This window comes from Solanum stenotomum, chromosome 3 (assembly GCF_019186545.1).
Source record: "Solanum stenotomum isolate F172 chromosome 3, ASM1918654v1, whole genome shotgun sequence".
NCBI lineage: Eukaryota > Viridiplantae > Streptophyta > Magnoliopsida > Solanales > Solanaceae > Solanum > Solanum stenotomum.
In genome coordinates, this window is record NC_064284.1 from 11,458,788 (window position 1) to 11,519,735 (window position 60,948).

Consider the following 60,948-nt stretch of genomic DNA (forward strand, 5'->3'; position numbering starts at 1 on the left):
GATTGGTTTTGCTGACACTATGTTGAGCTTGACCTTAGTCTTGAGCTGTCCCAAATTGCGGAGTCCCACATCGTTTGTGGGATGGGTACATGGACTGCTTATACGGTCTTGGACAATCCTCTTCTCATGAGCTATCGTTTGGGTTGAGGTAGGTCCAAGGTCACTTTCTTTAACAAAAATGCAGTCTCAGGTTGCAGTTAGATTCCATAAAGCTCAACTTTGTAGGCTCGTGAGCACAGGGAAGCCTTTTGTTCATTTTGCTGATTAATTGTATACCTAAATTCTGTTCTTCAATCATCAGCTTCAAAAACTAATTTTCTCTCTTCTCCCAGTCCATATCAGTAATACCCTTCTTTGGTTTTCATCTTTTTGTCCTATCCATCTAATTTCTCATGTATTTTCACAGTTTCTACGATTTTTCCAAGCTCCCTTGGGTGAAAATGTCATTTCTACCTTCCATATTTGACTCAAAGATTTGGCTTCAGCATTATGTTCAGCAGTATCTATTTCATAATTAATTGCTTCCCTCAGAGCAAGTGGGATTTTTGTATTTCTATTTATTGTTGGAGTTGTAAATTTGTTTTTCTTGATCATCTCGTGAATGATTAAATCCTTAATGGTGATGTCACAACAATCTGGAATTCCTCAAGAAACTTGCCTCAACTTATATGCAGAGCTCTCTTATATATCGACATCCCATTTCATTGAAAGTTTTCTGTTTACTTGGTAACAGAATCTTCAGGATCTTGGTTGAGACTTAAGTAGCTTCCACTATCAACGTCTCACACTGTCGATTTTGCCAACATTTACCTTTTGAGTTTTACTATTTTTACCTATTTTTGGTGACATGCCCTGTTGCACAACTCCTCTTTCCAATGACTGTCTCAGTAGCATCAGTTCATTTTTGGCGATCGTTCCAGAGGTACTGTGTTTCATCTATGTATTTGTCCTAACAACGCCTAACTTCTTTTTGGTCCATTCCGGTTGGCTCTACCTCTATTCGGCCTATTCTTATAGCAACTTTTCCAGTCATTAGTCCAACAACTTTTTCAGTTACTCTTCAACTATCAGTTCAATCTAAGTCCATGATGTTCCAAAGATTTTCACTCTTTTTGGTGTAACAAGCCCTTGTCATTTAATAGCTGTGAATTCACTGATGATTTTCACGAGGAAAGACTTCACCACCCTTTTCTTTCTGATGATTTTGTTCGCTATTCAAATGGCATTTGAGTATATCTTGTTTTCAAACTAACAAATAATACAACCAACTTGGAGTATGAGTGGTCGTGTTGAAAGTCAAAAGAATCATAACAGGATTGTGTAGAATATTCTTAATAATTATGTCCTAAGATATAAATCTCAAGAATTAAGGAACTTCTCTTATTTCGTCTGATTCAAATTATGATTGAAATTCGTTCAAGTACTGGACTACTTGTTCATTTTGGAAATATGAAGATCAATTATTCCATTTGAAATTTTAGGATTCACTACTTAAGAGTTTCCAATATATGAGCTAACTTGTGATTCCTACTTTATTGGTTGTACTGATCATGTCCTCTGTATTAGGATATTGGCCATTGAATAGCCCCTACTCCTTCCATCCCAAAAGACGAGCCTTTCCTATCACATGTTCCCCTTACAAGCCCCTGAGGCTATACCACTCTCCATCACCAGCTTATTTCCTTCTTCTTTCAGCCTTTCGTGAAAATCTTGTTCTTTCTAAAATAGAAGCAAAACCGTTACCCATATTGAATCCAATCACATATCCAAAGTAGGAATTAAGAATATTTGACATGAAATTGTTGATTTTAATTTAGGTCTGATCAGATTTTGAGCTTCACTTGATTGGCTAGTATACATGATCCTTATCTTGTGACTTTAAAGGATTTTACATTGGTAAATCTTTTTGCCACATGAAGCTAGGGAAGCAAGACTAGTGAAGAAAGAATTCGAGGAGATAACAACAGAAGCATTTTCTCCTGCTAGAGCAATACATGTTAAGCTTTTTATTTCATTCTTATATATCTTCTCAACTTATTTAATCCGGTTTCCTTTTTCGTAACTGCCCATGGCATGTTGGTGTTTTGCTTTGAAATGCCTTTAAGCATCTTCTTGCTGTTTGTTATGTACATGATTCAGGAGGAGAGTATGCAAATGGTAATGAAAAAGTCATCAAAAGTGAGCCTGCTGATTCAGGAGACGCACCATCCCTTAATGCAGTAAACTATTCATGTTTGGTGGAGATCGATGGCCGAGATTTTCTGGTAACACCTAGTTAAAATATCATTCGCTCCGTCATTTTGTTGGTGGATTGCAGTTTTCTACTATTTGATGTGGTCTTGATAAGAATCGGGTTATTTGAATGAAAAACAAGAAAGTAATGCCAAAACGAAAAATACAAATGAAAGTGATCTAGACCCCCCCAATTGAACAATTAAAGACAATAATTTATATAAAATTAATTACCTTTTTCAATTAATTGAGTAAGAACCATAAAAATCAAGCAAAGAATATATTTTTACCCCTTAAAAGAATCGTTTTTATAAGATAAATACCAAGTAGTGTACATGATAAAAAAAATTCCAGCTAGTGTACTGTAAACTGTAAATAAAAAATCTCTCAATAATATCCATAACAATGTTGTGCCCGAAAAACTTAAAGAACTCTATATGTAAGGGCAAATCGTGCACCCCTCTCTAGACATCATGAGATTTGAATTCTAATTTCATGGAAATAATAAGTAGTAAAATCTAACTAGAAAACTTAAAACTAGGTAAAGTTAAACTAGGAAAACATGTAAAATCAATGTCACACTTCACAAAAATACCTAACAAAATAAGGAAGTGGCAATTCTTGGACCAAACAAATGCAAGCCAAATTTCAGCTCTTTTGAGCATAATTTCCAGACCCTTTGGACGTGTAATTCAAGCCAACTTGGGCTTGCTTTTCAGTTCTTTTTGTGCTCTATATGGGCCCCAATCTTTATCCTCTCAAGCTTGAACTTGGACCATGAAATATTGTGCTTAGCCTACTCTAAGTCACAATTCTTAGGCTCTTCTTACACGATGAGCATCTTCTTGATTTTCCATTGAAGCCCAACAACATTGTCTCGCATGTCGCCATCTTCTTAGCTTCTTGAACTTCATTAAGTCCTAATAGAGGTATGCCACCATGGATGCTATCAGTTCTCTATGAATATTTATCCATACTGGCTTGCACACTGCTCGAGTTGATATGTGTCGTGAGTTTACCGCCGAAGACGCATTCATTTTAAGTTTTTAACATTCTTTTCATCAAACTTTTGCATGAAGATGTTAAGAGGGAATAATGTCTTTTCCAGGACACCTTTAGGCTTGACACTATAAACTGTTTTTTTTGAAAATTCTGAACATTGAAGTAAAGTGATGATTACTCTGTAACTCAGATGTTGAAATGAAAAAATACATGTACACCGGATTTGGTAAAACTTTTGTCTTTTTTGCCACTCTAATTTGTTTAAAATAGGCATCTCGAAATTACACACAATAACTTGTTATTTATACTTTGATCAACTATAATTATGTTTCAAGTTTAGCGCCTGCGAAGCAGGACATGCCAATGATGACACTGTTTCTTTAAATCTAAAGTTAATGAATATGTTTTCTTATTGTGGATGTCCTTGAATAATTGTGAGGTATGATTTTCTCGAAATAGAGGAATCAATTGGTTAGTAAGACCTCTCTTTGTTATACTTCTTTTCTTCAAAGCAACTGGCTGATTTCCATCAACTCTTGTGTACGCAAACATTCTGTTAGGTGGAAAATAAGATATTTTGATTCTTTGGTTTATATTCTAAAGAGGAAGATGCCATATAGAAAAAGGAGCACTAATTTTTTTGTGAAGCAAGACCTGCCATTTACATTGTTTTTCGAGAGTTCCGGTCCTTTCATCATCTGGATACCATGTTAAGCAGCACTTACATTATATTGCTGGTACTGAATTCCATTTTTTTAATCACCTGACCACCCTGGACGTTCTTTTCTCGTGTGATTTCAGGCATGTTGCTTTGAGAATCTAGTCTGCTCAATGTTGCAATTAATTGCTTGTACTTGACTGAAATTCTCTTTGTTCCCAGTTTGTATATCCCTTTTTTCTCTCATTCAATCTAGACCTCCTTTATATCTGTGCAGGAATTACCAGAATCCTGGCGAAAATATTTACTGCAAAAGGCAAAGCTAGGAAGGATGATTATTTATCTCCGAGGACCAGATAAAAGAATCTGGCCTACCCTTTATTATAGCAGATCAGGTTTTAATGTTTTGACATGTGGTTGGAAACAAGTTACTGCAACTTATGGCCTGAATCCAGGAGATGAATGCGTTTTTCAACTTGTAAATCAGCGGGGATGCATATTTGATGTACGCAAAATCTGAAAGTCGAAAAGTAAGATGCCAAAGAACTACTTGGAGCTGTTTACTTTATATGGAGTTACAAGAGGAATGACAAAGGAGCTATGCCAGTTTCTCATAAATTGTTTTTGAACTACATTTAGTTGTTGCCTGGCTGGGTCATATATGATGGCACTAACTCATGGAATACTTTTTTTAAAATCAATTTCATTTGTATATATGTTTGTTTTTGTAATGGAATATGAAATCTTAGAGCACATGTTTCATTTTGTTTGGCATATTACTGAGTTTGATTAATGTATATTTTTTTTTGATAAAAAAAAAAATAATTTTATTTAATTACTTTAAAGAATTTAGAAAAAACACACAAGTTTCCTCCTGAACATTCATCGAAATATCAAGGACATATGTTATTCCATTGACGTGATAGAGAAAGTATATTTCATCCTCTTTGAGAGGGTCAAGAGCCAAAAATGAAACTCCTTTTTTATTAATCAATATTTTTTTTTTTTTAATTTTTAGATGGCTTAATATACTTCATAATAAATCTGTAGATTAGTTAACCATGTCTAAGATCTTTTTAAATTTATGTAAGATAAAAAAAAATAAAATAGGTGTACAATGAATACACATTTACTATGAAAAATATAGCTCTTCGTTGAGGTTACCTAACCAAACTCTTTGGATTGTTCAAAAAATCTTAAAATCTAAAAAATATTTCTAATATGCTAAATGTTTGAAAATCAACGTGTTGTGCTATAGTCAATTTTCTATCAAACTATTTACTTAATGCTTAGAAGATACTTATCAAGAGTCACTTTGAAGAGACTCGTGTGTAATAACAAGGGACACTTAGATAAATATTTATTCCTAACTAAGTTATGAATGAAATATCATTGACTTCAAATAGAATAACCGGTTGGAGACATATTGATAACATTTAATGTTTATTATGTGAAGTCCAATGAAAGTTTAGTTATATGTCTTCATATGCATCTTTTCCATGTAAGTTTGGAGAATTGTGTCTACTAACAAGATATCACCTTTAGAATATGAATTGACAAAAAATGTTGTAGTAGATATTAACATATTCTGAAGGAAATAATCAAATTGGTGAATTTTAGAAATTGTTTCCCGCCAAAAGAATATACTATATATGGCTAGGAAAGAACATCAAAAAAATCATAAATGAAGAGCCAAAACATTGATAAAAAATCGATCAATCAAATATTTGAGCAAAAATAATGATAATGCTAAAAATATTTGATAAAGTATCAGCTATCAAGAAAATTTTAAAAAGTAAATTTGTGATAATCTTGAATTGCCAAAAAGAGAATAATATATTTTTTTCATCGAGAATTAAAAGAATATGATATAAGAGGTATGCATAAATGTGTGTGAACACAGTAAATTTTTCTTTTGAAAATGAGGAGAATGAAAAAAAGGGAGATAGAAAAAGAAAAACATATGTGAACACACAAAACGTTGAAAATTTTATCCCATAAATAAAGTCTAAAATCTAAAAACGTTACAATTCAAATTTATCTCCATCTGTCATGTTTTATAACGTAAAACTCCATTTCAAAACTCTTTCTCAATTATCTACAAAACTCTTATCTTAAAACATAGTAAACTAAAATAAATTACATCCCATTAATGTGTGTGAACACAAATGATTTTTTCTTTTAAAAACGAGAAAATACAGAAAATAAAGACGAAAAAAATATATATATGAACACACAATATTAAAAAATTCAACCCATAAATAAAAGTCTAAAACCTTAAAAGTTATAATCCAAATTTAATTCTATTCTCTATGTTTTTATAATGTAAAACTATACTACAATGTTGTGACATGTAATACCCAATTTGCCCTTCTTAGGATAAAATGTCCGTTACTGTTTGGACTTCTGTTAGTGATTGGATCAAAATTACTCATTTTAGTTAATTAAAGGTTAAATATGTTTAGCCCGTTATTAGAGGGACCAAATTTGAAATAAACTTATAACTTAGGGACTAAAACCGTCATTTGTCCTTAGTTTTTTTTTCCTCTCCCGGGTATATATAAGAGAGCACAGTCCATTTTAATTCCTCTCAGTCTGAGAGCATTGAAATTATCGCTCAGAAAAAAAACCATGGCAAACCACTCTGACGAGGCGGCAGCGAATGCAGAGGCGGCGGCGGCGACTGCTCAGCCGACTGTGAACGATCATCTCCTCCAGCAGCAGCTGTTTTGGGCAGCTCAGCTTCAAGAGATCAAACAGATAAGAGATTTTAGGGTCCACAGTCTTCCCATTTCCCGAGTCAAGAAGATCATGAAATCGGACAAGGATGTCCATATGATTTCTGCTGAAGCGCCTATTCTGATTGCTAAGGCATGTGAGCTCTTTATTCAGGAGCTCACCCATCGTTCCTGGCTTAACGCCCAGGAATACCAGCGTCGGACTCTGAAAAAGACCGACTTCATCACGGTGCTTAGGGAGACTGAACTCTTTGATTTCCTTGTGGACGCCATTTCTATGGATGAGACCGAGGAAGAAGTTACTGGTTTTGTGCCTGGCATGCTGGGCAACATACCAAGTGGTATCCCGTACTGTTACTCACCAATGGGACCTCCTGCTCCCCCAATTGGACCTCCTGCTCCATCAATGGGACCACCTGCTGCACCCCGGGGAATCATGGGAAGGCGTGCTATGCCTTGGGTTGCACCCTCAGTGCACGTCCCGCCTCCGTTGTACCCGCGGCAGTCCGGTTGGCATGCTGCTGGCGGTAATCCCTATGCTACTGGAGGGAGCAGTGGACAGGGTAACGGTGATCCTCAAAGGTAACTTTGTCATTTCCTTAATTCACTACTAGGGTTAGAAGAAAATGAATTAATTTGTCAAGTCGAATTGCTTTTTTCCATTTTTGTTAAAGGTGGCAACTTTTTTTTAAAATTTTTTTTTATTTCTTTCTGAGAAGCGACAAAGGGATCGTTTCCCCATGAGTGGTTTGTCTCCATGGAAAAAAGTTTCCACCCATGGGGTTTGTAACTGCAATTTTTTTGTTCTTTGCTTTATTTTCACTCTATCAGATAGTAGCTACAAACATTTTTGCATTTTATATGTTTGCCTTCTTGCATTTAGGGTAATCTTAACTAAATTTGAGTAAAGTACTTGTATAATTTTGTGCATTCTCTCTTTACTTATAAAAACAATTTTTTTCTGCACTCTCTCATTGATGTTGCAACATGGAGATAGGAGTTACAGGTACAGTCTAAACTTTCATCAATCACCTCTTCTATATTTTGCATCACTGGAGAAAATGATTTGGCATATCTTGATTTTGTGGTATCTGAATTTAGAGCAATAGATTGATATGCTTTCCACATGATTGTTTGTGTTAAAGGTGGTAACTTTTTTTTTTTAATTTCTTTCTGAGAAGCGACAAAGGGAACGTTTCCCCATGAGTGGTTTGTCTCCATGGAAAAAAGTTTCCACCCATGGGGTTTGTAACTGCAATTTTTTTGTTCTTTGTTTTACTTTCACTCTATCAGATAGTAGCTACGAACATTTTTGCATTTTATATGTTTGCCTTCTTGCATTTAGGGAAATCTTAACTAGATTTGAGTAAAGTACTTGTATAATTTTGTGCATTCTCTCGCTACTTATAAAAACAATTTTTTTCTGCACTCTCTCATTGATGTTGCAACATGGAGATAGGAGTTACAGGTACAGTCTAAACTTTCATCAATCACCTCTTCTATATATTGCATCAGTGGAGAAAATGATTTGGCATATCTTGATTTTGTGGTATCTGAATTTAGAGCAATAGATTGATATGCTTTCCACATGATTGCTTGATTTCTCTATACCATAAAGGAGTTCATGATTGATTCTCTTAATCGGATTTTACAAGTTTTCTCAGAGTGGTAACTGTTATTGCCTTATTGGTGTTGATGCTAAGATGGAGCCAAAACATATGTTTCAATTGTCTTACCGATGCAATAATTATATATGCATGCATGCTTGGGATATGCCATCCATTACCATTACCTATTACCCCGAGAAACAATTGATATCTGATGTCTTTATCGGTGCTGCAATGTACATCAGTAATAATTGTTCATGCTAATGCATATTGAACACGTGGCTTGTCGGTGAAGTGGGATTATATTCGTTTCTAACCCCATTGGCTTGAGAGTATGTCTTATAGGAAAGTAAATCCAGAGTAAGTTCGAAGAACTGGGATAGTTAGATTTGGTTAGTTATAACCATTTTTTTCTCCTTTTCTGTCGTTTGCGTGAATGACCAGAAAGAGAAACCAGGACGGCTATGGTACCAGATATTTGGCACTTTGCATGAGCAGTTAGTGCGTCAACAACTTTCTCTTCACGGGAGAAGAAGCTCATCTTTATATTTCCAATATTCGTGCCAGTAGGGTTTTTTCCAGTTGTCTGGTTGGTGTTCATCTTCTGATATGTGTCATGTGCCATGCTTGTGCTCATTACTCTGAAAATTCATGTACGGCATTTTATTATTTGATAGAGAAAATGCATGGGGAAATCTGATATAGATTGTTTATAGTCTAGCTAGTTTATGGTGACTTTGTCGCAATCCTTGTGCTTTCTTTCTTTGATGCTGAACTATCATTGTAATTACCTCTATCCATTGCCCTATTTATTCCAGCCCTCTCATAAATCCCTATTCATTAATCCTCTTGTATTCATGTTATTTCACTCATTTGTGGCATGCCTTGATTTGCGTGATATGATGTTGGCATCTTAGACTTGATAAAAAAAATTGTTGGCATCTTAGCTCTTAGGTGACATGATTGCTATGATCAAATATGTAGTATCTAAAAAAAAGTTCTTACTCCACAGTTATCTATTGATGAGCTGTAGTTTCTTGATGTTGTTGTACTTGCGAGACTAAGCAGCTAATTTATCTATTTATTATTTGTTTGCTGTAGTTTCTTAATATGATTCTGTTTGAGGTACAAGACACTAATTTCTCATTCATATGGTTTGATTTATTCGTTGTTTGTACTAATTTTTCTATTTGATCTTGTTGCAGTTAAAGATCATGTTCTCTGTTGATCCAAATGCTCAGTGGCACTGGCACAACGGAAGCTCTTAGTCACTAATGCTGCAGGTCCTGTCAACTATGGATGCTTCTTATTGCTACTGTCTATGGGTACTGGCTCAACAGTATGACTTGAATCTTTTAGTCGTTTTCGGTATAAAACTGTCTAGTTTATTTGAATGCTTATGGAGTTGTGGTGTTTAGTGTAATGAACTTATCTTACTTTTCGCATAATAATCGTGTTATGTTACTTTAATCAGTTCTCCGTTGGCCCTTTAGTATTTTGACTGTTGCTCCTTGCTATAGTGGTATGATGGAGCCACCAAGGCGTATTGGTTATAGGATGATTAGTAAGCCTAGTGGGGCAGTTTGGCGTAGTGGTCAATGATGTAGGTGCGGAACTTAGTGACTTGGGTGATTATGATTCCGTCATTTATGCTATCTCAACATAACTAAATTAGCACAATTTTTTTTTGCAAAGCTTGGATGGCACAATTAGTCTAATTTGTTAGATTAAAATCTCATTGACATAGATAAATCACTGAACCATAAACATGAATGCACTCTTATACATACCACCAGCTTCAAACTCAGAACTTTAATGAGTTCTCCTGTTGTTATGCTTAAAAAGAGGAGAGATTTGGGTTATGACCCGTTGTTTGACCCATCTTGATCCATATAAACTTTGGGCGGGTTGGCTGTTGGCCTAATAATTACGTGTCATGATCTCTATTTGTGGTACATTGTTACTTATTTTTTTTGATGAAAAACACTTATTACATTTTTTAAGAACTGGAGAATGCATTTGTTCCTTCTCTTCCTTACAAGTCTTATCTAATTCTGTCATTTCTTAGTGAATGTAAAGAGATAGTAGCTTTAACATTAAGCAGTGTAGGAGGTTTGGCAAAAGACTATATTTTGCTAGTCATGTGATCACACATATGGGAAAGGATCAGATAAAAACAACAAGTTGTAACTTGAGAATTTTGAGTTCAACTTCTATTTTTTGGACAGTATCTGAGTGAAAAAGTGATTTTCACTCTGATACAAAACAATGTTCCTTCTAGTTTAGGTTAATCAGATGACACAAGTCAGAGTTCATGTTATTTTCAGCAGAATTGTAGTCTTAGACCTTGTGCAGAAGCATTGAGTAATACAATTCTCTATTCAACAGTAGCAACAACATGGCTAAGTCATTTTTATCATTCATTAAAAATTTTCACCAGTTTTTTAGTTATCAACTCAGTTCTAACTTCTTTGTCACTATGTTGGTTGAAAAGGTTGAGGTAAATATGTAAACTAAGGACTTCATACTTGAAAAAGGAGGAAAAAGAAAAACATTAGAAATAGTATTTTCAAAAAATAGGAAAGGAAGTTAGTAGATGGTGATTTGAATATTAGTATTTGCACATTCACCAAAAAAACAAGAATCAAATTCTTCAGCACTAAATTTCTTTTCTTATTTACTTGCGTTCTTTTTGTAAGAAAGTCAAAGTTAACTAAATCTGAAATAGATTTTAGATATTACAATGAAGTCAGATATGAATTCCTATCTATTCATGGAAGTATAATTACAGTCGAAAATTCAAAAAAATCTCAGGATGTGATATAAAAGACCAAAGAAAATATAAGGAAGGAAATTTAGCAAGGAAAATGAAAGTCGTATGTAACCCAATTCTCTGTTCATCAGTAGCAAAACATGGCTAAATCATATATTAGTCATTAAAACTTTACAATTGATTCTTAATCAACATCTCAGAGCTAACTTCATTGTCACTATGTTAGTCGAAAAGGTAGAGGTAAGTGAAACCTTAGGAGTTCATTCTTGAAAAAGGAGGAAAACGAAAAACCTCATAAATAGTGTTTTCCATTTGATATTCCAAAAATAGAAAATGAAGTTAGTAGATGGTGGTAAATGAAACCTAAGGAGTTCATTCTTGAAAAAGGAGGAAAACGAAAAACCTCATAAATAAAATTTTCCATTTGATATTCCAAAAATAGAAAATGAAGTTAGTAGATGGTGATCTGAATATTAGTATTTGCACCTTCAGCCAAAAACCAAGAATCAAAATCTTCAACACTAATTTTTTTTCCTTATTTACTTGTGTTTTTTTAGTAAGAAAGTCAAAGTTGACTAAATCTGAAATAGATTTTAGATATTATGATGAAGTCCATTATGAAGTTCTATCTATTGAAGGAAGTATTTATAGTCAGAAATTCACAACTTTTCTCAGGATGTAATTTAAAAGATCGAAGAAAATATAAGGCAGAAAATTTAGCAAGGGAAATTACATTTAATGTATATTGCCCAACTTTTTGTTCAGCAGTAGCAAAACATGGCTAAATCATATATCAAGTCATTAAAATTTTACACTAGATTCTTAATCATCAACTAAGTGCTATCTTCTTTGTCACTATGTAGGTTGAAAATATTAAGGTAAATGAAAACTAAGGACTTCGTTCTTGAAAAAGGAGCAAAAAGAAAAACTACATAAATACTCCATCCGTTTTAATTTGTTTGTCTATATTTCATTTTTAGTTAGTTAAAAAAGACTGTCTCTTTCCTTTATTGGCAATTCTTTAATTCTAACTTTCTACATGACATAACGGTGTTTTGATTGGCTATTTTAAGTAGCTTATAAGCTAAAGCTAAGATTCATAACTTGGGAATATCCAACGTTTGATTTTTAGCTTTTTTTTTTGTATTTTTTCAGCCTAAAAAAGAAGTGCTTAAAAGCACTTTCGTCTTTCTCAAACACCTCCAAAAATAAAAAAGAGCTTAAAATCCAAAAGCTACTTGGGTGTTCGGACCGTGGCTTATTTTAAGTAGCTTTTGGCTTTTAAGCTCTTGTTTATTTTTGGAGGTGTTTGGGAAAGACAAGAAGTGTTTTTAAGCACTTTCTTTTAGGCTGAAAAAGTACAAAAATAAGCTAAAAGCCAAAAGTAGGGTATTCCCAACTTATAGCTTTTAAGCTACTTAAAAAGAGTCAATCCAAACACCCCCTTAAAATAAGCCAATCCAAACACCCTCATAGTGGTCAATGATGTAGGTGTGGAGCTTGGTTACTAGGGTGATGACGATTCCATTAATTTCATCATTTTATGCAATCTCAACATAACTAAATTAGCACAAATCTTATTGCATGGCATAACTACTCTAATTTATTAGGTTAAAATCACATTAACATAGATAAATCACTGAATCATAATCATGGGTGCACTATATGTTTAAAAAGAAGGGAAATTTGGGTTATGACCCATCTTGACCCAAATAAACTTTGGGCGGGTTGACTCTTAACCCATAATTTCCTTGACCCATTTTGACCCTTCTGAATTTGACCCGATCTGCCTATTTTGCCAGCCCTATTATCATTTGTAGTTTATGATCATAGGTCATGATCACTGTTTGTGGTACATTATTACATTTGTAATGAATGTAGAATGCATTTGTTCCTTCTCTTCCTTACCAGTCTTATCTGCTTCTGTCATTTCTTAGTGAATGTAAAGAAATAGTAGCTTCAACATTAAGCAGTGTAGGAGGTTTTGCAAAAGACAATATTTTGTTAGTGAGATGATTGCGCAGATGGGAATGGATCAGATAAAGACAAGAAGTTGTAACTAATAGTTCTGAGTCCAACTTTTATTCTTTGGACAATATATGAGTGAACACGTGATTTTTGCTTTGATACAAAAACATTATTCCTTCTAGCTTAGGTTAATCAGAAGACACAAATCAAAGTTCATATTGTTTTCTGTAGAATTACAGTAGACCTTTAATATCTGTGTAGAAGCATTGAGTAATACAAATCTCTATTCAATAGTAGCAACAACATGGCTAAATTATACTAGTCATTAAAACTTTACACCAGATTCTTCATCATCAATTCAGTGCCAACTTCATTGTCATTTGATGAAAAAGTTAAGGTAAATATAAACTACGGACTTCATTGTTGAAAAAAGAGGGAAACTAAATGTTGTTAATAGTATGTCAATTTGATATTTAAAAAATAGAAAAGGATGTTAGTAGATCGGGATCTGAATATTAGTATTTGCACCTTCACCAAAAAACCAAAAATCAAAATCTTCCAACACTAATTTTTTTTCCTTATTTACTTGCGTTCTTTTAGTAAGAAAGTCAAAGTTAACTAAATCTGACATTGATTTTAGATGAATATGAATTCCTATCCATTCAAGGAAGTATATTTATAGTCAGAAACTCAAAACTTTTCTCAGGGTGTGATATAAAGACCGAAGAAAATATAAGGAGGAAAATTTAGCAAGGAAAATTATAGTTAACGTATATAACTTAACTCTCTGTTCAGCTGTAGCAAAACATGGCTAAATCATATATGCATTGAAGTCTTACGCCAGATTCTTAATCGTCAACTCAGTGCTAACTTCATTGTCTGGTATGTTTGTTAAAAAATTTAAGGTGAATGAAAACTAAGGACTTTATTCTTGAAAAAGGAGGAAAAAGAGAACTTCATAAATAGTAGTTTCAATTTAATATTCCAAAAATAGAAATGAAAGTTAGTAGATGGTGATCTGAATAGTAGTATTTGCACCTTTAAGAAAAAATCGTGAATCAAAATCTTTTAACACTAAATATTTTTTGCTTATTTAGTTGCGTTCTTTTGGTCAGAAAGTCAAAGTTATCTAAATCTAAAATAGATTTTAGATATTAAGATCAAGTCAAATATGAATTCCTATCTATTCAAGGATGTACAATTATAGTTAGAAATTCAAAACTTTTCTTAGGATGTTGACAAGACAAAAGAAAATTTAGCAAGGAAAATTACAATTACTGCATATAGCCCAAAATAATATTTTTAAAAATTATACTCTCCAAATTTAAGTATTTTAAAAATTAACTATGGTAAGGGTTTGAACTCTACTAACCCCCTCCCCCAACTGTAAAAGGTCTATATAAAGGGCCAAGCCAAACCTGAAAAAAATACTTTACATGCAGAAAAACAAAGCCTTCTCTTTTTTCTGAAAATTTGTTTTTCCAACCAAAATTGCACATTTCTTTAGGGTTCGATCAACACTATGTATAGCTAGAAGCAAAAGAAAGAATTATTTTTTTTGGGTGGAAATTCAATGATGACTCACTCTATGCGGTTCACCTTTCCTTCCTTTTGCAGGTAAAACTACTTTTAATCAAATGCTTCCATGTTGTTTCATTCATGGCTTCATTGGGATTGCTGTAACTGTTAATCTGCCGTTGTTCTTGTGAGTATGATGATTTATGCTTTGGTATATATTTACATGTTATATATATGCATACGTGTGGATGTATGTGATCATTTATATATAACCTTTTTTTTTCTTTTAAATCTGTGTTGCTAGATGACTATGGAGTTCTAGGAATTTAGTTATCTTGCTTAATTCATCTCGAATACTTTTGGTTTTTAATGCTTTGATTGTGAGATTCTGTTCTGGATTTTGTGGATAATGTTTTTACAAATTAAAAAAGTACCTTTTTTGAAGTGTCTGATAAGAAATTCTGTAAGGAAGTAGATTTTTAGAATCATAAATTGGTATCTATCAATTATCAATTTAAAATGATTTAATAATGAAGATTTAGGATGTCTCTTTTAGCTGGTTAATTTTACTCTAGTTTCAGACAAAATAATTAATATAGAGAATTTTTTTTGACAAAGCAATTATACAGAGAATTCATATAGCCAACCCTAACTCATTTGGTTTGAGGCTTTCCCCTTCTCCCTCCCTCAAAAATAGAAATGTTGGGGTTGTCTTGTTATAAGGATCTAAGTGTCATGACCCGCCACTTTGTCATATAAGTTAGGCATTAAAATAAGGGGGGAAGAATCTAGAGTCGTGGAGAGGTTTGGAGAAGACTCTAGAACGCCCTAGAAGATTTCTTGGAAGGCTTTGGAATTCTTGAGACTTGTAGAGAATTCTCGAAGAGGGACTAACTTGTAAATATGCAAGGACTTGTGTAACAATTTTTATTTACACTTTAGCCCCTTGGATTGTAGCATAAATAGAGGGGCTCTCATTTGTAAACCAAGCAAAGTTGTAAGCAATCTTCCAAAGCAATACAATGCCTTTTTTTTTAACTCTCTTGGGTCTTTCTTCGTTCTCTTAGCAATCTAAGTTTGAAAAGGCTTACTTGAGCTTACAAGATCGTGAAAGAGTCATGAGTAAGTTGTCGAGTGCCGCACAGAGCCTTATAGTTGAAGTATAAGTCCGTGACATAAGGCTCTTTAACATGACACTTTGGTGAAAGTGGTTATGGAGATTTGGCATAGATGTTAATGCTTTTTGGAGAAGGGTGATTGTAGAGATGTATGAGGCCTTTGAGGTGGGTTGAAATGCTTCACTCCCTATCGATTGTGGACGACGGAGGATTATTTTAAAGGGATGGGAAGAGTTCAATGAGAATACATCTTTTCGAGTGGGTTAGGGGAGTGTGGTGAGTTTTTGGGATCAGAGATGGTGTGGGAACAATACTTTGAGTCTCACTTTCCCTAACATGTATAGAATTTCTTGCCAAAAAAGGATGTCGATTATCCAATTATGGAGTTAACAAGGGGGAGAAGTGTTGTGGGATATGAGGTTTTGTAAAAACTTACAAGATTGGGAAGTTGGAGAATAACAAAAAATTATGATGGGTTGGGTTGCCAGGATGCTTGGAAATGGGAGGGGGGGGGGGGGGGGGGGGNGGGGGGGCAGCGTCTTTTCTGTTTAGGAAAAGAGTAAAACATAGTCTGAAAAGGTCACATACTGACAGTGACACTGGGAAAGGACAATCAGTACATTCAGCTATAGATGAGGATGAAACATTTTTGTATGATTGATAGATATGCTCAATATGATTAAGAAGACGGCATATTGTGCTTTAAGCTTTGATAACAGTGCTTCTGAATTTAAGTTGTCGATCTCAACATGTAAATGTGGTTCTGTTTGAGATGACAAATTGGCTTCAACATTTTTATCAGTTCCATTAACACCTTTTAAAGGACTGCTAGTTCCTTCTGCAACAGGTTTGCTTGCTGCCATTTTTTCCCCTTCTTAAAAAAGAAATGGCAGCGAGCAAACCTGTAGCAGAAAGAACTAGCATTCCTTTAAAAGGTGTCGATGGAAATGATAATCATGTTGAAGCCAGTTTGTGATCTCAAACAGAACCACATTTCTATTTTGAGATCGACAACTTAAATTTAGAAGCACTGGGTATAAAAAGGGAATCACAATTTCGGCGATCCATTTGGGAGACAGATGTTTGATACTCCGCGTAAACAATCGTGCTCTCCTTTCCTTGCTGGGTTGCTTAATCAGCGAAGTAGGAATTAAAGAGTTTTTGACATGAAATTGCTGGTTTTAATTTAGGCCTGTTGAAATTCTCAAGCTTGAGTTTCACTTGTTCGGCTAGTAGACATCCTTATCTTGTGACTTTATTGGATTTTACATGGTAAATGTTTTTGCCACATGAAGCTAGGGAAGAAAGACTAGTCAAGAAAGAATTTGAGGAGATAACAACAGAAGCATTTGCTCCTGCTACAGCAATACATGGTATGCTATTGATTTCATTCTTATATATCTTCACAACTTATTTAATCTGGTTTCCTTTTTCGTACTGCCCATGGCCATTTGCATTTTGGTGTTGTGCTTTGAACTGCCTTTGAGCATCTTTTTGCTGATTGTTATGTACAAGATTCAGGAGGAGAGTATGTGAATGGTAGTGAAAAAGTCATCAAAAGTGAACCTGCTAATTCAGGAGATACACCATCCCTTAATGCAGTCATCTATCTATTCATGTTTGATGGAGACCGATGGCTGAGATTTCTAGTAACACCTTGTTTAATTATGATTCCCTCTGTCATTTTGGTGGATTGCATTATTGCAATATTCTTACTATTTGATGTGGTCTTGGATAAGAATCAAGTTATTTGAATGAAAAACAAGAAAATAATGCGGAGGCGAAAAATACAAAGATCAAAGACTAGAATCGAAATTCGAGAAATAAATCCCCAAATCTCCCAAGTAATTACTAAAAATCCTAATTGATTGTAGTAGACCTAATTAGTATATTACGGTTTATCATATTTACTAGCAGATTCAATTCGAGATCTTAGATGAAAATGATCTAGACTCCCTAATTGAACAATTAAAGACAATTATTTGTTATGATTCTAAGAACCATAAAAATCAAGTAAAGAATATAATCTTACCTCTTAAAAGAATCGTTTTTGTAAGGTTATATGATAAATACCAAGTAGTGTACTTGATTAAAAAAATCCCCGGTAGTGTAACTGTGAAGAGAAGAATCTCTCAATAATATTGATAACAATGTTGTGTCCGAAAAACTAGAAGAAGAACTCTATATACTGTGCACCCCTCTCCTAGACATCATGAGATCTGAATTCTAATTTTATGGAAATAATAAGTAGTAAAACATAACTAGAAAATGTTAAGCTAAGGAAAAGTTAAACTAGGAAAACATTTAAAATTAATGTCACACTTTTCAAAACTACCCAACAAAATAAGGAAGTGGCAATTCTTGGACCAAAAACCGCCAAATTTCAGCTCTTTTGGGCATAATTTCCAGACCTTTTGGGAGTGTAATTCATCCCACTTGGGCTTGCTTTTCAGTTCCTTTTGGGCTCCATATGCACCTCAATCTATCAATAATAAACACTTGCCCATTTGGTCTCTTCTTCTCGAGCTTGGACTTGCACCATGAAATGTGTGTGCTTAGCACACTCGTAGTCACAATTCTTGGGATCCTCTTCCACAATGAGCATCTTTTTGATTTTCCATTGAAGGTCAGAAACATTGTCTTGCATCTCACCATCTCTTTAACTTTCCAAACTTCATTAAGTCCTAATAGAGGTGTGCCGGTTTGCCACCATGAATGCTATCAGTTCTCTATGAATATTAATCAATACTGGCTTGTAAAGTGTTCGAGTTTATATGTGTTTTGAGTTTACAGCTGAAGATGCATGCATTTTTTAATATTCTTTTCATCCATTTTTTTTTTAAAAATTCTTTTCATCCAACTTTTGCATTTAATAAGATGTTATAAAGGGAATAATGTCTTTTCCAGGCTACCTTTAGACTTAACACTTTAACATGTTTTTGAAAATTCATTAAGATTGAAGTGAAGTGCTGATTACTTTGTAACTCAGATGTTGAAAAGAAAAACTCATGTACACCTGATTAAGATTAAAAAAAAATGGTGGCTCTAATTTGTTAAAATAAGCATCTTGGATTCACACTTGACCCTCAATAACTTATTTTTCATACTTGGATCAAATATAACTATGTTACAAGTTTAGTGCCCGTGAAGCAGGAGATTCCAATGATGGCACTGTTTCTTCAAATCTAAAGTTAATGAGTATGTTTTCTTATTGCAGATGTCCTTGAATAATTATGAGGTATGATTTGTTCGAAATAGATGAATCCATTGGTTAGTAAGATCTCTTTGTTATACTTCTTTTCATCAAAGCAACTGGCTGATTTCCATCAACTTATATGTATGCAAACATTCTGTTAGGTTTCTCTTTGTAAATAAGATATATTGATTCTTTGGTTTATAATCTAAGAGGACGATATCATATGGGAAAAGGAGCACTAATTTTTTCGTGAAGCGAGACCTGCATTTGCATTGTTTTTTTGAGAGTTCTAATCCTTTCATCATCTGGACACCATGTGAAGCAGCACTTACATTACATTGCTGGTACTAAGTTCCATTTTTCAATCACCTGACCACCCTGGTCGTTCTTTACTAGAGTGATTTCAGGCATATTGCTTAGTTGGAGAATTTAGTCCGCTCTATGCTAAGTACTTGTACTTGGCTGAGATTCTCTTTGTTTCCCATTTTGTGTATTCCTTATTTCTCTCGTTGAATCTAGACCTCCTTTATATCTGTGCTGATCAGATTTTAATGTTTTGACATCTGGATGGAAACAAGTTACTACTGCTTATGGCCTGAATCCAGGAGATGATTGTCTTTTTCAACTTGTAGATCAGCGGAACCATATACTTTTGATGTACGCAAAATCTGAAAGTCCATAAGTAAGATGCCAAAAGAATTACTTGGAGCTGTTTACAGTGGCCAGAGTAATGAAAAAGGAGCTATATCAGTTCCTCATTAATTGTTTTTGAACACTTAGGATATGATGGCACTAACTCTTGGGATATTCGGTGAATACTTTTTCTTAATCAAGATGATGAATTTGTTTTTTCTATTTCAGTTTTTTTTTTAATGATAGACTGATTTAATATTTGATTAATTCGAAAAATATGAAGTAAAGTCTAGCTATCATCTAGAAACTAATTCTCGTGTATTTGTCGAATCCTTTTGAAACCTATATATGGTCTTCAAAGATCAAAAACAAGTTTATTTTCAGGAGGTGTGTTTTAAATATATTGCATGTTAATTATGTTATTACAAAAATACAGATGAAGTTTGTCATGTTTGTGTAATGGAATCTGAGATGTTAGAGCAAATGTTTCATTTATGTTATAACATGAAAGTTAATATGCTTAGTGCCTATTGTAGTCTAATCCATTTTAATTCGTAAGATTAGATAACAATGATTCAAATACTTGATAAATGAATAGGTTTTTCACGGAATGTATGATATAAATACTATTTATGAGGATATTTGATATCTCAATCAAGTCTGAATTATTTGTGTTTTCTAAAATAATTAAGTTGATGTGTTAATACTTGAGGTCATCATTAAGGGTGTGTTTGGTATGAACGGAAAATGTTTTCCTGGAAAACAAGTAGATTTTTGATTTATTTTTTCATGTTTGGTTGGCGAGTAGAAAATATTTTCCGGAAAGGTCTTTTAATGTTTGATTTATGAATGAAAAATGTTTTTGAGAAATATCTTTTATTACTAGAGTAGAAAATAATTTTTGAAATTGAAAATATTTTTTAAGAACAAACGTAATTATTATTTTTTTTTGGGGGGGGGAGGGTTGGGGTGGGGGGCTAGCGCAAGGGAGGGGGGGCGAGGGTAGGGGTGAAAAAATAAAAATTTGAAGTTGAAAATATTTTTTAAAAAATAAACTTAATTTTTTTTTTGGGGGGGAGGGGTGGTAGGGGGCTGGAAGTAGGGTGGAGGGTGGGGGTAAGAAAATTGAAGTTAAAAACAAACTTCAAAACTTTTTTTGCAGGGAGGGGGGTGGTTGGGGGGCTGGTTTGAGGGTAGGGACAAAATAAATTGATTTTTAAATTATAATTTGAAGTTGGAAGAGAATTTTGGAAAATGTTTTTCTTAAGTTTTGAAGAAAAGTCATTTTCCTTAAATTTTAAGAAAATGAGTTGATTTGGAAACATTTTCCAAAACATTTAACCCAACCAAACATGAGAAAATTGAAAAACATTTTCCGGAAAATGTTTTCCTTCCTACCAAACACACCCTAAGTTAGCTAAATTTTCATCATCACTACTTAGTGAAATTTCTTGGTTTGACACCTTCATGTTTGAATTTTTGATGAGGGACATATCTTTGCTATTGAATATCTTACCACAATTCCAAAGAGGACCTCATGATACTTCCATTACCATCCAAAATGAACTCACTTTTCATAAGATAAGTTTACCATTCAAGTATTTGGGAGTCTCTTTGAGCACAAAGATAAGTTCATTCGTTTAATGTAAATCTCTCATAGATAAGATGCTAGGGAGGATATAGTCATGGACCATTAATTTTTTTTTCTTATGCTAAAATAATACAATCAATAGAGTCAGTTTTTATTTCTATTCTAGTATTCTAATCTTAGGTGTTTGTCATGCCAAAGAAATTGATTAAGGTCATAGAAGTTTTTGAGAACAAACAGTGCAATAATATACAAAAAAAATAATTAATTCTATGAGATATATTGTAGTATTATATATCTCAGACCAGGTGAATGACTTAATCTTACTTGTTATAAATATGTGAAAGTTGTCAGCCATATGTAAGTCCTTATAAAATTTATGCAAGAAGAAGAATAAAATATGTATATAATAGGTGCACATTTATTATAAAAGCGTATAACCTACCTAAGGATCTTGGATAGTCCAAAAAGTCTTATAAGCTAATACATATTTTGAATACGTTGAGTATCTAAAGATTAATGTGCTAGATTAGACTCAATTCTCTTTTAAATAAATGTACTTAAAGCTTAGAAGGACTTAGCAAGAGTCACCTTAATGAAACACTATTGACTAAGAATAGACAGGTGAAGTCTATAGACTAGTACTGTCCGAAAGCATATACATATACTATTATATGATTAGAGAAAGAATATCGAAGAATCCATAAATGAAGAATTAAAACTTTAATAAATAATCAATCAATAAAATAATGATAATGAAAAAAAATATTTAATAAAGAATCCTCCTAACACTATTAACGAGTTCCTCAAGGCAAATAAAAAAGAAGTACTATCTAATAAACTAATATTACAAACTACATGTAATAAATTAGCCCGTCTTGACAATCTATGGGTATTAATTGTGATAATGTAATGTTAAATGTTTTAATTATAAATATAAATAAATATATAATATCCTTTCTACTAAAAAAAGAATATACTCCCTTCATTTCAAATTAGTTGAATTGTTAAGGTATTTCACACTCTTTAAGAAAAGAAGATTAAGACATAAATTAGATATAACTTTTCATTTTTACCCTCATTAATTATGTAAAATTTATAATTAAAATAACTAAATATTACTTAATCACTAATTTCAATACTAACTAATGAAGAATAAAATTGGAAGAATACTCGAAAAATAATCTTAAAAACTAAATAATTAAATTAATTTAAAAAATAAAAAATATCTCAAACAATTTAATTAATTTGAAATAGAGGGAGTACTAATAACATTTGCCGTTTAGAATGAGAAAAATAGGAAAATAAAGAGACGCAGAAACGTGTGTGAACACACCAGTGATTTTTCCTTTTCCGAAAATGGCAAAAAATGGGAAAGAGTTAAACTGGGGAAGGAGAACTGGTGTGAACTCACACTAAAAACCAAAATACAGTTCATACATGAAGCCTAAAATCCGAGTAAAGCTACAATCCAAATTTGTCACAATCTGCAATAAAGCTTAATGAGTACGTAGTTTTCTTCTTCATTCTTCCATTTCTCGGTCTGTGTTAACAGTTTTACATAGAAAAATCCGCTCCTCTACCAAAAACCCATGGAGAACAATCATCAACAACCCATGGAGAACAATCATCAGCAATCGGCGGAGCCTCTGTACCCTGGTTACCCCTTACACCAAATGCTGATGCTGCAGCAGCATGAACAGCTGCAGCTGCAGCAGCAGCAGCAGGTGGAAGAGCAAATGAGGATTTTCTGGAACTGCCAGCGTGAAGAAATTGAGGAGCTGGATGATTTTAAGCATCACCAGTTTCCCATTTCCAGGATCAAGAGGATTATAAAATCTGAAAACAATGTCCTCAAGGTGTCTGCTGAAACACCGATTTTGTTTTCAAAGGCATGTGAGCTCTTTGTTCTGGAGCTCACTCTTCGTTCCTGGTTTCACGCCCAAGAAAACAACCGTGGGACTCTTAAGAAAACTGACTTCGCTGCCGCTATTAGGCGGACTGAGATTTTTGATTTCCTTGCTGACGTCGTCCCTGCGGATGAGATCAATGAAGTGGCTACTGGTTTTGGGCCTGGCATGGTGGGCCCCACAGCAGGTGGTGGTTTTCCTTACTTTTATCCTCCAATGGGACAGCTTGCTATTCCTGGGGTGATGCTAGGAGGGCCTGCTATGCCTGGGGTGATGCCAGGAGGGCTTGCTATGCCTGGGCCGATGCTAGGAGGGCCTGCTATGCCTGGGGTGATGCCGGGAGGGCTTGCTATGCCTGGGCCGATGCTAGGAGGGCCTGCTATGCCTGAGGTGATGATAGGAGGGCCTGCTATGCCTGTGGTTGCTCCTTCAGTGTACGTTCAGCCTCCATTGCAGGCGTGGCAGCCTGCTGGTGATAATTCCAATGCTGGTGGAGGGAACGGTGGACAGGGTAACTTTGGTCCTTAAAGGTAACTTTGTCATTTCCTTAATTCACACCTAGGGTTACAAAAAAATTTAATTAATTAGTTAAGTCCATTGCTTTATTCCATTTTCGTTCAAGGTGGTAACTTTCTTCTTTCTGAGAACTGACGAAGGGAACGTTTTCCGCCGGAGGGGGTTTGTCTCCATGGAAAAAGTATGCACTAAGTTTCCGCTCAAGGGGTTTGCTGTTAAAACTGCGACTTTTTTTGTTGTTTGTTTTTATTTCACTCTATCAGATAGTAGCTACAAACATTTTCGGTTTTTATATGTTTGCCTTCTTGCATTTAGGGAAATCTTAATTCTTAACTAATTTCAAGTGCAGTACTTGTATAATTTTTTGCATTCTCTCTCTACTTTTAAAAACAATTCTTTTTCTGCAATCTCTCATTGATGTTGCACTGTCTAGACTTTCATCAATGACTTCTTCTGTATTTTGCATTAGTGGAGAAAATGATTTGGCATATGTGGATTTTGTCGTATCCAAATTTATAGCAATAGATAGATATGCTTTCACACAATTGTTTGATACTGTATATTATAAAGGAGTTCATGATTGATTCTTTTAATTGGAAACCACAAGTTTCCTCACAGTGGCAAACATTATTGCTGTTGATGCCAAGATGGAGCCAAAGCGTATGTTTCAATTTTCTTACCAATGCAATGGTTATATATGCATGCTTGGCATATGCCATCCATAACCGTTACGGTGTTACCTATTATCCTGAGAAACAACTGATTTTTCTTTTGATAACATTTGTATTTCAGTAAGTATTGAAAAACCATCCTGAGAAACAACTGATATCTGATGTCTTTATCAGTGTTGCAAAGTACACCAGTAATTATTGGTCATGCTAATGCATATTGAACACGTGGCCGGTAGGTAAAGTGGGATTAAATTCATTTCTAACCCCATTGGCTCAAGAGTATGTCTTAGAGGAAAGTAAATCCAGAGTATATCCGAAGAACTAGGATAGTTGGATTTGGTTAGTTATAACCATTTTTTTTCTCCTTTTCTGTCGTTAGCGTGAATGACAAGAAAGAGAAACTAGGGCGGCTATGGTACCAAATATTTGGGACTTTGCATGAGCAATTAGCGCGTCACCCACTTTCTCTTCATGGTAGATGACTAGAAGCTCATGTGGTTTAAGGTTTTCCCACTTGGCTGGTTGGTGTTCATCTTCTGATGTGTGTCATGTGCCGTGCTTCTTCTCATTACTCTGTAAATTTATGTACAACATTTATTACTTGATAGAGAAAATGCATGGGGAAATTTGATGTAGATTGTTTATAGTCTAGCTAGTTCATGGTGACTTTACCACCATCCTTGTGCTTTCATTCTTTGATACTGAACTTATCCTTGTAACAACCTCTATCCATTGCCCTATTTATTCCACTCCTCTCTTAAATCCCTATTCAGTAATCCGCTTGTATTCTTGTTATTTCACAGATTTGTGGTATGTCTTAATTTGTTTGATACGATTTTGGCTTCTTAGACTTTATCAAAAAAAAAATGTTGGCATCTTAGTTCTCAGATGACACGATTGCTGTGGTTGAATATGTGGTCTCTAAAAAAAAGTTCTTAGTCCACAGTTTTCTATTGATGAGTAGTTTCTAGATGTTGCTGTACTTGTGAGACTAATCAGCTAATTTTTCTATTTATTTGCTGTAGTTTTTTCATATGATTCTGTTTGAGGATACAAGACACTGATTTCTCATTCATATGGTTCAATTTGTTAATTGTTTGTATTAAGTTTTCTATTTGATCTTGTTGCAGTTAAAGATCAAGTCGTCTGTTGAAGTGGCACAATGGAAGCTGAGTTACTAATGCTACAGGTCCTCTCAAATTTGAATGCACCTTAGGGAGTTCTGGTTTTTAGTGTAAAATAAACTTATCTTACTTCTCGCATAACAGCTGTGTTGTTTGACTTTAATCACTTGTCTTTATGCCCTTTAATGTTTTGACTATTGCTCCTTGCTATAGTGGTATGTTGGAGCCGCCAAGGCTTATTGGCTATAGGATGATTAGTAACCCTAGTGGACTATGATGTAGACGCGGAACTTGGTGACTAGGGTAATTATGATTCCATTAATTCCATCATTTCTGCAATCTCAACATAACTAAATAAGCACAATTTTATTTTATTTTTTTGCAAAGCTTGGATGGCACAATTAGTCTAATTCGTTAGATTAAAATCACACTGACATAGATAAATCACTGAATCATAAACATGGGTGCACTCTAATACATACTACCAGTTTCATTAACGCAATACATTAATGAGTTCCCGCATTTGTTATAACTATGATATGTTTAAAAAGAGGGGAAATTTGGGTTATGACCTGATGTTTGGCCCATCTTGACCCAAATAAACTTTGGGTGGGTTGACTCTTGACCCAGTAATTACTCTGACTCGTTTTGATCTGCCTGAATTTGATCCAACCCGCTCATTTGCCATCCCTTCAGTCATCTGTAATTCTTGATCATATGCCATGATCACTATTACATTTTTAAAGTAATGGAGAATGCATTTGTTCCTTCTCTTCCTTACAATTCTTATCTGCTTCTGTCATTTCTTAGTGAATGTAAAGAGATAGTAGCTTTAATATTAAGCAGCATAGAAGGTTTCTCAAACGACATTATTTTGTATGTCAGGTTATTCCCCACATATGGGAAATGATCAGATAAAAACAAGTTGTAACTTATAGTTTTGAGTCCCAACTTCTATTTTATGGACAGTCTCTGAGTGAAAACGTGATCACTCTGATATAAAACATTGTTCCCTCCAGTTTAGGTTAATCAGAGTTCATGCTATTTTCTGCAGAATTGCAGTCTTAGACCTTTTGTAGAAGCATTGAGTAATATAACTCTCTGCTCAGCATTAGCAACAACATGGCTAAATCATATATCAGTCATTAAAATTTTATACCAGATTCTTAATCAACAACTCAATTCTAACTTCATTCTTGAAAAAGGAGGAAAAATAAAAACGTCATAAATAGTATTTCAATTTGATATTCAAAAAATAGAAAATTAATTTAGTAGATGGTGATCTGAATATTATTTGCATGTTCACCAAAAAACCAAGGATCAAATTGTTCAACACTAAATTTGTTTCCTTATTTTCTTGCATTGTTTTAGTAAGAAAGTCAAAGTTAACTGAATCTGAAATAGATTTTAGATATTATGATGAAGTCAAATATGAATTCCTATTTATTAAAGAAAGTATAATTATAGTCAGAAATTCAAAACTTTTCTTAGGATGTGATTTAAAAGACTGAAGAAAATATAATGAAGAACTTTAACAAGGAAAATTACAGTTAATGTATATAGCCCAATTCTCTATTACAGTAGTAAAACATGGCTAAATCGTATATCAGTCATTAAAACTTTACACCAGATTCTTAATCATCAACTAAGTGCGTGCTAAATTTATTGTCACTATGTTAGTTAAAAAAAGTTAAAGGTAAATGAAAACTAAGGACTTCATTCTTGAAAAAGGAGGAAAAAGAAGAACGTCATGAATAGTATTTTCAATTTGATATTCAAAAAATAGAAAAGAAGGTTAGTAGATGGTGATGTGAATGTTTGTATTTATAACTTCACCAAAAATCCAAGAACCTAAATGTTCAACACTATTTTTTTTCCTTATTTACTTGGGTCCTTTTAGTAAGAAAGTCAAAGTTCACTAAATCTGAATAGATTTTAGATATTATGATGGAGTTAAATATGAATTCCTATCTATTAATGGAAGTATAATTATAGTCTAAAATTCAAAACTTTTCTCAGAATGTGATTTAAAAGACCGAAGAAAATATAATAAATAACTTTAACAAGGAAAATTACAGTTGATGTATATATCCCAATGCTACTATTCAGCAGTAGCAAAACATGGCTAAATCATATATCAGTCATTAAAACTTAACAATTGATACTTAATCAACAACTAAGAGCTAACTTCATTGTCACACTGTTAATTGAAAAAGTTAAGGTAAATGAAAAATAAGAACTTAATTCTTGAAAAAAGAGGAAAACAAAAAAACTCATAATTAGTATTTTCAATTTGATATTCAAAAAATAGAAAAGGAAGTTAGTAGATCGTGATCTAAATATTAGTATTTGCACCTTCACCAAAAAACCAAGTGTCTTTTTTTCTTTATTTACTTGCATTTTTTTAAGTAAGAAAGTCAAAGTTAACTAAATCTAAAATAAATTTTAGATATTACGATGAAGTCAAATATTAAGTCCTGTCTATTCAAGGAAGTAAATTTTATAGTCAGAAATTCCTAACTTTTCTCATGATGTGATTTAAAAGATTGAAAACAAAAATATAAGGAAGAATATTCGCAAGGAAAATTACAGTTAATGTATATAGCCCAGCTCTTTGTTCAACAGTAGCAAAACATGGTTTAATCATATATCAGTCATTAAAACTTAATAACTGATACTCAATCAACAACTAAGAGCTAACTTCATTGCCACTAATGTTAATTTAAAAGGTTAAGGTAAATGAATACTAAGGAGTAAGGACTTTATTCTTAAAAAAGAAGGAAAACGGAAAACCTCATAAATAGTATTTTCAATTTGATATTCAAAAAATAGAAAAGGAAGTTAGTAGATCGTGATCTTTATTTGTGCCTTCACCCGAAAACCAAGAAAGAAAATCTTCACCACTAATTTTTTTTCCTTATTAGTTGCATTCTTTTAGTAAGAAAGTCAAAGTTAACTAAATCTGAAATAGATTTCAGATATTATGACGAAGTCAAATCTGAAGTTTCATCTATTCAATGAAGTAAATTTTAGTCAGAAGTTCATAAATTTTCTTAGGATGTGATTTTAAATATCGAAAATAATTTAAGGAAGAAAACATCTTTCCAGACTCCTAATTCACCTTCATAAACTCTGATTTTGTCTTGGAACGTCCCACAACTAGATCCATAACAGGGACCGTAAAATATTTTCAGCTTTCAAGTTTGTAGTTTTAGTGACTTGTATTTTTGTAATGTTTGTTTTACAGGGTTTGAAGAGTTGAAGACAGTTAATCTCCATAGTATTTATGTGAATAAACTTCACACAATAGCCAGGTCGTTGAGTGTTGCTCCATTTGCTGGTTGAATCTGAAGGAGACAATGAAGTTTTCTTGTTTGTGACCTGCCAAAGTTGTAGGTTAATGGAATGTAATAAATATGAAGCTGTTTAGGGAAAAAAAAATTGCTGAGCAGAAGTTACTTGAGAAAGACATTGCTGGAGCTCAAAATTTTTGCATTGAAGGCTCAAAATCGGTTTCCAGGCCTTGATGGTCTTTCTCAGTTCCTGGAGGTGGTGGCCGTTTATGTTGCTCATGATAAAAAGACTTATGGTGAAGTGGATATTTACAGTGTTCTTTCTCTCGAGCTCTCAGCTAATGATGAAACAATAAGGAAACACTACTGAAGGCTTGCTCTAGCTCTTCACCTTGATAAAAATAAATCCGTTGGGGGCAGATGGGGCGTTTAAGATTATATCTGAAGCGTGGAGTTTGTTGTATGATAGAACCAAAAGAATGATGGATGACAATACGCATGCTACGAGGAATGCATCCATGCAACGCAATCGGCACGAATTTCATAATTTCTCCATGAACCGAGCAAGTGCAAGAAACTCAACAAATGCTAATTTCCAGCCCGCCCCAGTGGCTCCCAGACATCAAAAGTTGAGACATTCTGGACATCTTGCAATACACGCCAGATGCCTAATGAATACTTAAAGCTTCACCTAAACAAAAGTATTATGTGCCCCAAATGTCACCGGCCCTTTAGGGCAAGGGTGGTAGGTGTTCCCTTGAAAATTCAAGCTGCTTCTTTTTCGTGGTCTTCCAGCCAGCAGCAGCAGGGTACAAACTATCCTGCTGCCATTGGATTTTCTGTTTCAGGTGTGAAGATCCCTACAGCTTCAAATTCAGTACAGTACAAGCTGGTTATTCTGGCTTTGGCTCAACAGTTAGAGCAAACATTCAGAAGGATCAAGTTTTTAAGAAGAGCGATGCAAATAGTGTGCATGCCACTACAGCTGGGCAAGCTGCACACCCCGGCCAGCCAACTGGTGGAAACTTGAAGAGAGCTAATGCAGAAGCTGCTCTGTGTGCCAGGAGACTTTTCTGAAGAAAAACAATTCGTTCATGAAAAACTGATGCAGGTCTTGTTCCTGATTCAGTTTCCACTTGTTCAGAAGCTGATAGGCTAATATAAAAGAGATGCATAGATGAGTTGAAGTCAAAATTTCAAAGAGAAGGAATGGTAAATGAATTGGCTGCAAAAGGTGAATCTAGCAGCCAAGAAAACATACATGGAAATGAAAATGGTGTTTTGAGAGCAGAGAGGGCTACCATTGTGGTAAGTAACAAGCCCAGGAGTTCAGGGGAGTTGTCCAATTTAGAAATTTGCAGTATGCTGGCGAAAAAGGCTAGGATGGAGATCACCAAGAAGCTTAAAGAATGGAGCACAAATGCTACTTCTCAAACTTCATCTGAGAAGGAAAGAGAAGAAGCAAATTGCTCGTGAAGTTATCAAAAATGATCTGAGAAGGGATAAAACTGCTCATGATGCTGTGGTGGATCCAAAATAGCATACGAGCAGAAAAAATGGCTGGTCGTTAGTGCTCTGTTTGATTTAGAACCAGAAGCTACGTCAATGACTGTTCCAGATCCTGACTTCCATAATTTCGACAAGGATAGAATGGAAAAATCTTTTGATGAGAATCAAGTCTGGACTGCTTATGATACTGATGATGGCATGCCACACTATTATGCTCTGATTCGCGATATGATATTTAAAAATCCATTTAAAGTGCAATTGAGCTGGTTGAACTCCAAAAACAACTCCGAACTCTTCCCAATTAATTGGGTTGGTTCTGGCTTCCTCAAGACCAGTAGAGATTTCAGGATAGGCAAGCAAGAAATGGATAAGACGCTCAATTCTTTTTCCCACTAGGTCAAGTGGGTGAAAGGGGCTGGAGGTGTTATCCAAATTTTCTCCAGAAAGGGGCATGTTTGGGCTCTGTACATGCATTGGTCTCCTAAATGGAATGTGCTAACTTCAAATGATATGATACACAACTATGATATGGTGGAAGTGCTTGGCAACTGCACTGAGAAGGAAGGTGCCACTGTTATTTCATTAGTCAAAGTAGCTGCTTCACGTCGGTATTCCATCAGCATTTGGACCCTAATATCTTCATATTCCAAGGAAAGAGATGTTTCACTCTCTTATCAGGTCCCTTCATATTTGCTCATAGGTCAAAAAGCTCCAAATGCTCCCATTGGTTGCTGGGAGTTGAATCCTGCAGCCCTGCCCTTGGAACTTTTTTTTTTTTTTTAACTTGGTAACTTTGTATTGAGTTAATACCTCAGATGGTCACTCAACTATGCACTTTTCTCTCAAAAAGTCACTCAACTTTCAATTTTCACTCAAAAGTCACTCAACTATGCACTTCTTTCTCAGAAAGTCACTCAACTTTGAATTTTAACTCAAAAGTCACTCAACTATCCACTCTTTCCTCATAAAGTCACTCAATCTATTTAATTGTTTTTTAATTAAAATTTGCTGATATTAATTGTTTAAATTTAGGATTAAAGGCAAAATAAAATAGGTCATATTATATTTTTTAATGGGTTGGGTTAGGTGGGTCGATCACTAAATGGTTTAAATGGTATTTTTTATTTTTTTTTAAATTTTGATTTGTTATATGAACAATTAATATCAGCAAATTTTAATTAAAAAACAATTAAATAGATTGAGTGACTTTCTGAGGAAAGAGTGGATAGTTGAGTGACTTTTGAGTTAAAATTCAAAGTTGAGTGACTTTTGAGTGAAAATTGAAAGTTGAGTGACTTTTTAAGAGAAGAGTGCATAGTTAAGTGACCATATGAGGTATTAACTCCTTTGTATTATATCACAAAAGTACATACAAATGCACTTTTGAGATGTACTCTAACCTTATATACAAATGCACTCCAGACTCCACTTCTCTATTTCTATATTGAGTTATAGAAGCAGTGTCTTTTGAGTATAATTGTTTACACCAAAAACATAAAAACAAAATGTAGTTCAGTTTAACTTCCTGCATACTTTTTTCTTTGCCTTCAAAACATTTGGAATTTCTCTCTTTCCAGATTGCCCATCATATTGAAGCAAGGATGATTCTCCATCTAATTCTGTCTTTTGCAAGGACACTTGCCTCCTCCCAGCTATATAAGGCCTCAGTAACTCTCCTAGGCATAGTCCAGGATATGCCTTTAAGGCTCAAGAAAATCCTCCAAAGCTGTTGAATATATTTGCAGTGTAGAAATAGATGGTTTATAGTTTCTAAGGTTTCCCATATAGGAAACACCTAGAGCATAAGGTTATCCCCCTTTTCATTACATTGTCCTGAGTCGGGGTAGCTTCTTTAGCTAGCAGCCAAATAAAGCATGAAACTGTGTGAAATTCTACACTTCCGTATTTGTTTCAAGGCCAGATGGGGCTCTGTTGGCTTGATTGATCCATCTACCTGTAAGCTGAATGTACTTTGAACTCTCCTCTATTGTTGCCTTTCCACCAAAGCATATCCCCATTTGCCTAAAGTCCAGTAAAGTTTCACGATCCAAAGTATACCCTAGGTGTAACATGGCATATAGAACCCCAAAAGACCCTGCACAAGCCACTTAGAATACATCATACAAGATAAAAGAATTATAGATTTCAAAAGAAACACTTTCATCAACATAGAAAAGTTTGACAAAGCAGAAGTATAATATAGTCTCAACAAGCCATCTAAACATCAAAAGAAGTGGTTGGGACGTAACCCATATACCGCATACATCATCTGAAAACTATATAGGCCTCGGAACATGAGGACTCACAAACTTTTGAATTCGATAGAGTGATCAACTAGCCACAAGTGTGGAGGTAGAAGCGTTGGACCCTACATTAATGAGACAATGTAGGCACACGTATGTTGTAGGCACACGTATGCATTAGTACATGGAATGTACTAAGTATGGGACAATATGCTTAAAATAGACATGGTAGCATGAATAGCTTAAATCATGTTGCATGACCAATATTTGAACAGTCAAAAGCTTAAAGGAGCAACAACATATAAATCATAAGATATGGTCAATACGTTTGAAATAAAAGACCTAAGAAAGCTTTGAAGAAACATATTCGTATTTGTGGGATATTAGCTTTAATCGACAATAAGACCATGAGAATTGGAATCCGGTATATCCCTCATACCAAAAGAATGAGATTCTACTTGCCAAGGTAGAATCCGTATACATCATCTTTTGTTAAAGTGGATTCACTAGCTAGGTCACTTAAGACAATCCTACGGGGGCATGTAGTTAGGGACTAGAGGTTGCTACTAGAGACTACCCTATTTGAGCCTCCACCTCAAAGCCTCCTCGGTGCTAAGTCTAAATCTCAAACGGAATAGATAAAATCAAAGGCAATGATCAATACGAATGCATATCTTAAAGATCAAAACATAGAATAGCTCCTTACATTACAATTCAACCATAGGTGAGAACCTTTCACCAATGTGAATCCATATGTGAGAAATACCTTTCACAATCATGATCATATTCGTATATGAGAAAACCTTTCACAACACCATTGATACTTTCATCTAAAAGCACCCTATCATCATAAACATCATTTTCATAAGACATGCATAATCCTTCAAAATTCATAGTTCATGAATTTTTCATAAGTTCATAATTAAAAGTCATGAATCATGCTTGGGTTTATATAATATCAACTAGATATCATGTAATTTACATCAAATCATGCAATAGAAGACTTAATCAACAATAAAAATCATAATTGAATGAAACCATGTAGAACTAGGAAGAACCCTAATTTGATCAATTGAAATTGGATTGAGAAATTGAAAACCTTAGGACCCCATGGAGGAATGGACTCTATAGGTAAATATTCACATACATTGTTACTCAAAGTCTAAAATGAGTGGTGAATGGAAGACCTTGGAGTGAACCCTAGCTTCTTCTTCCTTGGGTTAAGAGGAATTTATGAGAGTGAATTTGGTTGAGTTTTGGGGAAATAGGAGAATGGGTTTTAAGTGGGTAGATTTAGGACTTAAAGTTTTATATAGGGATAGAAGCAAAAATGACATAGTATAATCTTAAAACATTTAGGAAATGACCCAAAAGCCCCTAAGAATTAAATACCAGACTAGTCTACGGGTCAGACCTACAAACTTGGTAAACTGTAGACCAAGTAGTGGGACCTTAAAATCACCCAAGTTTTGACGAGACCTTTCGATGGTCCATAGGACTTCCCACGGTCTGTAGATCCTAACCATAAAACTCGACTTTAACCCCAAAATTTCACTAAGTCTGGATAGCTTCTATGGAACACATCTACGATTCGTAAACCATACGACGGACCAGCCGTATAATAAGGTACTGGGGATTTTCAAAAATTATCTCTCCTATTTCTACGAGACTGGTCTACGACCTGTAGAAAGTTCTACGAACCGTAGACTGGTCTCATAGACCTGAGCCAGTATCCAAAAATTCATGCACTTATTCCTTTTTTGAAATCTGAGGTGTTACATAAAGTTTACAACCATGTTGAGGAGTTCTATCAATGTCATCACTTCCCAGTCATTTGGGTCATTTGGTTGTCTCTTGAGGATGAAATTCCACCCTTGTGGTGTCAAGAGTTCTGCAATAGTCCTTTGTTGGAACATTGCCAAATTATAACTATCAGGGAAAAGGGTTTCCAGGTTACCTTTCTCATGCCATTCATCCTTCCAAAATTTGATCTTGTTCCCATTCCCTACTTTCATCTTGAAGTTGGGTTTAACTTCCTCCCATAAGACTCTAATGGATCTCCATAAACTGGTCCCATAAGGTGTGGTCACAACCTTAGTCATCCAATTGTCTTCATCCTCATATTTGGTACATATCACTCTTCTCCAAAGTGTTTGGTTTTCATTTGAGTATTTCCACAGCCATTTCATTAAGAGTGCTTATGAAGCTTCACATTCTTTATTCTCAGACCACCATTCTTCTTTCCAGTTGTCACTGCATTCCATTTTACTAGATGCAAACCTATATTCTCTTTGTTTCCTTGCTATAAGAACTTCTTTCTTATGTTGTCTAGCCTTTTAGTGATCCTTGCTAGGATGGGAAATAGAGACAACATGTATGTTAGGAGAGCATCAAGAATTGAACTAATGAGGGTTAGTCTTCCCCCTCTTGATAGATAGTGAGTTTCCCATCTGGTCAGCTTCTTCTCACACTTATCTACCACACCATTCCAAATTTCTAAGGACTTAGATTTTGTTCCCAATGGCATACCTAAATAAGTTGTAGGTAGAATACTTGCTTCACCTAGGATTGAAGCTAACAAGTACATATTGTTGACTTCATTAATAGGATGCATAAAGCTTTTTCTTCGGTTAATGTGCAACCCGGATACACCTTCAAACAACACCAAGATCACCCTTAAGTACTTCAATTGGTCTTCCTAAGCTCTACAAAAAATCAGTGTATCATCTGCAAACTAAAGATGTGTCACTTCCAAGCTTTTGGTTTCCTCTCTAGCCATATCAAAACCTTTTATACATCCTCTCATATTGGTTGCCTTGATCATGTTATTCAGTCACTCCATAGTAATTAAGAACAAAAAAAGAGACAATGGATCACCCTGCTTGAGTCCTCTTTAAGTTTGAAAGAAACCTACAGAGACCCATTAATCAGAATAGAGAAGCTAACTGTATAAATGCAAAAGCTGATCTAGTTCAACAACTTCTCTTCAAATCCCATCATCTCTAACATCTTCAGAAGGTACTTCCAATTAACCGAACTTCTTAGCATGAAAATTGCTAAAAAAGAAGCTCAGGGAAAAGTTGCAAATACTTCAAACTTAGAAAGGACATGTAGTGAAAGCAAGGAAACAGAGAAGTCCTATGTGGTTGACATCAACAATGTGATGAAGGGTGAAAAGACTCCCAGAGGAATATGGTCCTAATGGTGCAAGCAAATTGGCTAGACACTTCAAACATTCCATTTATGAGGTTCTTCAAACGTTGCAAACATAAGAACTACTTCTAGAGGTTCCCTAATGAATTTTACTGTAACACCCCAAAAATTTGTAAGTTAAGACCTGAACTATTCTTCATTTACTTGTAGGGTCATATAGGGTGATTCTTAAATTGTCCATATGTGTGAAGGTAAATTCTCTAGTGTGAGAATGATTTTGGATATCAATTAAGGTCACTAGAAACTTCTAGCACAAAGTAGAGTTGAAAGTTTCCTTACTAATTAAGTTTTGATGTAAGATTTCTTTTGGGTCAACTTCAAACGATCATATCTCTTAGAATATAAAGAATTACGTAGCCCATAACCTATCAAATTAAAGTTATTTGAATCTTCTTTCCAACGCCACCAATTTCGCAACAATTCGAGCTTTGAGTAAAAAGTTATGACCATTTTAGTAGCCTGATACACTGTAGTGAAGAATTAGCCGACGGGAAAACATTAAAAAGGGTCCTTTTTGTCTTTTTACCTCTAAGAAAACCCTAAACAAATTTTTTGACTAATTAAAGACCCAAAACAATAAGATTTTCATCTCTTAATTCATCATTCTCTTCTCTCTCAAACCCTGAGGCAAAATCAAAGTATAAGACTCCATTCAAGATTCTTTCAATCTTTTTCAAGATTTTTCTTCAAGGTAAGTCTTTCTCCAAGAATTCCATTCTTTCCAACTCAAATTCCTTCGTACAATTATGAATCACTAATGAAAATCATAATTCTTGGCCATAGAGATTTCAAGAAAATTATTCAAGAATCTCAAGAAAGGTTTTCTTGATTGTTCTCCTTCAAGCTAGGATTTCAGGGATTCTATTCAAATTCTTTTTCAAGATTCTTCAAGAACCTTGTTCTTTCAGGTATGTAAGGCTATCATAGTATTGGACTAGTTCGTCCTCATGCCCTACATCTACTTTCAAATCAGTGAAAGAGTAATCTAGGATTCTATCCCCAAATTTGAGTATTCTTGAGATGAGATTTGAGTTCTTGAGTTCCTTATTCTTTTTGAAATTCTATTCCAAATTATTGAATTGTTATATGTTATGCATTAAGATTCTTGAGTTGATTCGTTCATGTCTATATTTCAACATGAACCCTATTAATTGAGTATTCTTGAGATGAGTAGTATCATTGAGTTCTGAGTTCTTGAGTTCAGAGTATTAAGTTTACTACAATGCTATTAAGATCCCTGAGTTGAGTCGTTCATGTCCATAATTCCGCATAAACCCTATGAAATGAGTTATAAATCTTGAGAAGTTTTTTAAAGCCAACACTTGAGTTTTAGATTGAGTTTTTGAGAAAGTAAAGATGAGTTTTGAGAAAGAGTTTCTAAAACATGATAACTATGACAATCGAGTATGCCATCAATATTTAAGCAGTATGATATCTCAATATACCATCAATGTTTATGCAGTATGACTTTTCGGATCATCAATGATCATATTACACTATGATTTTGATATATTTTTGAGAACGAGTTTTCATGTATGAATTGAGTAAGAGTATAAAGGAACTAAGTATTCCCCAAAGGTGTCAGTTTTTACAATGATAAAAGAGAAACTTTGATTTCTAAATGAGTTATGAGTTCAGAAGATATTTCAAGAGCAATTACCTCTTTTAAGAGGATAGTTTGAACAATTATCTCAAACCAGAGAAAGAGTATGTTTTTAAACATTGAGCATGAATATATATTATTGGGAATAGTATTGAGCATCAATATGGGGATGAGTTCAGATAGCTCACTTTCCTAATAAACCATGTATGCCAACATGAGTACAAGATCATACTTTTTAGATGAATCCTAAGAGCCTTCGGGCAGAGCTTAGTGGATCCACTTAGTTAAGGTGTTCTATACCTCGGCAAGGTGTAGGACAGTTTTGATAGCGTGGGCAAGACGTTGTATCATCACTTAGCTCTTAGTGATTGTTGTCGGTTAGAGAATCTCCCTAATAGGGTTAAAAGTGTATTTTTATTATATCACTTATTATGTCGAGGCTCAGAGATGAGTAAGTGTTTTTGTTAAGTTTTAAATGATTTCATTCCTTTAACCCTTTACATTCAGTTGAGTTTATGCTTTATCTATTACAGTTATATTAGTTCAGTTATTTGTTATTCAGCTATATTACATACTCGTACATACAATGTACTGATGTCATTTGACCTGCATCAGATACAGGTGCTTAGAATCCTCAACAAGAGTCCGTTGAGATCACTTCATCTGCTCGTCAGCTTTTGAGTAAGACCTCTTTGCTTTTGGAGGACTCTATTTTTATGAGTTGTTAGTAGTAGTTCCCTTGAGGAGTCGCGTATCTTGTCCCGACACTCATCTTTGTATAATAGAGGCTTCATAGATAAACAGTTTTGGAGAGTCTTTCAGTTTCAGATATTTTATTTAAAATTATGTTTCATACTCAGTATATTCAGCAAAATTTTGAGATTCAATAAACTGTTTTAAACGTTTCTTTCAATTTGATGCTTATGTATGCTTGAGTTAGTCTTTCGCTTGTAGTCAGCCAAGATGAGTGTTCGCTTGAGGGCCAGCAATGGTTCTCGAGTGCCGGCCACATTCAGGCTATAGGCTCGGATCGTGACATTCACGATTACACCACTTGGAGTAACACACATGCCTTAACATTCTATTTGCTTTTTGGAACCATGGTGTTTCCCAGGATAAGAAAAATGAAATTGATTCTAGAGTTGTCATGACTACACATGCCATTTTCCATGACATTGGTGAGCCAAATCAGGAGAAGAAGTATTTCAATATAGTTTTGGTCATTCTAGCCGATATCAATCAGTTCTTAAGTCGATGCAAGAATAGACACCGATTTTTCCAAGGATGTAACCTCTTTCTTCAATGGTGGATGTCCAAACATCTAACTAGGAGAGGAGAAAAGGGTAAACAACATTTGGGAAAACAGGACAGGCAGGATAGTATAACTTCCCATGAATCATGTTTAGTCTTCGAAGTTTCAGAACTAAGGAACTTTTCCCTAAGCTTCTCTTTCAACGTCTGTCATGATTCTAGGAAGTTCCAAGGGCTACAGGATCCAACAACCAGTGGGAGCATTTGGAGCTTCTTGACCTTTGAGCAAATATGAAGAGACCTGATAAAAAAGTGAAACATCTCTTCCTTGGATTCCATGAGTGTTATCTAACAACCTATATTGACATTTATAAATATTTCTTATACTTTTTCATAGTTTTTATCTTTTAACATATTATTTCACGTGTGACTTAGAATTTTGAATGATCCTATAAAAGTCATAGTCCGTGTATATTAGTAACTCTAATAGTCTAGAAAGTAGTTCTCGTGCATATCCTGAAGCCAATAATGACCTTTAAAGATTAAAAGTAGGTTTTTTTTTTGGTTTCCCACTCAGTGTCCGGAGCCCGCAATGGATCTTCCACTAAATCTAGATCGCACATTGCAGGGCCCATTCAGGATTGACAGAGCAACACGATTTTCTCCATACCCAGGGTTTGAACCCGAGACTTCTGGTTAAGGGTTGAGCAAAAATCAAGTTGTAATTGTTTTAACGAGATGTGATTTTAATACATTGCATGTTAATTACGTTATTGCAAAAAAAAAATTATTCTATAGATGAAATTTGTCATATTTTTTCATTGCATGTTAATTACGTTACTGCAAAAAAAAAATTATTGGAATGGAGCCTGAAACCTTAGAGCACATTTTTCATTTGTATGTCATGTAAAAGATGACACCGACACTTAGGCCGAATTTGCATGATATCTTATATTTTGTTGCTTGATGAAAAAAATTAGTTTTGGAAGTTTAGTTTTTATTTCTGATGTAACTGGCAGTACATATCTATTTTATGGATGATGTGAAAGGTAGAACAACAACAACATATCCCGTGTAAGCCCACAAGTGTGGATGTGAAAGGCTAGTAATAAATGTATTTTTAAATTCAATTCTATGGAGTGAAGGTGATGTATTATCCAAAGCCTTGTTTGATTTGATGAATTTATAACTAGGTGAATAATGTTAAATGCTATTCGAGATGTTGTTAACATTAATTTACTATTTTTTCTCCAGAGTTGTGGTGCTTTGTGTTGGTACAGATGGTAGCCTTGAAGGCTAATGGTGATATGATTCATGTCTGTGGTAGTCCAATTCATTTTGTTGGAGAAGTCATAATAGCTTGAGTGTTGTCAATAACAAAAACAATTCAAATGGCTGCTAAGTATGATTGGAAAAATATAAGTATTTTGTTATATTCGTCAACAATGATTCAAATTGCCAGTTGAGACTAAGTTTAGGTGTTTAGATGTGCACTCTCAAAGTTGGAGTGCTTACTTGCCAACTGAAGCCAAGTTTGAGTGTTTGTTTATATATTATGCCTTTGATTAATGCATATTATGTTTCTCAGTAAAAAAGGTGATTTTGTTAATTGCTTTAAATAATTTATATACAATCTTGAGACAATTTTTTAAAAATTGTGCATTGTATTGAGTGTGCCACGATTTACGACATAGAGACTGTTGGAATCCTACTAATATTGACTCATGATATACAATGCGCCTGTACATGGACAAATAAAAGGAATAAAAGGCTGCGTATCGGACAAATAAAATAAATAAAAAGGTCGTGTTTTGGACAGTGCAATTGAAAGCCCTGCTACTTGATTGAAAGTGAGAAACGGTGGTTACAATTCTCCTATTTAAGGGTTTTGATTGCCCTCACCCTGGTGTTTCCTCTGTTCCAGAAGGTACTAATTCTTTCTTCTCCGTTGTTTTCGATTTCCAGTACTGCATTTTTTCTTTGATTTTTAGCTGCTCTCAATCGTTAAAACCCATGAATTGCAAAAATGGGGGTATGTCGAAAAATGCTAATAGCTGATTTGAGTGGTGAGCTACCTTAAAAATGGAAGGATCATGGTTGCATTAATACCTTGATCGGCAACATTTGTTGTTTCTGCTTTGATTGTTAGAATTACTAGACCCCATAACATGAATGTAGGCGATATAAGAGAGGCGCAACCCTAGTAATTGAACGGTCATGGTTATGTTACCCATCTGGGCAAAACTTCATTAATTGTTACTCCCTTGTTCAAATCCCACCGGAGACAAAAAACACTAGGTGATTCTTCCCCTTTGTCCTAGCCGACAAGAGTTACCTCTACTTGTTGCTGGTGGAAGGTGGCAGGTAACCCGTGGAATTAGTCGAGGTGCGCGAAAGCTGGCCCATACACCACGTTCTTTAAAAAAAATTATTATTTCCCTCAGTTCAATTTGTTTGTCCTAATTTTCTTTATAGCCCATTTCAAAATGAATGTCCTACTTTCCTTTTTTAGCACATATCAAGATTCAAAAGTATTTTTTACTTTTTTGAACTCCGTGCAAGTCAAAATAAGGCAAACAAATTGAAACGGAGGTAGTAGTACTTATCTTTATCTTTTTTGAGCTTTACACATATCAAGATTTAGTCTATTATCTGCTTGGAATTTTGATCCACCACCCCCTCTTTGTTAGCTGCTTCTGCATTCACAAGTTCAATTTGTTGTTTAATGTTGTGTGTATAACGTTCCGTTTGCGCTTACCACACTAGATTACATGGGTCTATTCTTGAAAATACAAAGGTAGTCGAAAGAAGCAGCTAAAGGGAGATTGACCATCAAGTTGCCTAGATAGGAGTTGCATCATTTATTTTTGACATCTTAATATGCCTTGGTCCACCATTTCATCTATTGTTTTTATTGTTTTTTTTTTTCTAAAGTTAAACTTCTAGTTGATATTTTCATGAGTTTCATATGCTATGTAGGATTTAAGAGTTGTTCAGGAAGCATACTTTGTATACGGAGGAGATGGAACGGGCGAATGAAGCATGTGATAAGTGCAAGAAGGACTGCCTGTTGATTCATAGAAAGAGGGTTCCTTCTTTCTGCAAAACAATGACTGACAAAAGTTGCTTACAAGTTCTGGTAAAGTGTGATTCTTGTGTGCACTTATTTTCACTAGTTAGTTTAAAGTACTCGTTTTAAATATATAGTTGGTTTTGATCACCATATGTGCAATTAGTTGTTCTTGTAGTCAATTGGCTACTTGTTGATGACATCGTTTTGCTTGGCATTTTGAAGACTAACCTTTAATTTTTACTCTAGTTTTTTTTTTCCTCATCAATGTACTGAAAATTTGTGAAATATTCAAAGAACCAGTTACATTTCGGGATGTCAACTTTTGAGCATACCCTCTAGGTTCATGATTGTACTTCCAAGACATCTTGAGGGACTCAATCCTAAGTCTTTACCAAGGAAAGATACAACACCATAGCTAACTAGCAGGCTTAAAGAAAAAACTCTCTTTTTTCTCCATAGAAAACCTTTCAAACACTCCTAAAAAAAGTATAGTATCATATCACCGTATTTAAAGCAGCCCCACACACAGAAGACTGTTATAGTATTAAAACTCATCCTTGTTTTTTCAGATCGTAAAATTAGATTATTACTTTAGTCCAAGAGGATTAGCAGATTCCTGTGAACTCAGAAAGTCAAAGTTCAAACTTCAAGAATATCTCTTAGGATCTAAACTTGGAATGAGGAGATAATAAGCTCCAAAAATTTTAACTTTGACATAGTTACAAAACTTACTGGTCTATTAAAACCATTAAACACCAGAAAAGAAGTTAACTTATTTTGATGAAAACATGGTCTTGCTCATGTTCAAAACTTTCTGACAAAATTTCATTTGAGATAAGATTCAATTTGAACCTTTCCCATCTGAAATTATCTGATTAATAAAGTACAACTCGTAAGCGATAAATTTCAAGCGAATGCTCTTCTGAAAGTGAGACTGGTATTCACTTGATGTAAAATTTAAGACGACAATGAATCAGTGATCCAAACTTTGACAATCAAATTGAAGAAGAACTTGATCAGGAAGCATGACAAATGTAATGATTTTGAGAGAAGATGCCCCATGAGGTGCAGGATTTGTACCTACTAAGGAGGCACGGTCAAAGTGGTAATTATGTGAGCTGTAAGTTTTCCACATTAAAATTTTTGAGACAAAGCAAAATATGTACAAACTCAAGGATCCTTAACATCACAAGTGTTTTCCTGAAATTTCTAGAGAGAAGACGTGAATGCACAAGGTGTAGGATCTTACCAATTAAAGGATGGATTGCTGAAGTAATAATAATGTGACCTATAATTTCTCAACATCAATATACCCAATGTTGTCTGGGGGAACTGGTCTAGGCGCCTGCTCTTATGCTTGGTTATACCTGGGTTTGAATCCTCACACCTAGACGCTACGTTTTTTAGTTGAACAAATTTTATGGTTACAATGTCCTAAGCAAACAAAAATCTTAAAAGTTGTTGCAGGCTGGATTTGAATCCAAACCTTTTGGTGAAACTAATTGCCCTTCACCTATAGAACCTAGGGCCTTTTTATTATACTGGGTGTCACTTTAGTTTATTTCTACGATTTCTTCTATACATACACTACACACATTTACACACTGTTCTGATCTAGGTGTGTGGCTACCGTTGCACCCCCTCCCTCCTTAATAGATCCGTTGGACTTGCAGGCCAAACTTTTTAGCTAGTAATGACATGACAATGTTAAAATAGTGGTGCCCTGCCAACTTATGTTATGTCTCTATTCCCCCTACCTGCTAAAGTGGAGGAGAGATTGGATATATTGAGGAGGACTTTCCTCTGGTTGGGTAACTAGGAAGGAAAGGGTATTCATCTGGTCAAATGGCAAGCTATGCAACTCAGTAAGAAATCTGGTGGGTTGGGTGTCAAGAATTTAGGGCTGCAAAATATATCTCTATTATCAAAATGGTTGTGGAGGTTTGGTAAAGAGGATCATGCTCTTTGGAAGGATGTTATCATTAGCAAATATGGACAGACTGAGCAATGGACAACCAATACTGTGATTAGCACATATGGGGTCTCAGTTTGGAGGACTATCAGAAATTTGTGGCCTAAATTGTCCAGGAGCATAGGTTACAAGGTGGGTGAAGGGACTAGAATTCTATATTGGAAAGACAAATGGATCGGACAGAACTCACTCATGGAGGATTTTCCAGATTTATTTTCTTTCTGTGGCAACCCTGAAGCATCTATTGCTGAGACCTGGACTAACCAAGGATGGAATATCATCTTTAGGAGGCTTCTAAATAACTGGGAGGTTGAGAAAGTGGCCAGCTTACTGCAAAGATTGAATGATTTCTCTGGTTTAAATACCAGCCCTGATACAATCAGATGGAAACATGATAGGGATGGAAAATTTTCAGTTGGAAGATTGTACAGAAGAAATTTATCCTCACAACCTGGGAACATCCCTGGACCTTGGAAACAAATATGGAAATCTAATATTCCTACCAAGACCAAGTGTTTCACATGGACGGTATGTAGAAGAGCGTGTCTGACTCAGGAGAAACTGAAAAAGAGAGGTTTTGAGATTGTCTCAAGATGCTTCTTTTGCAAGGAAAAGGAGGAAACAAATAGTCATTTGTTTCTTCATTGTAGAGTGACTTCTCAGGTGTGGTATATGTTTCTTAATATTCTCCAAAAACCATGTGTGATGCCCGAGCATACGGCAGATCTTCTAACCTGCTGGATGAGGAGAGGTGGGAGTTAAAAACAGAAAAAATGGTGGAGCATGGTTCCTTCTTGCATATGGTGGTCAATCTGGAAGGAAAGAAAAATAATAGATGTTTTGAGAATATTACTAATTCAATGCAGAAAGTAAAAGAAAATTGCATTAATACTTTATATCTTTGGTGTAAAGGAGAGGGTATAGATGAGGTAGAACAGCTAGTAGACTTCTTAGGCTCTCTGTAATTATGATTACTTGCACTGTAATCTTTTTGATGGTTGACAGCATACCCACATTTAAGAGGCTCATGGTTCCAAATCCTTAGAGATAAACACAACTATTTAAGAGGACGCTAAATAAATGCCACTATTAAAATAATTCAGACACCTAGCATTTTTCCATTTTGGGACCGCAATATATTCATCCTATTGCACTTTTCGCACCCAATGCTTTGCTCTTTTACAATACACTCCCTACTTCTGCCCATTATAGAGGCAATCGGGAAACCTTGCAGAATGCAAATGTAACCTAGGAGTAGTGAGCTAATCCAATCATTCATATATTGATTGGATACATAAGTAAGCTTGATTACTTTTTCAGTTATGGTAGAGATGGGTGTTTTAGCTACTGAGTGCAATTCTATCTGTCTGATCTTCCTTTCAACCATCTGCCCGTTCGTGTATAAAATTCAAGAAATTTTCAACCACTTGAATTTCCTAATATAAGTTACTTCTCAGGTATGTATCTATGCACTTGATAATGATCATGATATATGTTGGTCAATTTTTGCAGTAGAGACCAAATGACCTGTTTAAGTTTTAGAACTCATGCCAAACACCTATTAGTTCTGAAACATCTTGCTTTCAAAAGATTGCCTGCTCTAAAAAAAAGATCTTGGAAAAGATTCTTCAATATTTCTCATGACCTATTGCTTCTACCATATCTATGAAGTATCTCCTTAACTCCCCGAAGGAAAAACATATGTGTCATATTACTTTAAAATCACTCTGCTTGAAGGATTTAAAAGTCCACTTTCCAGTTTTCAAAGAGCTTAATACAAAAATGAAATGCTATATGCTCATAAATTTTAGAAAGAAAAAAACTGCTTATGAGCAACTTTAGCATTCTGACCTACCATAGGTGTTTCCATTGACTTTCTTCTTCTCAGACGGTCCTTGCACTTTGCAGAGCATTTAGTCAAACCTTTTCATTCACTCATTATATGATTCTGTATCTTCTTTTAGTTACTTGAAATCATGTAAATCTATTAAGGTCAACATTATTTCTGGAATATCATTCAGATCTTACTTGAGTAACTGTCAAATTTTTAGTGTGAAGATGATAAATCATTTAATGAACTTTAAAGATTCTTAAAGGAAAATACTTGACAGTAGTATTGAGGCATTTGCATATTTGTGAATCTTAATTTGTAGTCTCTGGCATTTTCATGCTTTATTTTCTATAGAAAATATCTAGCATAAATGCATCAGTTACTTTAACCTTCCCTTTGCCATATCATGTATTTTATGTTTGATCAAATGAAAGGGATGCATTGCTATCAAGATTGCTTAGGCATTAGTATTATAAATAATTGTACCATCCAGAACTCAAAAAAATTCCAAGGATATGGTCATAAACCTGTTTCTTTTATTTAGCATTTGGTATCGATATGTGGTATTTCTTAGTTTTAATTTCTGCAATTTCTTTTCAGATTTTACCGGCAAAGTTTGCTCGATCAGTTTTACACCTGGCTGATCAGGTAACGCATGTAGAGGATTCAAGTGGATTGCGATGGAGGGTAACAGTGTGTTACTATCAGGGTTTGTTAGCTATCCAACAGGGGTGGCCGAAATTTGCATCACAGCATCGTCTGGATGTCGGAGACCTCTTGGTTTTCCAGTATGCTCCAGGTCAGCACTTCACTGTTCAAATATTTGATACGAATGGTTGTGAAAAGATCATTTTCTGCTGTGACACTGGCAAGGGTAAAAAAAGAGCAACAACCAACGTGGAAGAAACCACCCAGGTTAGAGATGCTCAATATGATCACGAAGACGGCAGGTTGTGCTTGCATCAGTCACGTTTTGAAATGCCAGCAAGCAAACCTCTTGCAGAAGTACTGTTGCCACTGTGTGAGGCTGGAATCAAGGCAACTGGTATGGTTAGTAGACCAGCAGAGGATATTCCACTGCTGGGTCCAAAAGAAAAAAAATCCAAAAAAGCATCTCAATTGGGTAAGCTTTCTGTTCACAATAAATTGTTAGGATTCTTTTGTTTTTTGTTGTTTTGTCTTGAATGTACATATTAGGGCTATGTAGTTGAGGCAGTGATGACTCAGCTGAAGCTTGGTTTTGCTGATGCTACCTGGCCTAAATTTAGTCTCAGGTGTTTAGATTCTGTCAAGCTCAACCTTGTAGATTCGTGAATACAGTGAAGCCTTTTGTTCTTTTTGTTGATTGATTGTATACCAAATTGCATTACTTTCCTTAGTGTATGTGTTGGAGGACCTTAAATTTTGTTCTTCAATCATCAGCTTCAAAAACTATTTTCCTCTCTCTTCCCAGTACTCATCAGTATAACCCTTCTTTGGTTTTAATCTCTTTTTCCTATCCATTTAATTTCTCATATTTTTCTCAAGTTCCCTCTGGTGAAAATGTCGTTCTACCTTCCTTATTTGACTCAAAGATTCGGGTTCCACACTACGTTCAGCAGTATCTATTTCATAATTAATATCTTCCCTCAAAGCAACTGGGGGTATTTTGTGATTCTAATTATTATTGAAGTTGTAAATTGTTTTTCTTGATCATTGGGGAAATGATTAAGAATATTGTGTACAATATCCTTAATGATGATGTCATAGCAATCTGGAATTCCTCAAGAAACTTGCCTTACACACGGAGCTCTTATATATTGACATCCCATTTCATTGTATGTTTCTCTTTACTTGGTAACAGAGTCTCCATGATCTTGGTTGAGACTTCAGTTATTTCCACCTACCAGAGTCTCACACTGTCAATTCTGCCAAGTTTTCTTTCTTTTCAGTTTTACTATTTTGACCTCTTTTTGGTGACGTTCCTGCTGCACAACTCCTCTTCCTAATGACTGTTTCAGTAGCATCAGTTTTTCTTTTGTTTATCATTCAAGAGGCACTGTATTTCTTCTGGATAATTTTTCTAACAGCACCTAACTACTTTTTAGTCCATTCCAGTCGGCTCCACATCTATTCAGTCTATTCTTGTAACAACTTTTACTGTCATTAGTCCAACAACTTTTTTGGTTACCCTAACAAGTCGATGATATTCCATAGATTTTCATCCTAGAACCTCTTTTTGGTGTAAGAAGCACTTGCTTTTTGCCGTGCAATCACGGATGATTTTCATGGGGAAAGACTTTCCTTGAACCACCCTTTTCTTTTGCCGATTTTGTTCGCTATTCTAGTGACTTTTGAGCTATGTTGCTCGGATTCTTCAAAAATACTATCGTCTGCATGCTGGATCCTCCAAAAATACTGCATTTTTTAAGGATCCGACCCAGGTACGGTAACATTTTAGGAGAATCTGAGAAACATAGCTTTTGAGTGTATCTTGTTTTCAAACTAAGCTGTAATCAAACCCACTTTGAGTTTGGCTGGTGGTGTTGAAAGTCAAAAGAATCATAAGAATTAATGATTATGTCCCAAGATTTGAATCTCAAGAATTATGAAACTTCTCTTATTTTGTGTAATTCAAAAATGTAGAGGTCTTTTGAATGTTGTTAACAACCATCTGTAAATCTTCTCCAATTTCAAATTATCATTAAAATTTGTCTGAGTACTGGATTTCTTTTTTATTTTGGAAATATCAAGACTTATTATTCTATTTGAATTTTTTTATTTTACTACTCAAGAGTTCCCAATATATGATCTAACTTGTAATTTGATTCCTACTTGATTGATTGTACTAATACTAATCATGTCCTCCGTATAGGACATTGGCCTTTGAATGGCCCCTACTCCTGCCATCTGCGGCTTCACCTCTCCCCCTCACCAGCTTACATCCACCTTCTTTCAGCCCTTTGTGACCATCTTGTTGCGCTTCCAAAATAGAAGCAAAACCTTTTCCCTATATAGAATCCAATCACATATCCAAAGTGCATCTTTGTGTCACCCTTTTTGGCCTGGATTGTAGGAGAAGATGATATAGGTAAAAAGTGGGAGTCTTTAAGCTAAGGTACGATTGTGTTGATACTAAGGTAGTTTCTAAAAGTTTCACTTTCTCTTGTTGCTTTTCTCTTTTGGAGAAGAAAGGGGTGTTTTCTTCATTAGCACCCCTGATCATAGTCACCGAGGTTTTGCATGAGCTTAGAATCAATTCAATACTGGTTCCGATGCGGTAGGGATAAGTTTAAGACCAGTACCAAGAAGAAGCAATTGCTGCTGGGTATAAAAAGAGAATCACAATTTTAGTCATTCATTTGGAAGATAGATGTAACTTACTCCCCCTCTAAGCAATCATGCTCTCCTTTCCTTGTTAGGTTGCTTAAATTGCAAAGTAGGAATTAAGAGTTTTTGATATAGGAGAAGATGATATAGGTAAAAAGTGGGAGTCTTTAAGCTAAGGTACGATTGTGTTGATACTAAGGTGGTTTCTAAAAGTTTCACTTTCTCTTGTTGCTATTCTCTTTTGGATAAGAAAGGGGTGTTTTCTTCATTAGCACCCCTGATCATAGTCACCGAGGCTTTGCATGAGCTTAGAATCAATTCAATACTGGTTCCGATGCGGTAGGGATAAGTTTAAGACCAGTACCAAGAGGAAGCAATTGCTGCTGGGTATAAAAAGAGAATCACAATTTTAGTCATTCATTTGGAAGATAGATGCAACTTACTCCCCTCTAAACAATCATGCTCTCCTTTCCTTGTTAGGTTGCTTAAATTGCAAAGTAGGAATTAAGAGTTTTTGACATGAAATCGCTTGTCTTAATTTAGGCCTGATCAAACTTCACTAGCTTGAGCTTCACTTGATAGGCTAGTAGGCATCCTTATCTTGTAAACTTATTTAATCTGGCCATTTGCATGTTGGTGTTGTGCTTTGAACTGCCTTTGAGCATCTTCTTGCTGTTTTTTTCCTTATGTACAAGATTCAGGAGAGGAGGAAGCAAATGGTAATGAAAAAGTCATCAAAAGTAAGCCTGCTGGTTTAGGAGACACACCATCCTTTCCTGCAATCAACTATTCATGTTTGGTGTCCGTCAATGGTCGAGATTTTCTGGTAACACCTTGTTTAAATATCATTCCTTCTGTCGTTTTTGTGGATTGCTATATTCTTACTATTTCATGCGTTCTTTATAGAATCGGGCAACTTGACAGAAAAAATAAGAAAATAATGTGGAATAAAAAAATACAAAGATTAAAGACTAGAAAAATAAGATAGGTGAAATTCAAGAAATAAATCCCCAAATCTCAAAAGTGATTATATAAGAACCCTAATTGATTGTAATAAACCTAATTAGCGGATTACGGCTAATCAAATTTAATCGCAGATTCAAATGAAGAACTTAGATGAATCTGATCTAGAACCCTAACTGAATAATTACAACAATAGCATGCCCGGTGTAATCCCACAAGTGGGGTTTGGGGGAGGGTAGGATGTATGCAGACCTCACCCCCTACCTTTGTAGGGTAGAGAGGTTGTTTTCGATAGAGCCTCAACTTAAAAGAAATGTTATTGAAGCTGGATTGTGAGAATAATAATAACAAAAACATACGCAGTGTAATCCCACAAATGGGGTCTGGGGAGGGTAGTGTATGCAACGTTGCCCCTACCTTATGAAGGTAAAAGGATTGCAAGAATATTATGATAACAAAATAGAAAGATATAAAGCAAATGAGGCAAAAATAGTACTACAAATTGAATAATAAGAGACTACACGACTACTAAATAACCCCTACCTCTTCCACATAAAATATGACAACACTCGGCCTACTAGCCTTCTACCCTAATCATCGATCTTTGTTACCACTTCTCACCAACTTCTCACACCTCTTTACTAGCACATCCGCACGTTATAAGATAAATCTCAAGTAGTGAAAAGAAAAGAATCTTGATAATACTAGTGTGTCAAAAAAACAAAAAGGTTTCCCCTATATATAGGGGCAAATCGTGCACCCCTCTCCTAGACATTATGGTATTCAAAATCAATTTGTATGGAAATAATTAGTAAAATCTAACTAGGAAACTTTAAACTAGAAAAATATGTAAATTAAAGTCACACTTCTTCCAAAACTACCTAACAAAATAAGGAAAGAAGTGGCAATTCTTGGATCAAAAAATACACATCAATTCCAGCTCCTTTGGGTGTGAATTTCTAGCCCCTTTGGGCATGTAATTCACCCCCACTTGGGCTTGCTTTTCATCTCTTTTCAGGCTACCTGTTGGCCCCAATATTCCTCCTCTCGAGCTTGGACTTGGACCATGAAATATGTGTATTGCTTTGCCCACTCTTAGTCACAATTCTTGGGTTTCTGGCGCTCTGCTTCGACTATGAGCATCTTCTTGATTTTATATTGAAGTCAAGCAAACATTGTCTTGCATAATTTCATTTAGTCCTTTAATGGAGGAATGCCACTATGAATGCTATCAGTTTTCTGTGAATATTTATCAATACTGGCATGTACACTGCTTGAGTTTATATGAGTCTTGAGTTTACCTCTGAAGATGCATGCATTTTAACATTCTTTTCATCAAACTTTTGTGTTTAATAAGATGTTACAGAGGGAATAATGTCTTTCTCAGGACATCTTTGGGCTTAAACACTATAAAATGTTACTGAAAATTCATGAGATTGAAGTGAAGTACTGATTACTTTGTAACTAGGATGCTGAAAAGAAACATACATGCACAATAAAAATGCTGATTGCAAGCTCATACACCAGATTTTGGTAAAAACTTGTCGTTTTTTGAGGCTCTAACTTGTTTAAAATAAGCATCTCGAAATCAGATTGGACACACAATAACTTAGATCATATGTTAATATCTTTCGAGTTTAGCGCCTGCGAGACCGGACATGCCAATGATGGCACTGTTTCTTTAAATCTTAAGTTAATGAGTATGTTTTCTTGTTGCGGATGTATTTTCTCGAAATAGATGAATCAATTGGTTAGTAAGTCCTTGTGTGTGTAGACATTATGTTAAGTTTCTCTATGCAAATATGAGATTGTTCCATTGGTTTTTCATCTAAAGAGGAAGATGTCATATAAGAGCACTAATTCTTTTGTGAAGTAAGACCTACATTTACATTTTTTTTTAGAGTTCTAGTCCTTTCATCATCTGAGCATCATGTGAAGCAGCAGTTACATTACATTGTTGTTATTGAGTTCCATTTTTGGAATCACCTGACCACCCTGGTCGTTCTTTTCTAGTGTGATTACATGCATATTGCTTAGTCTTTGGCGAATCTAGTCTGCTCTACGTTGCAACTAATTGCTTCTACTTGGCTGAGATTCTCTTTGTTTTCCAGTTTGTGTATCCCTTTTTTTCTCTCATTGAATCTAGATCTCCTTTATGCCTGTGCAGGAATTACCAGAATCCTGGCGAGATTTGTTGAAAAGGCCAATGCGAGAAAGGTGGATTATTTTCCTCCGAGGACCAGATAAAAGAATCTGGCCTACCTATTATACTAGTCGCTTGCCTCCCTATTATTCTAGCAGACCAAGTGTTGATGTTTTGACTCGTGGATGGAAGGACGTTGCTGCAGCTTATGGCATGAATGCCAAAGATGATTGTCTTTTTCAACTTGCAGATCAGCAGAACCGTATATTTGATATACGCAAAATCTGAAAGTGCTGAAGTAAGATTCCAAATGAACTACTTGGAGTCTACCTTAACGTCGCTATAAGGGAAATGAAAAGGAACCTATGTCAGTTTCTCATTAATAGTTTTGAACAACATTTAAGCGTTGCTTTGTTGGGTCATATATTTTGTACTGTCATTTTGAAGTTGTACTCAGTATTTTGAGACTAATTCCTTTGAGTCTAGTTACATGTTTGTTTAACTTTGTTTTCTGAGATCCAATTGCAAAGAACCATGAATTGCTCGTTAGGATTTATGTTTTTTTTTTCTTCGATAACTCATATGCATGGAGACTCTATCCTATAAAGTGAAATAACACAAATGATAAGAAAAAGCAACATTATATTTATATCGAAATACCACAGTTCAAAAATGCACAAGCGCCCTTGAAAGGTCCTTCTATAACACCTTCCCTATCACGGTGGCTTGTGCATCTACTGTCACTACATGAAATTTTTTTAAAAAAAACTACGTCCAACCCAAACGATGAACTAGCATCGATGAACGATGAAAATATCAAACTACTTCAATACTCTGATCTGCAGTAGCTGACACCTGATTTTGTTCTTTCACCACCATTTTTTTCATCCTCATCAACCACTTTACCCAACTCACAATGTTGTCATACACACTTAGAGCAATATACACACCAATTCCACCAATAATACCATTGGCAATTGAGTATGTCAAAGGCATTAACACCATAGTCACAAATGCAGGCACTGCATGCTTAATATTATTCCAATCAATATCCTTAACAACTTTCATCATCAACACCCCAACTATAACCAAAGATGGACCTATAGCCCATGGTGGCACACTAGCAATCAAAGGTGTGAAGAACAAAGACAAGAGGAAATAAAACCCAACGACGATCGCCGTTATTCCTGTCCTTCCACCTTCTCTGATCCCAGCTGATGATTCTACAAATGTAGCTACAGGTGAAACTCCTAGAGTTGATGCAACTATAGTTGATCCTGCATCAACCATATACGCGGTATATTCACCTTCAAATTCTCCGTCTTCATTCACAAATCCCCCAATTTCAGCCATTGTATACAATGTACCTGTTGAAGCTAATACATCTATGTATAACAATGTTATTAAAGCTATCCACACTTCACCACTGTTGAAATGCGTAAAATCTAGAGCTCCAGCTGTAGACTCAATTTTATGAAAATCCACCACTTTTTTGAAATACTCATAGCTTGAATTACCAGATGGAGTATTAGGAAAAACCGTAACAGCAGTATTCCTAATCCATGAAATTAACGTCACAAAGAGAATACCGTATATCATACTCCCTTTAATCTCCTTCATTAATCCATAACACATTATTATAAACCCAACTGAACCTAACCAGAAAGTTGCACTCTGCATCTTCCCGCCGGTGCATTCTCCGGTCACCGGATTTGTACTGGTGCAAGCAGTAAGAGTGATCAAGGTAGATGAATCTGGGCCAACTAAGCCCACACCTTGATGGGCTTGTAAGCCCACAAATGCAATAAAAAGCCCAATCCCAGCCGCACAAGCTAACCTAACGGGCTGAGGAATAAACCGAGCTATCCTCCCACGAAGCCCAAATACAGCTATTGCTAAAAATGCACAGCCTTCAACTAAGAAAATTGCCATAACAGTCTGATATGACATTTTTCCAGACCCATGAAAGCCCACTAAATTATAAGCTAAATAAGCATTTGGGCCCATACCTGGAGCTAAGCCCAAAGGAAGATTCGCCAATAAGCCCATAGCAAATGACCCAATCATAGAAGCTAAAGCAGTAGCCACAATAAGATCACTTCTCATTTTCGCAACACACTTTTCGTAACCTTCGTTATTGAGCACGCAATCTGGAGTTGCATGCGTTTGGTTCGCCGGAAAAGTGCAGTCGGAGACTGAGCAAGTTCCACCGGAATCCGATAAAACGCTGGCGTTGACGGTAATTATATAAGCCATCGTAAGAAACGTAGCGGTACCAGCACGAAACTCTTTAGTGAAAGAGCTTTTTCGAGATTCCAATTTGAAGTATTTACCGATTCTGCTCTTTGAAATTGCTTCATTTACTTTCATCTCCATTTTGTTCAGAGATTTTGCCATTTTAGTAAAAGAACCAGCTGCACAGAGCTTTTCCTCCATGTTTTTTAGTTTATCTTTTTCTCTGTTTTGTTGCTTTGAAGGTAAACAGGGGATTGGAATATATTTATAAGATGATGAGAAAACTGAAAAGAGGTAAAAGAATTTAATGCAGTGTGGAATTGTAGTAATCTGAAGAATGAATCAGTGTGGGTCTTTTATAGTAATAATATGATTATTATTATTATTATAAAATTACACTATAATATAAGTATGAGTACGACGCATGTATATTTGTTTGATGTTATATCAGATTAATTGCTTATTAGTGTACATTTAAAATGAGAGAACATAAATGTTAAATGAGATCAACTTAAATGATATATTTATATATTATGTCATTATAAAAAGGAGAAAAGAGTTTAATATACTCCTTAACTTTATCATTTTTTAGAATTGATATACCTCCGTTTTGAAAGTGGCACATATATATCATTATTGTTATATAAATAACTCACACACCATTTTCTCTAGCGGAAGTGAAAAAAAATATTTTAAAAATATTTTTTATTAATTTTTTATCAAAAAATAATCCATGTAGGGGTATATTCTTTTAAAGGAAAATTACACGGTTAGGCAAACATATACTAGTTAATTAGTCATCATAGCTATAGTTTTAGTTAATTATCACTCGCGACCAACATTAATGATAATTACGTGGATTGGGATTTTGAGTTTGTATAATTTGCACGTTTGTATAATTCAGAAATTTGTATAACTTTTGCATAATGTAATTTTGTATAATATAATTTGTATAACTGTTTAAAGTTCAGATGTTTGTGTTTGTATAAATTTGTTATTTCGAGTTCATACAAAAATAACTTAATTACATAAACGTACCTGTGAATTATACACTCACCCGCGAATTTTACAAACGAGACAGCTTAAACTGTAGATATAGCCCGTAAATATACAAACTATAGTTATAGAGCATAATTAAGTTTATTATAGTAGTTATTTGCGAAAAATTCTCTATTTTTTCCTTCTCACAAGGTTTTTTTTTTTACTTTTTTAATTCAACGGCTAATTTGAATTTATTACTTTGATGGTCAAATTTATTCTTTTCACTTATTTTCTTATAAAATTTATTATAGATGTTATAGCCACAAAAAATAGTTTTAAATTTTCTCCTATTTTCCATTCACTAAAATGAAATAAGAATAATAAACTCAAAAAATAATGTATTTGTGAAAAAGACCAAATATATGATTTTTTTAAAAATATTTAAAAAAATTTAAATTAATTTTATCACTTTTGTAATGGTGGGTATATGTGAGACACTTTTGGAATAGTAAGGGATATATATGAGCCAGTTTTATAATGATAGGACATATGTGAGCCACTTTTATAATGAAGGTATATCAAACTCATTTCCCTTGTAAAAATTAACAATTTGAAATGCACAATCTTTTTTCTCTTTAATTCTCTAAATTCCAATTATTATATATAAATTGAGAGAGAAAGAGTAGTTGTTATGTGGTCATTATAGAACAAAAAGTAATAAAACTCATGCCTTTTAAGGAGCTGGGTTGTTTTTAGTGGGTTAGTATGATTGTTATGGTACTAACGCCCCACCCCACCAGACACACGCACCAGTTTTTTATTCAACGCATATACATCGACAGAGGTGAATGTAATGGTGGGACACGTGAAATCGGGTTTATTTGAATTCAGTATTTTTTATATAAAATTGTGAAACTTAAATTATATATTAAACTCAACTAAAATTCAAGAAATTTATAGTGGGTTTGTAGTTATAATTTTAAAAATACAACGGATTCAATAATAAGCGTCTTAAAGGTTTGAATAATATTCATAAAAATTAAATACTATATGTGTCTCTATAATATGAAAATGTAATGGGATTTTACAATATCAAACTAGAGTCTTGTTGACTTGACTGTTGTCTTGTAGTTTACAAGATTCTTATGGAGAAATTGCTAGTAATTATAGAATCTGACACAATATGAGTTCAAACCCAAGAAAGATCTTTGACTAGCTAGTTGGATAATTATCACAATTAATTTTACATAATGAGAAAGGTATAATGATTTGATTCCCTATATATATGTGTGTCTTTAAAAACATTAATCCTTCGATTGGTAAATTGTAATTTTTATTTCATCGTGTTGTACAAGTCTTGTGTGATTATATAACGGGAAAATCGTGTATGCATATGTTGTATACCTTAAAGGACGAATAAATATATTTGATTAGGAACCCGATTACACAAAGTTGGTAATTTATAATATTTGTGATGAAAGTATTTAGATTGAACTTTACTTTCGTATATTTCTTTTAACGACTATTTGGATTCGCTGCACATGAGCTGAAAGAGTTTCAGAAATAACTTCTTTGTCTTCACGAGATAGAGGTAAGATTTGTATATATTCTATCATTTGCAAACTAATTCACGTGTGGGGTTTAACAGAATATATTATTGTTATTGTTGTTGTTGAATATTATTTATTTTGAAAAAGAATATAGAGAAAAAGGACAAATATACCCTCGAACTATCGTAAATGGTATGCAGATACCCTCCGTCATACTTTTGGGACATTGGTGCCCTTGCCATCCAAAAACTAGAGCATATATGCCCTTAACTCTAATGGAAGACTAAATAGGGACACGTGGCGCAATCTTATCCGTCGATCCAATATTTAATAAATGTCGGGTCGATGGATAAGATTATGACACGTGTATGTCTGTTAGTATAAATGGTATATATGCTCTAGTTTTTGGACGGTAGGGGCACAAATATCCCAAAAATATGACGAAGGGTATCTGTATACCATTTACGATAGTTCCGGATATATTTATCCGTTTTCCCAAGAATATAATATGCTAGTATGATGAAACAAAGAATATTGATGAGATCATCATAGTTAGGCAAATGAGTTTGGTACCACATCATGAACTAATGGACTTTTATTGAGGCCAAAAAGGACAAACAAAATAGTCAAAATATATATAATGAACCAACTCATTATGAATTTATCAGGTTCATATTTGTCCACCAAACATGGTGTATGGCCTTTTGTTTCTAAACCAAACACACAATATGTTTACTTTCATACTATGTCCCAGAAGATTTTTAATTCATAAGTATATTACATCAATCTTCATTCAAAGATTTCATTCCCTTCTAAATATTTATGGAAAATCTTTATCCAATCTCTGACCAATCTAAAATAATATCCACACATAATTAATACTCATTAATAATGAGAGTAGGTAGAAAGCATAAACTTCTTTTAATTTCTTTCCCAATGGTTAAAATGATATATTTTCAACATGAACTTTTGTTAAATAATAAATAAATTAGTTCTATGCTCTAAAAATATTTGGACAATCAAATCGCTCAAGGTAATTACAAATAATTACTTTTATGATAAGGGTAATGCTAAAATGGTAATTAACAGACATGCCATAGAAGTTAACTTTTTTGGTACACTGAAAAATGTTAAACAGACAAATTAATTTTTTTCATACGCTAAAATCTGTCAAGAAAAAAAACTTCATATCCTTAACTGCATTGTCCTAAATCAGTGACTCTTCTGAATGTTTATACTTCTTCCGTTCCTTTTTAGTTATCATAATTTTTTTTTAGAGTCAAATCATACAAATTTTGACTAACATTTTAAGATGCATTTTTTCATCATATTGTTATGACAAATATTGCAATTTATAATACTTTATGTATAGTTTTTGAATATCTAAAATTTTATTTTAAAATATTGAATTAATATAATCTAGTTTAGCCTTAAAAATTAGTCAAATTGACTCACGAAAAGCACAACATAACAACTAAAAAGAAAAAAAGGAGTATTATAGGAGAACTTTCGCATATAGCTACTCAAAAATAGTTTAATTACGTTATATATCTATAGTTTGTTAATTACGATTCGTAGCTTCATGTTATAGGAAGGAGAGTGGCGAGCGAGATTGGGAGAGAGAGGAGAGAGGCAAGCGAGAGAGGGCAGAGATTGGGAGAGAGATGAATTGTATATGTATATCGGTTAGATAATTGTATAAATGTAACTGGTATACATATATATGTTTGTATATCTGGCGAGCGAGATTGGGAGGGGGGGAGAGAGGCGAGCGAGATTGGGAGAGGGAGGAGAGAGGCGAGCGAGAGAGGGAAATAATTTGTATAATTCACATCTCGTTTGTATAATTCACATGTTTATGTATAATTGAGTAATATAAAGTCTGAAATTATACAAATATGATAAAATTTGAAATAATGAATTGATACAAACACAAACATATGAACTTTAAACATTTATACAAATTATATTATACAAATTACATTATATAAATTATATTATACGAAATTTGAACACGTTTATACAAATTTTAAAAAGTTATACACAAAAAGATTGAATGTATATGGTGATAAAACTGAAAAACCAACGGAAATCATTGTGATATACAAATACAAACCATCATATACAAATACAAATCAAATGAAGAATTGTTATTTACGAATTATATAAATATGGTGAATTATACAAACGTGACTAATTATACAAATTCGAAGTCAACCCACGTAATTAATGATTAATATTAGTCACAAGTGGTAATTATAGTAAATTATAATTATGATGACTAATTAAGTAATATAAATTTGCTTAACTGCGTAATTTCCCATTACTTTATTTATTGCTAGAAAATTTGGGATATAATCGGAACAACTATGTGAGCTTGAACATACCCTTCTTCAAAAGGAAAAGACAACGACATTGCATATAATTTGTCTCTATTACTTATTAATTAAGGACTTTCTTATAAGTGGAAATTGGAGTATTGGACGGTCATTTAATAGTAGTAAAAAGATACTCATAAAGGAAGAAAAAAAAGTGGCCTTTAAACAGCACTAGGAAAAGTAAACTGCTAAAAAAAATTAATTTATAATTGAAAAAAATAAATTTAACTCCATTAATTACTTCGCAAGGGCATTTCACTTGTTAATGATAAAGGTAAAAGAAATAAAGGTGTGAAATGACATCTAAAAGCTTTTAACTACTTGCATTCTTCCAAATTTGTCTTGACATCTAAAAGATTGGCTATGAAAAGACATGAACAAATTCTTTACTAGATCCATTTTGTGCTATAAATTTTGTTTCTATGTCTTTTTTTGGGTGGGGGCAAGGGGATTGGGGGAGGAGTATAGTGGAATTCGAATTTTCATTATTAGGATAAAGATGTGGACAAGCTCTCTTACTAAACTATATTTCATATGTTTTTCCTACGTCTTAATATATTCAAATGGTTGATTTCATTAGTGACAGAGCTAAGTGAGAAATGGATACATGTCATGATATCATTAATTTCTCATGGACAATGTGTATGAGAGGCAAAGAGTTTATGAGTTGTGAATTCTAAAAATGTGATTTATTAAATTTTGGACAAATTATTTATATATATATATATATATAAAGTGGATTTCTAAATACAAATTTCATTTATGAGCTTGTGTTTCATGTACAATAAAAACAGCCAACTAATAATACCAATTAAGTGTATTTTTAATATAACTATAAAATTTGAATCAAAGCTATTGAATTCTGTCGAACTCGTTATTTGTGATGTAATTAGCTTCTAATTCCTCAAGAAGCTTATGAAACAACGATTGACTATTGGGCACTTAACTTTAAAATCCCACTAATAACATGTAAAAGGCAATTTAGACAGTGGCAGACACGTTAGGAGATTAATTTGGACTTGTTTGACGTTTTAAACCTAATACAAGCTCAAAAGTGCCTATCTGAATCTCTAAAGCTAAATAGGTTTAGACTTTAACAATCTTTTTTTGGCTTTTGGATTTTGATTTCATGAAAAAAAAATTAATGTATAATTACACCATTATATTCTCAAGATTATTAGGTACAAGTCCACTTTCGAAGTCCTCCCAATCCACCAATTAAGGCTAAAAAGATTTTATACTGTGTGTTTGGCAGGAAAATGTTTAAAATGTTTAAAATACATATTTTATTTTATTTATTTATTTATTAGTATTTGATGCGTAAGAAAATAAATATTGTTTTAAAAACGAGGGGTGGATCTACTTTAAAAATAGAGATACACGTGAATATCTAAAATTGATCTCATATTGTTTTATTGGCACCCATGCTAACAAAGCGCTGAATAATGCATTTGACTGAATGTTGAGTTATTTATCTAGAAGAATAAGAATTAACTTTCATATAATATATTCAATTTCTCTTCTTTTTTAAGTGGTGTGTATAGGATTTCGAAATCCTAGATCTCCCTTTGGCAAGAGCAATTATATATATATATATATATATATAGCAAATCACTATGAGGTGGGGACATTGCCGTCTCAATAAGTTTGGGGGCTAAAGTCAAATTTTATAAAGAGGCCCTATTGTTTTTAGTTGACAAATATAAATTGAATAATTATAACATATTTAGTGTAATTCTACAAATGAGGTCTAGAGTAAGAATGCAAATAATGTAAATTTTCAATGAAAATTATGTAATATAAAGTTAAAATAATAAAACATGACTCAAAAGTTTTAAAAATATGATGATATTAAAATAGTATTGCGATGAATTTGATAAGTTGATAAATAATATTAAAATAGTGTTCATTAGTTTTACTGCTTTAAATTTGAATAAGACGCCAAAAATAAATTTGATCTTTTTATAAACACACAACAATAGATTTTACATAAAGTAGAATGTTTGAACATTTGAGAGACTTCACAATATCAATAATGAAAGAATAAAAAATAGTGAAAGGAGAATAAAGAGAAGTAAGTATAAGAACACATTATTGTTGGTTCATGATAATTGTCAGAATATAAATGAGCTAGACAATAAAATAGATA

The 60,948-nt window shown here is 34.2% G+C and overlaps 5 protein-coding genes and 1 pseudogene across 14 annotated transcripts in view; 5 read left to right on the top strand and 1 right to left on the bottom strand.

The window, feature by feature from the left end:
• Window positions 1-4,550, top strand: part of LOC125860209 (B3 domain-containing protein Os01g0905400-like) — a 7,205-nt gene extending 2,655 nt beyond the window's left edge. For all 3 annotated transcript variants that reach the window (XM_049540122.1, XM_049540121.1, XM_049540123.1), the window contains 3 exons: window positions 1,920-1,996; window positions 2,139-2,264; window positions 4,170-4,550. In XM_049540122.1, coding sequence (XP_049396079.1) covers window positions 1,920-1,996; window positions 2,139-2,264; window positions 4,170-4,412 — 446 coding nt within the window. In that variant the 3' untranslated portion in view covers window positions 4,413-4,550. The remainder of the gene's footprint in view (window positions 1-1,919; window positions 1,997-2,138; window positions 2,265-4,169) is intronic.
• A 1,945-nt stretch (window positions 4,551-6,495) lies between these two features.
• LOC125860210 (nuclear transcription factor Y subunit C-1-like) lies at window positions 6,496-19,720 on the top strand. 7 transcript variants are annotated; one of them, XM_049540130.1, is made up of 5 exons: window positions 6,496-7,212; window positions 9,443-9,497; window positions 9,539-9,576; window positions 14,596-14,683; window positions 18,832-19,720. In XM_049540130.1, exons 1-2 carry the CDS (start codon window positions 6,524-6,526, stop codon window positions 9,444-9,446), a joined length of 693 nt encoding a protein of 230 aa, XP_049396087.1. In that variant the 5' UTR covers window positions 6,496-6,523; the 3' UTR covers window positions 9,447-9,497; window positions 9,539-9,576; window positions 14,596-14,683; window positions 18,832-19,720. The 7 variants fall into 7 exon arrangements, with proteins under 7 accessions (XP_049396087.1, XP_049396083.1, XP_049396085.1 ...); XM_049540126.1 differs by adding an exon at window positions 16,910-16,987 and having other exon boundaries at window positions 9,443-9,562; window positions 19,389-19,428; XM_049540128.1 differs by lacking the exon at window positions 18,832-19,720 and adding exons at window positions 16,910-16,987; window positions 17,136-17,172 and having other exon boundaries at window positions 9,443-9,576.
• Window positions 19,721-22,623: 2,903 nt separating this feature from the next.
• On the top strand, window positions 22,624-23,469 carry LOC125858669 (nuclear transcription factor Y subunit C-1-like). The gene has a single exon (XM_049538497.1). The coding sequence runs from the start codon at window positions 22,624-22,626 to the stop codon at window positions 23,467-23,469; it is 846 nt and encodes a 281-aa protein (XP_049394454.1).
• A 1,787-nt stretch (window positions 23,470-25,256) lies between these two features.
• LOC125860420 (uncharacterized) lies at window positions 25,257-37,409 on the top strand (annotated as a pseudogene).
• Window positions 37,410-39,228: 1,819 nt separating this feature from the next.
• On the top strand, window positions 39,229-52,133 carry LOC125860814 (B3 domain-containing protein REM16-like). Of its 2 annotated transcripts, XM_049540837.1 has the most exons (5): window positions 39,229-40,291; window positions 41,344-41,503; window positions 45,841-46,363; window positions 49,245-49,375; window positions 51,680-52,133. In XM_049540837.1, exons 2-5 carry the CDS (start codon window positions 41,387-41,389, stop codon window positions 51,941-51,943), a joined length of 1,035 nt encoding a protein of 344 aa, XP_049396794.1. In that variant the 5' UTR covers window positions 39,229-40,291; window positions 41,344-41,386; the 3' UTR covers window positions 51,944-52,133. The 2 variants fall into 2 exon arrangements, with proteins under 2 accessions (XP_049396794.1, XP_049396793.1); XM_049540836.1 differs by lacking the exon at window positions 39,229-40,291 and having other exon boundaries at window positions 41,047-41,503.
• Window positions 52,134-52,280: 147 nt separating this feature from the next.
• Window positions 52,281-54,196, bottom strand: LOC125860832 (adenine/guanine permease AZG2). The gene has a single exon (XM_049540861.1). The coding sequence runs from the start codon at window positions 54,089-54,091 to the stop codon at window positions 52,472-52,474; it is 1,620 nt and encodes a 539-aa protein (XP_049396818.1). The 5' UTR covers window positions 54,092-54,196; the 3' UTR covers window positions 52,281-52,471.
• Between the last annotated feature and the right edge of the window lie 6,752 nt (window positions 54,197-60,948).

Bases quoted from the DNA above. Each gene is read 5' to 3' on its own strand.
- LOC125858669 (XM_049538497.1), top strand. From the start codon at position 22,624: ATGGAGAACAATCATCAACAACCCATGGAGAACAATCATCAGCAATCG.
- LOC125860210 (XM_049540124.1), top strand. From the start codon at position 6,524: ATGGCAAACCACTCTGACGAGGCGGCAGCGAATGCAGAGGCGGCGGCG.
- LOC125860814 (XM_049540837.1), top strand. From the start codon at position 41,387: ATGGAACGGGCGAATGAAGCATGTGATAAGTGCAAGAAGGACTGCCTG. The intron at 41,504-45,840 runs GTAAAGTGTGAT...ATTTCTTTTCAG, and splicing joins AAAGTTGCTTACAAGTTCTG to ATTTTACCGGCAAAGTTTGC. The intron at 49,376-51,679 runs GTAACACCTTGT...ATGCCTGTGCAG, and splicing joins TCAATGGTCGAGATTTTCTG to GAATTACCAGAATCCTGGCG.
- LOC125860832 (XM_049540861.1), bottom strand. From the start codon at position 54,091: ATGGAGGAAAAGCTCTGTGCAGCTGGTTCTTTTACTAAAATGGCAAAA.